This window comes from Callithrix jacchus, chromosome 8 (assembly GCF_049354715.1).
Source record: "Callithrix jacchus isolate 240 chromosome 8, calJac240_pri, whole genome shotgun sequence".
In the NCBI taxonomy this organism is placed as follows: Eukaryota; Metazoa; Chordata; class Mammalia; order Primates; family Cebidae; genus Callithrix; species Callithrix jacchus.
The window spans coordinates 104,185,242-104,242,818 of NC_133509.1; the positions used below are offsets into that span (position 1 = coordinate 104,185,242).

At 41.4% G+C, this 57,577-nt stretch overlaps 1 protein-coding gene and 1 pseudogene across 5 annotated transcripts; both read left to right on the plus strand.

Annotated features, from left to right (window-relative positions):
• The first annotated feature begins 11,125 nt into the window (after positions 1 to 11,125).
• Positions 11,126 to 53,161, plus strand: EXD2 (exonuclease 3'-5' domain containing 2). 4 transcript variants are annotated; one of them, XM_035260812.3, is made up of 10 exons: positions 11,126 to 11,216; positions 14,543 to 14,647; positions 22,684 to 23,063; positions 37,480 to 37,736; positions 39,178 to 39,304; positions 43,331 to 43,662; positions 44,675 to 44,781; positions 45,043 to 45,178; positions 46,207 to 46,563; positions 50,047 to 53,161. In XM_035260812.3, exons 3-10 carry the CDS (start codon positions 22,731 to 22,733, stop codon positions 50,261 to 50,263), a joined length of 1,866 nt encoding a protein of 621 aa, XP_035116703.1. In that variant the 5' UTR covers positions 11,126 to 11,216; positions 14,543 to 14,647; positions 22,684 to 22,730; the 3' UTR covers positions 50,264 to 53,161. The 4 variants fall into 4 exon arrangements, with proteins under 4 accessions (XP_035116703.1, XP_035116705.1, XP_002807292.2 ...); XM_035260814.3 differs by lacking the exon at positions 22,684 to 23,063; XM_002807246.6 differs by lacking the exon at positions 14,543 to 14,647.
• On the plus strand, positions 19,894 to 20,705 carry LOC100408929 (large ribosomal subunit protein eL6 pseudogene; annotated as a pseudogene). Its single transcript, XR_013521300.1, has one exon. The product of XR_013521300.1 is annotated as a large ribosomal subunit protein eL6 pseudogene (transcript).
• Positions 53,162 to 57,577: the final 4,416 nt, after the last annotated feature.

Sequence of the window (57,577 nt, forward strand, 5' to 3'; positions counted from 1 at the left end):
ATATGAGCAATGTTAATACTTTGCAAATTCAGTTGGGCCTGGCATGGTGTCTCATGCCTATAATCCCAGCATTCTGGGAGGCTGAGGTCAGGAGTTTGAGACCAGCCTAGCCAATATGGTAAAACCCCATCTTTACTAAAAATACAAAAATTGCTGGGTGTGGTGGCGTGAGCCTGTAATCCCAGCTACTTGGGAGGCTAAGGTGGGAGAATCGCTTGAACCCAGGAGGCAGAGGTTGCAGTGAGCTGAAATTGCACCACTGCATTCCAGCCTGGGTAACAGAGCGAGACTCCATCTCCAAAAAAAAAAAAAAAAATTCAGTCAAGGTCTTACCTGAATATACTGAAACCTAAGGACAAACTATCAAGTCAACCACCACCAGCAATCATTACTATAAAACAATAAGGGAAATCAGAAAGGAGATTATGTACACACATAAAAATTAGAAGAACATATGTGTAGCTGTTACTGTGCTCATTTCTTTAAGTGGTCATGATGTCATAGTTGACATTTATAACTGTCGTTTTCCACTATGCATTCATTATTTTCTTTTTCTTTCTTTTTTCAAAATGAGGTTTCATTCCTGTTACCCAGACTGGAGTACAATGGTGCAACCTTGGTTCACTGCAGCCTTCACCTCTATGACCCAAGCAATTATCCTGCCTCAGCCTCCAAGTAACCCATGCCTAGCTATTGTGTGTGTGTGTGTGCGTGCGTGCACGTGTGCGTGTGCGTGCGTGTGCTTGTGCATGTGTGTGGTAGAGACAGGGTTTTGCTGTGTTGCCTATGCTGGTCTCCAACTCCTGAGCTCAAGTGATGCACCCACCTTGGCCTCCCAGTGTGCTAAGATTACAGGCGCAAGCCACCATGTCCATTCTGCACTCATTATTTTCTTTACCCTGTGCAAGAACCTCTTTTTCTGGTCTAGGTTCTTTACCTGATGAGGGAGCCAAACCTTCATTCCTGAAGGATCTAAATTTTCTTCAGCACTCTGCCTTTTACTGGTTGCTTTAATTTTCCATTAATCTTTCCTGTTAAACATGGAAGTGCTCAGAGGTTCCCCAGAGAATTTCTTAGATTCAAGAGAAACTCTTGGGTACACGTCTTTATTGAGTAAGAGACTCAATTCCCTCTTGGTTATTAGGATCAATCACTTCAGCCAGTTGAGCAATATCTTCTTGGCTATTGGTTCAGTGGCTCCTCAGAGCCCAAAATGGTCAGGTGGAATCTCAGCTTCTCATTCAATGGAACTATTATTGTGTTTCATGATGGAAGCATTTCACTGTGGAAACAAAGTTCTCCAAACCTCCAGAACTCAAAGTTGCAGAGGTGGGAAGTAAAAATCCCAGAAGTTGGTTATTAGGTGTAAGAATGAGAAAAGTCACTTACACGTCCAAACGTTTATTCCTGGACCCATGCATTCTGGCTGTGGGAGAAACAGAATGATATATGGGAAAATATATGGCATTTTGTAAGACAGAATCTCAGTCTTTCAGGATGCTATCTCTCAACAGGTGCTGGTGCTGAAAACAAGCCATCAGTAGGCCAATCCAGCATTCCGCCAGGCTAGCTGCTTCTGGGTATGTGGAAAGATCATTTCCCCTTACATCATGAATGCAGTTGCAATACCTGCTTTCAAATCTTGAAAATCGCAGCATTTGTGTCATATCAGTGTCAGTCTGTTGACTATCTTTTCTCTTAAGATGTGCTACATAGTTGTGTTTCTTCATATGTCAAATGATTTTATTTGTTTCTGGGACAGGGTCTCCCTCTGTCACCCAGGCTAGAATGCTGTGGCACAATCATGGCTCACTGCAACCTCAAACTCCTGGGCTCAAGTGATCATCCCACGTCAGCCTTCTGAGTAGCTGGGATTACAGACGTGTGCTGCCATACCTGGTTAATTTAAAAAAAATTTTTTTAGAGACAAGTTCTCCCTGTTTCTCAGGCTGGTCTCAAACTCCTGGGCTCAAGCCATCCTCCTGCCTTAGTCTCCCAAAGCAGTATGATTACAGGTATAAGTCACCACACTCAGTCATTTGTCAAATAATTGAGTTGTTTTCTGAACATTGTAAATGTTAAGTTGTGAACATAGATATTGTTATGTTTCTTAAAGAGTTGAAAGCCAGGTTCAGTGGCACACGCCTGTAGTCCAAGCTACTTGGGAGGCTGAGGCAGGATGATTGCGTAAGCCCAGGGGTGTAGTGTAGTACACTATTATCATGCTTGTTAATAACCACTGTACTCCAGCCTGGGCAACATAGTGAGACCCTGTCTCTTTAAAAAAACGTTAATTTTGTTGTTATGTGTTTGTTTTAGCATGTTATTAATTTGGTTGGACTCAGACTGCAAACTCTGGCTCTGGACAGCAGAGAATCTCAGTTCAGTTGTTTTATCTTTGGTTGGGTTACTCGCAGTGTACCCAAAGCATGTATGGCTCAGGGTTCACCAGAAGGTTGAACAGTTTTTTTATTGTTGTATTGAGCAGAGTCTCGCCCTGTCACCCAGGTTGAACTGCAGTGGCACGATCTCGGCTCACTACAACCTCTGCCTCCCAGGTTCAAGCGATTCTCCTGCCTCAGCTTCCCAAGTAGCTGGGATTACAGGCATGTGCCACCACACCCAGCTAATTTTGTCATTTTTTAGTAGAGATGGGGTTTCACCATGTTGGCCAGGCTGGTCTCAAACTCCTGACCTCAGGTGATCCACCCACCTCGGCCTCCCAAAGTGCTGGGATTACAAATGTGAGCTACTGCACCCGGCCTGTTATGTGTGTGTGTGTTTGGTTTTTTGTTGGTGGTGTTGTTTTTGTTTTTTTAGCATACCATTAATTTGGATGGACTCAAATTGCAAACTCTGCCTCTGGGCTGCACAGCAAATCTCAGTTCAGTTATTTTATTTTTGGTTGGGTTACTTGCAGTGTACCCAAAACATGTATGGCTCAGGGGTTCTCCCAGAAGTTGAACAGCATTAAAACGCAAATAATATGGCTCCCCTTCTCTGGTTCTCTCCTTTCTTGACTTCCCGCAAATAATATGGCTCCCCTTCTCTGGTTCTCTCCTTTCTTGACTTCCCTCTCACTGTCTAGCAGCTGTAGTTTTCCCCAACTCTTTCCTCTGGTTTTTCTGGCCAGAAATACTGTGGATTTTTTAAAAAATCAGTGTTTTAGCGCCACAGGTAGCACTGACTGAAGCGTGCCCTCAAGGTAAAGATGGAAAATTCACTCCATGCTATTGCTTTCTTTTAGATGTTAACCCCCTGTCAGAATCTATCTGCTTTCACTCACTCTCCAGTGCATTCAGAGAGTTCATTTTTTGGTGTGTTTTGTCCAGTTTGTATTTGGTCAAGCAGGAGCCTATTAGGACATACCATAAGTGAATGCCAGTAACATTTTCTCAAGCTGTCCATTTAACTATGGACACCAGGATCAATCAGCACTGCCAAAGAGTCTCATATATTAGAACTTTGTAAATGCCACTTCATTCCTTTTGCTCATTAGGATGCCAACATTGTGTTTTTAATTTTTATATACAATTTTTGTTTGAGAATAGATTTAGATTTCCAGAAGACTTGCATTGAGAGTATAGAAAGCTTCCATATACCCCACAGCCAATTTCCTTTGTTTTATTTTATTTTTTGTGATGGAGTCTCAATTTGTTGCCCAGGCTGGTGTGATCTCAGCTCACTGCATCCTCCACCTCCCAGGTTCAAGCAATTCTCCATCTCAGCCTCCCGAGTAAGTGGCATTATAGGCACCTGCCACCATGCCTGGCTAATTTTTGTATTTTTGTAGAGATGGGGTTTCACCATGTTGGCCAGGCTGGTACTGACCTCAAGTGATCCGCCCGCTTCAGCCTCCCAGAGTGTTAGGATTACTGGGCCACCACACCAGGCTTCCTCTATTATTAACATCTTATCTTAGTATGGCACATTTGTCACAACTAATGAACCAATATTGATACATGATTACCTAAAGTTCATACTTTACTCAGATGACTTTATCTCTTACGTAATGTCCTTTTTCTGTTCCAGGATCTAATCAAGGACACCATATTACATTTAGTCATCATGTCTCCTTAGGTTCTTCCTGGCTGTGACCGGTTCCCAGACTTTCCTTGTTTTTGATAAGTTTGATGGTTTTAAAGAGTGCTGGTCAAGTATTTGGTAGCACGTCAGTCAACTGGGATTTTTTTTTGTTTGTTTTTGAGGCAGGGTCTCACTCTGTCACCCAGGTTGGAGGGCAGTGGCATGATCCTGACTCACTGCAACCTCCTCTTCCTCCTCCCAGGTTCAAGTTGATCCTCCTACCTGAGCTTTCCAAATAGCTGGGACTACAGGCACACACCACCATGCCCGGCTAATTGTTTTTAAAAATATTTTTATAGAGACGAGGGCTCACTGTGTTGCCCAGGCTGGCCTTGAATTCCTGGCTTCAAGTGATCCACCCACCTTCAGTCTTCCAAAGTGCTTGGATTGTAGGTGTGAGACATACCCAACTTCAATTGAGTTTCGATTGATATTTATCTCCTTATTAGACTAGGATTATGTGCGTTTGGGAGGAAAGTCATAGAGGTGAAATGCCAATCTCATCAAATGTATTAATTAATGCAATTGTTCTAGAATTTTAGAAGGAGGTGGGTTGTGTGTGGTTCAATCTATCTGCTTATCTGGAGATCTGTTTCTGTGCTCTTTGCTCTGTGACGAGATGTCAGCTGTCCATCCTCTACCCTCCACCTCCAGCAGGCCCACAATTCACCTTTGTGACTTGTGGATGCAAAATCCAATATGTATTCAAATTCCTCCAAAGAATCTGCTGGATCAAAAGGATTAGAGAATGACATAGACTTTGCTGACACTTACCTGTGGAAGATAGAAGATGAAGTTACATAACGTTCACAAACCCCATAGCAAAGACCTTAAATTCACTTCCCCAAACATTTTAAACATTTCTTTCTCCCCTAAAGTCTCTTCTCGGTAGATATCTTCTTTCCAATAATTTTGGAGCCTTGCTGATTTCTTTCTCAATCTTTGAATGACTCATTGAGCCTTCTAATTCTTTATCCTTTTACCCTACAAAGCAATTCAGCTCAGCCCCTCATTCTCCCCAAATACACCACTTATTGCAGAATGAAAGACATGCTGATTCACCAGTCTTTCAGCTCTCATTTTGGTGAACTTACCCATGGTGTGTGTGTGTGTGTGTGTGTGTGTGCATGCGTGTGTGTAAGGGTGACTCACCTTTATTCTAAGAGGCTTTAGTGAATTTCTTCTAAATTAATACATACATCTCTCCCAAGAGGTAGAGATGTATGTGCCTTAGGAGAAAAAAAGTTTTCTAAACCACCAAAAACCTTTCTCACTTGCTAATAAACATTCTTTTTTGTGTTTTCAACTAGCTCCAGAGCTTCTTGAGTGCACAAACAATAGCTATACATTTTATAATCTGTATAGTACCTAATAATATTACCCAAATTTATAGAGGAAAGGAATCACTGGGTAGAAAGGATGGATATAATATCATCGGAAGAGGCCAAGCACAGTGGCTCACACCTGTAATCCCAGTACTTTGGGAGGCTGAGACAGGAGGATTGCTCGAGGCCAGGAGTTTGAGACTAGCCTTGGCTGCACAGCAAGACCTTGTCTGTAATAAAAATTTAAAAAATTAGTTGGGTGAGGTGATGCACTCTGTAGTCCCAACTACTTGAGAGGCTGAGGCAGGAGGATTGCTTGAGCCCAGCAGTTTGATGTTGCATTGAGCTACGATCACGCCACTCTACTTCATCCAGCCTGGGCAACAGAGCAAGACTGTTTCTTAAAAAAAGAAAAGAAATCAGTGGAAGGAAAAATTTTTCAGAAAGAGTTTATCAGGCAGCGATTCCTCTAAGTTTTGACCTCCATCTTCATCTTCGACCTTTTTTGTGTATCTTCAGTGCTGGGCATTGTATTAAATTGGTTTTAGTTGACTGGTGTGGCATGCATTTATTGTTAATATCTTTTGTTTCCCGTATCAGTTAGGGATTGGATTCTATCACTAGTAACATTGACTGCAGTGGCTTAAGAAAATTAGAAAATTTTTCCCATGTAAAAGAAGTTCAGGCCAGGTATGGTGGCTCATGCCTGCATTCCCAGCACTTTGGAAAGCTGAGGCAGGCAGATCATGAGGTCAAGACCAGCCTGGCCAATATGATGAAACCCCATCTCTACTAAAAATATAAGAAGTTAGCCAGGTGTGGTGGCGCGCGCCTGTAGTCCTAGCAACTCGGGATGCTGAGGCAGGAGAATTGCTTGAACCTGGGAGGCGGAGGTTGCAGTGAGCTGAGATCATGCCATTGCACTTCAGCCTGGGTGACAGAATGAGACTCCATCTCAAAAAAAAGAAGTTCAGAGGTAGGTTGCTCAGGGTTAGTATGGAAACTACAGAAGGCATCAGGGATCCAGGCTACATCTACTTCTACATTCCATCTTTCTAAGTACCTGGCTTCCATGTTTAAATTGCCTCTGTGATGGCAGAGAACTATTGGAGCTTCAGCTGTCAGGTCCTAGTCTAAGCAAGGAAGAAGTGGGAGAGCAATGACAAGAGGCAAAAGAGGCCTGCGGGAGTTATCTGTCCCCTCTTTATTTATTTGACAGAATTTCACTCTGTCTACCAGGCTAGAGTGCAGTAGTGCAGTCATGACTCACTGGCAGCCTTGCCCTCCCTGGCTCAAGCAATTCTTCCACCTTGGCCTTCCAGGTAGCTGGGATTACAGGCACACACTACCATGCCCAGCAAATTTTTTACTCCTTTGTAGAAACGGCGTCTCCCTATGTTGTCCAGCCTGGTCTTGAACTCCTGGGCTCAAGTGATCTTCCCATCTTGGCCTTTCAAAGTGCTAGGATTACAGGCATGGGCCACCACACGTAGCTTGTCCTCTTTGTCCCCTTTTACTTTCTTTCTTTCGTTCTTTCTTTTTTTTTAAGACAAAGTCTCTCACTCTGTCACTCAGACTGGAGGGCAGTGGTGCAATCTCAGCTCACTGCAACCTATGTCTCCCGGGTTCAAGCGATTCTCATGCCCCAGTCTCCTGAGTAGCTTAGATTATAGGTATGTGCCACCACATCTGGCTAATTTTTGTATTTTTAGTAGAGATGGGGGTTTTACCATGTTGACCAGGCTGGTCTTGAACTCCTGACCTCAAGTGATTCACCTGCCTTGGCCTTTCAAAGTGCTAGGATTACAGACATGAGCCATTGCGCCCAGCCTGTCCCCTTTTTAGAAACATTACCAAAAGTCTCATGCAAAAACTTTTGCTTATAACTCATTGGCCAGAACTTAGTCACATGGCCATGCCTACGCCTCATGAAGACAGCAAGTTGTATTTTTTAAATGCAATTTTTAAATGCCCCTGACTTTCATTGCTAAGTGGAAAGGGAGAATGGATACTAGGTGGGCAACTAGCACTTCCTGCCACAGTTCCTCTTGAATTTTCTGCACATGATGTTCCATGAATCCCTGGCCCAGTGCTTGATATTAAGTTGTCCTTGGAATGAATAAACAAATGAAGAAAGCATTTTAGATAAATCAAGCAGTTCACACAATGACCTTTTTTCAAAAAAATAATAATAATTGACTTTGTTTCTAGAGCAGTTTTAGGTTTACAGAAAATTTGAACAGAATGTGTAGAGAGCTCCCACATACCTCCCCTCACTACATACAATTCATCTATTATTGATATCTTGCATGAGTATTGTACCTTTGCTACAAAATTATACTGACACATTATTAGCTAAAGTTTAGAGTTTACATTAGCGTTCACTCTTCATGTTGCACAGTCCCATAGGTTTTCACAAACGCATAATGTCATGTACCCACCACTGCAGTATAGTTTTACTGCCCTAAAAATCCCCTTGCTCCAGCTATTCTGCCCTTTCTCCTCCCCTGGAATCTCTGGCAGCCATTGATCTTTTTACCATCTCTATAGCTCTGTGTTTTCTAGAATGTCGTATTGTTGGAACCATACAGTATGTAGCCATTTCAGACTGACCTCTTCCACTTAGCAGTATACATTTAAGGTTACTCCATTTTTTTTTTTTTTTTGGCTTGGTACCTTCTTCCTTTTTAGTTATGAATAATATTCCATTGTAAGGATGTACCAGTTTGGTTATTCTTTTACCTACTGAAAGACATCTTGATTGTTTCTAGCTTAAAAATAAACCTGCTATCAACATTCATGTGCAAGTTTATGTGTGGTCCTAAGTTTTTAACTCATTTGGGTAAATAACCAAGGGGGTGACTGCTGGATTGCATGCTGAGACTATCTATCTTTACCTTTATAAGAAACTGCCAAACTGTCTTCAGAAGTGGCTGTACCATTTTCCATTCCCAACAGCAATGAATGAGAGTTCCTGTTACTCCACATCCTTGGCAGAATTTGGGGCTGACAGTGTTTTCGGGAGGCTGAGGTGGGTGGAGTCAAGGTCCATGAGGTCAGAAGTTCAAGACTAGCCTGGCCAAGATGGTGAAACTCCGTCTCTACTAAAAATACAAAAATTAGTCGGGTTTGGTGGCGGGTGCTTATAATTCCAGCTACCTGGAAGGCTGAGGCAGGGAATTGCTTGAACCTGGGAGGCAGAGGTTGCAGCAAGCCAAGATCACGCCACTGCACTCCAGCCTGGGAGATAGAGTAGACTGGGTCTCAAAAAAGAAAAAGAGGGGCTGGGTACGGTAGCTCTCGCCTGTAATCCCAGCACTTTGGGAGGCCGAGGAGGGTGGATCACGAGGTCAACAAATCGAGACCATCCTGGTCAACATGGTGAAACCCTGTCTCTACTAAAAATACAAAAAACATTAGCTGGGCATGGTGGTGCATGCCTGTAATCCCAGCTACTCGGGAGGCTGAGGCCGGAGAATTGCCTGAACCCAGGAGGCGGAGGTTGTGGTGAGCCAAGATCACGCTATTGCACTCCAGCCTGGGTAAGAAGAGCGAAACTCCATCTCCAAAAAAAAAAAGACAGAAAGAAATAGAACATTACCAGCACTTTGTGAGCCTCCTCATGTTCCCTTCCAGTTATTACTCCCCTAAGATTAGTCACTATATACAATGACTTCTAACAGCAGGGACATTTGGGTAGTTTCTCCAGTTTGGGGCTGTTAAAGGTATGCATATGAGCTTTTTTTTTGTACATGTCCTTTTGGTGAATATATGCAGACGTTTCAGTTGCATATATACAACTAGGAGTGAAATTATTTTTTGTCGTGTTTGTTTTTGAGACAGGGTCTAGCTCTGTCACCTATGCTGGACTGCAGTAGTGTGATCACAATTCACTGCAGCCTCAAACTCCAGGGTTCAAGAGATCCTCTTGCCTTAGCCTCCGGAGTAGCTGGGACTAGAGGTGCATACCACCGTGCCCCGCACTTTGGGAGGCCGGGGTGGGAGGATTGCTTAAGGCCAGGAGTACAAGACCAGCTAGGGCAACACAGCTAAACTTCCTAAAGTGCTGAGATTACACCTTGAGGCACTGTGCCCGTCGGGGTGAAATTGTTGGAACAAAGGTTTTTCATATATTCAGCTTCAGTTGATACCACTAGTTTAACAAAGTGATTGCATCAATTTATTGTTCCCTTCAGGAGCATATCAGAGTTGCGGTTGCTCCACAATCTTGCCAGGTATCTGATGGTATCTCATTGTGGTTTTAATTTGCCTTTCTTCTTTATCTTTTATTTTTTAAGTGTTTCGAGATGGAGCAGATAAAAATTCAGAGAGTTAATCCTCTATGATAGCTGCAAATTTCTCCCATGGGTACTTATTCAATGGAGTTTAAAACATTTGCCCCTGAATTGGAGACAATATAATATACAGAATGAGGGCCACATGCTTTGCAATCAGACGCATGAGGTTTGATTTCTAACTCCAGTGCTTACTCGCTGAATTACCTTGAGGAAGTTATTTAACCTTTTTCTATTTTATGTAAAATGGCCCTAATAATAGTACTGCATCATAGGGTCGTTAGGGGGATTAAAAGAGAAAAAGTAAGTAAAATGCATTGCAAAGCTCCTAGCAACAGGTGAACACAAAGTCAACAAATGGAAGCTATTATTATACCTTATACTGGTTATTCATGCACATCTAATTTCTCCTTCTGTTTTACACATTACATGAGAAAGGAGCACCATGCATGTAGCACACGCTAACTGCCTCACATATAATTGCTAATAAAGACTGATAGGATGAACGATTTAATTTATAAACAGAAGGTACTGTGGTTATTACTATAAAAGATGGTGTAGATTGGGCATTTTGTAATTCCAGCACTTTGGGAGGCCAAGTCGTGAGAATCCCTTGAGACCAGGAGTTCGAGGCCAGCCTGGGCAGTGTAGGGAGGGAGACAGTCCCTAAGGAAAAAAAAAAAAGAGGGGGACATAAAATTATTTAGTGACTATAGGATAATGAGTACTGGTAATGAGGACTACATTACTTAAATACAGTGTTTTTCCTTCTATTTACTGTCATCGTTGAACCGAAAAACAGTACACAGAATACTAAAGAATGAAAAGTAGGGGCCGGGCGCGGTGGCTCAAGCCTGTAATCCCAGCACTTTGGGAGGCCGAGGCAGGTGGATCACGAGGTCAAGAAATCGAGACCATCTCGGTCAACATGGTGAAACCCCGTCTCTACTAAAAATACAAAAAATTAGCTGGGCATGGTGGTGTGTGCCTGTAATCCCAGCTACTCAGGAGGCTGAGGCAGGAGAATTGCCTGAACCCAGGAGGCGGAGGTTGCAGTGAGCCGAGATCACGCCATTGCACTCCAGCCTGGGTAACAAGAGCAAAACTCCGCTCAAAAAAAAAAAAGAATGAAAAGTAGATGTCCCAGATAGCATTTGTGAGGGTTCTGAAGGGTTCTCCCTTCAAAGCCAAAACCAGAACACAAAAATACCATCCCAGAAACAAATGCGTCACTTTTCTGAAGACGACATTAAGCCCTTCCAATTTTAATAGATCCTTTGTTCAACAGAGGAGTGAGAGTGGGCAGGCAACACTTGCCTCGGTAGCTTCCGTACAAGATGGCGTCGCCCGTTCACACACCCCAACCAGGATTACGCCCACCGGGCCTGCCGCAGGAACGGAAGTGGTTACGGCCCTACTGAATCCGGGTGGGTTCGCGCAGGCGGCCGCACAGGTTCCATCTCTTTAACGTGAGCCCGCGGTAGGTGTGCGGGCCAGTTCGAGACCGCAGGTAAGTGAGGGTGAGGGGCCGGCGAGGCCTCGCGCTGGGATTGTGCTTGGGGCAGAGGGGCTTCCAGTGCAGACTAAGAGGGGTCGTGGAACGGGTGATATTACCGTGTGCGGGGGTGACATTGTGGGGACCCAGCTGTCCCGGAGCGAGTTGGCCCTGCCCCTCTCCCCGCCCCTCGACGTGACCCTCCTCACCCCCGTCGCCCACGCGGGACGATTGAGCACCCAGGTGCGCAAGGAGGGCCTCACCCCTGCCCGCGGCCTCCCACGCCCTCTTGGGCCTCTTTTTCCGACCCCCTTACCCTGTCTCTGGGAGTCCCTACCAGACCTTTCAGGCTGGGTGTCCCAATCAGCTAAAAAGGAGGCCCCGCCCGCGGCACCTGGTAGCTCCTCCGGCGCTGCGTGTTCGAGGCAGCCGCAGCTGGTGTTTTCTCCCCTGGATTCGTGGGAGCCGCCACCCCCCCATACTATTCTTGTCCTCCCAGACCACACCCTGCTCTGGGCCTGGTCGGGAGCCACCTCTTTCGCTTTTAACATCCCTGGGATGGATGAAAACTTAAGAAACGTTATCATTGTTACAAAATTGACACCTGCTCCTTAAAATAGAAACAAGCATCCCTCGATAAGCTTTTGATATGTTTTTGATATGAATACAACATTCAGACTCCTCTATATACCCTCTCCTCAAAAACACAAAATTATACCTTTTTTTTGTGAAAGGTTTTTTTAATCATAGGAATTAGGAAGTGGGGGTCGGGGCGCAGGGGGAAAGATGGATTAAATTTTAAGTTGAGCTTGTTTTAAAAATGTGTTTTTTAAATATTCCAGTTATAGTCCGGGCATAAAGTGCAAATTTACAAAATTATGTAAAAATGTTAAACAAGACAGATTCTTCTTAGCTTGCTGTGCTCCTTGGTGGTGAGGGTGGGGAGTGAGGAAGACAAATCCTCTTCGATTTTTTTTTTTTTCCATCTCCACCTTTTCTTCTTTACCAGTTCCTTTCCCACAAAATAAGAACTGTTGTCAGTTTGGGTGTATTTTTCTTTGCATTTATTGACAAGTATGTGTATGTGTAAGATATATGTTTGTAAGCTTTCATGTTAAACTTTTACAAATATGTATGTTTTATACATTCTTCAACTTGACATTTTATGCTTAAAAATGGGTCTTGGAATTTTTTCTTTGTCAGTACCTAGAGATCTACCTATTCTTTCTACTTGCTCTGTAACTTCCATGCTTATGTAAGATTCCATAGATTGTTTCCAGTTTTTCAATGTTACATACAGTGTGGCAGAGAACATCTTTCCACACGCCTCTGTGCCCATGTGAGCATTTCTCAAGGATGGGTACCTGCAGGTGGAATTGCTGAGTGGGAGAGTATGGACATATAGGAATGCCAAACTGCCACCCCCAGTGTATAAAATAATTTCCTCCATGCTTTTTTTTTTTTTTTTTGAGATACAGTCTTGCTGTGTTGCCCAGGCTGGAGTACAGTGGTGCGATCTCGGCTCACTGTAGCCTTCACTTCCTGGGTTCAAGCAATTCTTCTGCCTCAGCCTCCCAAGTAGCTGGGATTACAGGAGTGAGCCACTGTGCCTGGTCCCCCATGCTCTTTTGAACATTTTTTTTTTTTTTGAGGCGGAGTTTCGCTCTTGTAACCCAGGCTGGAGTGCAATGGCGCGATCTCTGCTCACCACAACCTCCGCCTCCTAGGTTCAGGCAATTCTCCTGCCTCAGCTTCCTGAGTAGCTGGGATTACAGGCACACACCACCGTGCCCAGCTAATTTTTTGTATTTTTAGTAGAGACGGGGTTTCACCATTTTGACCAGGATGGTCTCGATCTCTTGACCTCGTGATCCACCTGCCTCGGCCTCCCAAAGTGCTGGGATTACAGGCTTGAGCCACCACGCCCAGCCTTTTGAACATTTAATGGTATGAATCTTTTCTATTTTTGCCAGTCTGATGGATGGAAAAGTGATTTCTCATTGCTGTTTTAATTTGCATTCACCTAATTACTATTGAGATTGACCATCTTTTCATGGTTGATGGCCATTTGTGTATTTCCTCTTTTAAGAAACACCTCTATTGGATTTTCTTTTTCTTATTGACTTGTAGTATTTTATATGTTCTGGATTTTGATCTTTTGTTATATATATTTGTAATATTTACTCCTTATTGCTTTTTTTTTAAGTTGTTGCTTGTCTTTTACTACATGGCATCATTGTTGAAACAAAGTTTAAGATTTTAGGTTTTAATTTATCAGTCTGTTTTGTGTGTGTTTGTATTTTGTGGCTATCATTCCCAATCTGAGTGGTTGTTAAATGGGAGAGATTTTTGCTCTCAGGGTTATTTGACAATGTCTGTAGACATTTTTTGTTTGTTCTACTAAGGTGGTGCTGCTATTGGTTATCTAGTGAGATGGAGTTTCACTCTTGTTGCCCAGGCTGGAGTGCAATGGCATGGTCTTGGCTCACTGACACTTCTGCCTCCAGGGCTCAAGCAATTTTCTTGCCTCAGTCTTCCGAGTAGCTGGGATTACAGGCATGCGCCACCACACCTGGCTACTTTTTAGATTTTTAGTAGAGATGGGGTTTCACAATGTTGACCAGGCTGGTCTCTAACTCTTGACATCAGGCGATCTGCCCACCTTGGCCTCCCAAAGTGCTGTGAGCCATTGTGCCTGGCCCCTCCTCTACTCTTAGAAAGAGCAGGGTTTTCTTCAAAGCTGTTTTCTCCTCAAAATTCTTCTTGCGGGAATAGTTTTGAGTTTTTCTTTAATTCCTCCAGAATTGTGTGTGTGTAATTGTTGTTTTCCAAACACCATCACTTCGAGTAGTCAGTCCATTCTTGAGCCATTAATCTGAAATCTCACACTTACCGTGTACTAATTTCTTTTTTTTTCTTTTTAATTTTTATATGTAGAGATAGAGATGAGGTCTTGCTATGTTGCTCAGGCTAGCTTCAAACTCCCAGCCTCAGGAGACTCTCCCACCTTGGCCTTCCAAAGTGCTGGGATTACAGACATGAGCCACCTTGCCTGGCCTCATGAACTCATTTCTCATACAGGGTCTGTTTCTAGACTTACCTCTGTTCTCTGGCTTACTTTTCTATTTTGCTGGACCAATACCACAACATTCTCTATTAAACTGTATGTTATATGTTGACATCTAATAGGGTAAATACTCCATCATAATTATTGTGTTGGAAGTCATATACTATATCAGCTCACGTCCTCTATTATTTAAAAAACATTATTTTGGCTATAATTAGTTTCTTTTCCAGATTAATTTTAGAGTCAACTTGTCCATTTTTTTTTTCCTTTTAAGAGGTGGAGTCTCATTCAGTCACCCAGCTGGAATGCAGTGGCAGCCTTGACCTTCTGGGCTCAAGTGATCCTCTTGCCTCAGCCCCCCAAGTAGCTGGAACTACAGGTATGTATCACCATGCCTGGCTAATTTTTGTATTTTTTATAGAGACGAGGTTTCGCTATGTGGCCCAGGCTGGTTTTGAACTCCTGGGCTCAAGTGATCCACCCACCTTGGACTTCCAAAATGCTGGAATTATAGGCATGAACCACTCCAGCCCAAAATCATTTTTTAATGGCCTTATTGAGATGTAATTCACACACCATACAATTCATTATTCAAAGTGTACAATTTGATGATTTTAGTATATTCATAGAGTTGTGCAACCATCACCATAATTAATTTTAGAACATTTTTACCACCCAAGTCACTCCCTCAGGGAGTGACTCCCTATCCCTATCTCCTATCTCCACCCAAGTCACTCCCTCAGGAAGTGACTCCCTATCCCTATCTCTTAAAGTCACTCCCTATCCCTGACTCCTCTAAGACCCAGCCCTAGGCAACCACTAATATTTCTGTCTTTCTAGATCTTGGTGTTTTGTATAAATGGAATCATACAGTGTTTGGTTCTTTTTTTTTTTTTTTGAGACAGAGTTTTGCTCTTGTTGCCCAGGCTGGAGTACAGTGGCATGATCTCAGCTCACTGCAACCTCCACTTCCCGGGTTCAAGCTATTATCCTGCCTCAGCCTCCCAAGAAGCTGGGATTACAGGCATGCACCACCACGCCCAACTAATTTTGTATTTTTAGTAGAGACGGGGTTTCTCCACGTTAGGCTGGTCGAGAATTCCCGACCTCAGGTGATCCGCCCACCTCGGCCTTCCAAAGTGCTGGGGTTACAGGCATGAGCCACCGCGCCCAGCCATCAATGTGTGGTCTTTTGTGACTGGCTGCTTTAACTTCGGATAATGTATTCAAGATTCATCCATGCTACAGCATGTATCAGTTCTTCTTCATTCTTATATATTACTGAATGAAATTTCATTCTGTGGTATATTTGTTTTGTAGGGCTGTGATCAGAGTAACACAAACTGGTGGCTTAAAACAACAGAGATTTATTCTCTTGCAGTTAAGGAAGCTAGAAGTTCAAAATTAAGGTATCAGCGGGGTCATGCTCTTCCTGAAGGCTGTAGGGGAGAATCCCACCTTGCCTCTTCCTAGTTTCTGGTGGTTTTAGGCAATCCTTGGCATTTCTCAGTTGACAGTTGCATAACTCCAGTCTCTGCCTCTGTCTTCAAATAGTCACCTTCGCTGTGTGTCTGTCTCCACGTCGGATTCTCTTGGAGTACGTCTGTTTCTTTTCCTCCTCCTGTAAGGACACCAGTCATAGTGGATTAAGGGCCCACCCTGCTTCAGTATGACCTTGTTTTAACTTGATTACATCTTCGAAAACTCTGGTTCCAAATAAGGTCATATTCACAGGTACTAGGGGTTAGACCTTCAACATAACTTTTTGGGGAATACAGTTCAACTCATAACATATGGATATACTGTATTTTAATTCTCTATTCATCAACTAATTGACATTTGGGTTATTTCCACTTTTGGGCAATTATGAATAGCTATGAACTTTAGTATGGGCATGTGTTTTCATTTCCCTTGGGTAGATACCTCCCAGTGGAATTGCTAGGTCATGTAACTGCCAGACTGTTTTCCAGAGAAGCTGTACCATTTGACATTCCACCAACAATGGATGAGATTTCTAATTTCTCCACATTATTGCCAGTTTATTTGTCTTTTTTTTTTTTTTTTTTTTTTTTTGAGAGACAAGGTCTTACTCTGTTAACTAGGTTGGACTGCAGTGGAGTGATCAAAGCTTCCTGCAGCCTCAAACTCCTGAGCTCAAACCATCTTCCTCCCTCAGCCTCCCAAGTAGCTAAGTCTACAGGCACACTACTGGCTAATTTAATTTTTTTTCATAGAGGTGGGGTGTCACTATGTTTCCCAGTCTTGTCTCAAACTACTGGCCTCAAGTGATCCTCCTACCATGGCTTCTCAAAGTGCTAGAATTACAGGTGTGAGCCACCATACCTGGCTTTATTTGTTTTGTTGAATAGAACCATCCTACTGGGTATAAAGTGGTATCTGATTCTGATTTGGATTTGCATTTCTCTAACAGCTAATGATATTGAACATCTTTTCATATACTTATTGGCCATTTGTATTACTTTCTATCAGGAAATGTCTATTCAATTTGCTGGACATGTCTCTTCAGTTAGCACAATTGTAGTCAAGAGGCTGAGGCAGAAGGATCACTTGAGCCCAGGAGTTTGAGGCTGTCTTGAGCTATGATTGCATCACTGCACTGTAGCCTGGGCAACAGAACCAGATCTCGTCTCTAAAAAAATATATTAAAAAACAAACTGAAGAAGAAAAATACCTAATCAGATCCTTAGCCAGTTTAAAAATTTTTTAAATTATTATTTGATTGTAAGCAATTTATATATATTCTGGATGTACACCCTTTCCAGATATATGATTTGTAAATATTTTTTCCCATTCTGTGTGTTGTCATTCTACTTTCTCCATGGTTGATTCGTTCTTTTTATATGTATATGTAATTTCAACTTTTATTTTAAATTCAGGGGGTACACGTACTGGTTGGTTACATGAGTATATTATGTTATGCTGGGGTTTGGGGTATGGATGAGTCCTTCACATAGGCACTGAGCATAGGTAGTTTTTCAGCCCACAGCCCCCTTCACTGTCTTCTCCTCCCCTCTAGTAGTCCCCAATGTCTGTTGTTCCCATCTTTATGTCTATGTGCAGTTATAAGTGAGAACACGCAGTATTTGGTCTTCTGTTCTTGCATTGACTCACTCAGGTCGTTAAAAAATTTTTTTTTTAACTTTTTAAGCTTTTCGTTAAAAATCAAGACACAAATACACACATTCATGTTAGCTTAGACATACAAAGAGTCAGAATCATCAATATCACTGTCTTCTACCTCTACGTCTCATCCCACCGGAAAATCTTCAGAGGCAGTAACAGGCATGGAGCTGTCATCTCCTATGATAACAATGCCTGCTGAAATAACTCCTGAAGGACCTGCCTGAGGCTGCTTTACAATTATTGTTTTTATAAGTAGAAGGAGTACACTGTAAAGTAAAAAATACAGTGAATACATACACCAGTAACGTCGTTTATTGTCATTATCAAGTATATACTCTACATAATTGCATGTGTTGTACTTTTATACCACTGGCTGTGCTGTAGGTTTGTTAACTCCAGCATAATTACACACATTGGTGAATAATGCATTGTGCAGTGATGTTAGGATGGTTAGGATGGCTGTGAAGTCACTAGGCAATAGAAATTTTTCAGCTCCATTGTAATCTTATAATTTTGTAGACTATTGTGTGTGTGGTCTCTTGACTGAAACATTGTTATGTGGTACATGACTATATTTAATCCAGTATATTTCAAACATTATTTCAACATATATATTAAAAAATTAATATGGAATTCACAGAGATAGAAAGTATAGTAGGAATTATCAGGGGTTAGAAGAAGAAGAAAGTAGGGAATTCTTGTTGAGTAATAGTTTCTGTTTGCAAGGATGAAATTTCTCCGGAAATGGGTGATGGTGATGGTTGCAAAGCAGTGTGAATGTACTTATTGTCACTGAATTGTACACTTAAAAATTGCTAAAATGGGCCAGGTGTGTTGGCTCATGCCTGTAATCCCAGCACTTTGGGAGGCCACGGCGGGAGGATCCCTTGAGCTCACAAGTTTGAGACCAGCCTGGGCAACATGATGAAACCCCGTCTCTACATAAAAAATTAAAAAAAAAATTTAGCCGGGCATTATTGGGGGAGTATCTATATAGTCCCAGCTACTTGGGAGGCTGAGATAGGAGGATGGCTTGAGCTTGGGAGATGGAGGTTGCAGGGAGATGGAGGTTGCAGGGAGCTGAGATTGCACCATTGCACTCCAGCCTCTGTTACAGAGCCAGACCTTGTCTCAAAAAAAAAAGACTAAAATCATAAATGTTATGTTATATATATTTTACCACAATAAAGAAATCACCATAAAAATCAGTATGAAAATTATCAAAAAATTTACATTTTTTGTAGTAAGTATTCAAAAATTTGGTGTGTATTTTACTTGTATAGTACAGATTACATTCTTTTGTTTGTTTGTTTTTGTTTTTGTGATAGAGTCTTACTGTGTTACCCAGGCTGGAGTACAGTGGTGCAATCTTGGCTCACTGCAACCTCTGCTCCCAGGTTCAAGCAATTCTTGTGTTTCAGCCTCCTGAGTAGCTGGGACTACAAGCACATGGCCACCACACCTGGCTGATTTTTGAATCTTTATTAAAGATGGGTTTTTACCATGTTGGTAGAAATGGAGTTTTGCCAGGTTGCCTAGGCCAGTCTCAAACTTCTGACCTCAGGTGATCCTCCCACTTTGGCCTCCCAAAGTGCTGAGATTACAGACGTGAGCCACTGCACCCGCCTATATTTTACATTTGTTTAAATGTGTTGCCTATCCTGTTGTGTTTCCTGCCCTTTCATTTGTATACAAGCTATTCCTTCCTCCTGGGGTGCCCGCCTCCTATCTGCCTCGTGCACCTGGAGAACTCTCACTCCTGTTTGAATGCCAGTCTCAGACACCATCTCTCTCTCTCAGCAAGTGTTTTCTCTTAATAATACCCCAACTCGGCCAGGTGTGGTGGTTCATGCCTGTAATCTTAGCACTTTTTTGAGGTCAATGTGGGCAGATTGCTTGAGCTCAGGAATTTGAGCAACCTGGCAAAACCCCATTTCTACCAAAAATACAAAATATTAGCTGGGGCATTGGAGCTCAGGAGTTCGAGACCAGCCTGGGCAACCTGTCAAAACCCCATTTCTACCAAAAATACAAAATATTAGTTGGGGTGCTGGCATGCATCTGTGGTCAGTCTTAGCTACTTGGGGGATTGAGATGGGAGAATCACTTGAAACCAGGAGGTCAAGGCTGCAGTAAGCTGAGATTGTGCCATGGCACCCTAGCCTGGGTGACAAAGTGAGGCCCTGTCTCAAAAAAATAAAAATAAAAACAATATCCCCACTCTTTCCTCAAGTACAAGCCATTTGCATAGTTGTACGTGCTTCACTTGTTGGTGTTATCTCTCTCTTTGCAACTTGTTCATCATGTGTATTTTTCCTTGGCTAAATTGTGAATTTTTTGAAGGCAGATTGTGCCTTTCAGACTCTTTTTACCCAGGGTCTATTACGGTGTCTGGCTTATGGTCCTGTTTAAAAAGTAAGAAAAACATGGAGCTTACAAAACATCTCCAAATAAAAATGAATTAATAAAAACTTATGTTAGGCTCTTTCCCATCTTGCAAGATGGCCGGTGAAAAAGTTGAGAAGCCGGATACTAAAGAGAAGAAACCTGAAGCCAAGAAGGCTGATGCTGGTAGCAAAGTGAAAAAGGCTAGCCTCAAGGCTAAAAAAAAGCCCAAGAAGGGGAAGCCCCATTGCAGCCGCAATCCTGTTCTTGTCAGAGGAATTGGCAGGTATTCCCGATCTGCCATGTATTCCAGAAAAGCCTTGTACAAGAGGAAGTACTCAGGGGCTAAATCCAAGGTTGAAAAGAAAAAGAAAGAGAAGGTTCTTGCAACTGTTCCAAAACCAGTTGGTGGTGACAAAAACGGCGGCACCCGGGTGGTTAAACTTCGCAAAATGCCTAGGTATTATCCTACTGAAGAAGTGCCTCAAAAGCTGTTGAGCCACGGCAAAAAACCCTTTAGTCAGCACGTGAGAAAACTGCGAGCCAGCATTACCCCCGGGACCATTCTGATCATCCTCACTGGTCGCCACAGGGGCAAGAGGGTGGTTTTCCTGAAGCAGCTGGCTAGTGGCTTGTTACTTGTGACTGGACCTCTGGTCCTCAATCGAGTTCCTCTGCGAAGAACGCACCAGAAATTTGTCATTGCCACCTCAACCAAAATTGATATCAGCAATGTAAAAATCCCAAAACATCTTACTGATGCTTATTTTAAGAAGAAGAAGCTGCGGAAGCCCAGACACCAGGAAGGTGAGATCTTCGACACAGAAAAAGAGAAATATGAGATAACAGAGCAGCGCAAGATTGATCAGAAAGCTGTGGACTCACCAGTTTGACCAAAAATCAAAGCTATTCCTCAGCTCCAGGGCTACCTGCGATCTGTGTTTGCCCTGACAAACGGAATTTATCCTCACAAATTGGTGTTTTAAATGTCCTAATAATCTAATTAAATAACTGAAAAAAAAAAACAACTTATGTTAGAATATGTTCTTTTCTCTGAAAACAAATATTCAGTTTTGTATATAAAATTATGTTTAAGTTGAGAGGGAAACATAATCAAGATGCAAATTGGTCTCAATAGATGAAACATTTGGCTGAAACAGACAAGATGAAATTTAGAAGAAGCATTTTTGATTTAAATGCAAAATATAAATTACAAATATATAAAATGGAGAACTTGATTTGGTGTCAGTGAATTTTAATTTCCTGTAGACTTTATATGACCCAACAATGAGATTCTGCTACTAAAAAATATATTATTTCATACAGCATTAATAAAATATAGGGTCCAGCTACTGGGAAGTAACAGTGTCACTGTAGCTGGCATCAGTTAGACTGTATCTCAAGTTTGTTTGTTGTTTGTTTTAGACAGGGTCTCACTCCTGTCACGTAGGCTGGACTGCAGTGGCGTGATCATGGCTCACTGCAGTCTTGACTTCCCAGGCTCAGGTGATTCTCCCATCTTGGTCTCCCGAGTAGCTGAGGCTATAGGTGCGTGCCACCACACCTGGCTAATTTTTTGTAAGTTTTTTTGTTTGTTTTTTTAAGTAGAGATGGGATTTTGCCATGTTTCCCTGGGTGATCTTGAACTCCTGAGCTCAAACAATCTGCCCACCTCAGCCTCCCAAAGTGCTGGAATTACAGGCGTGAGCCATCATGCCTGGCCTCAAATACTGTATATAGACCTGAATGCCACATTTGAAGAGATACATTGACAAACTTGGAACCGTGCAGAAGGCCTTGGTCAGGATGATAAGTCTATAAACCACGTCACGGGAAGACTGTAAAGTGGAGTCTCAGAGCTCTCTCCACCTATTTAACAGGCTCTACGGAGGGAGTAAACACTTGTCATTGCAGAGGCTATCAAAGAGGGCAATTTGTTAGTAGACGGCTTTACAGAATGCAAGAACCTTCAACAAAAACTGCCTCTGAAGGTAGTTTTTGTCCTCTTTTATTATATATTACTGTTGTTTTAATAGTATAAAAATAGTGCTGTATACTCATTTCCTTCCCACGTATGGAGAAAGCCACATGTTACAGAAAAATGAAAAAGGGACAATTTTGTGGCTCCATTTATTTACCTTAACTGCCTGGCGCTGTGGACACTTCAGTTTGTAACCTCCTTCTGTGCATCTTGGATATCTCTCTAACTTCTACCTTTTTTTATTTCTTTTTTGATCCTTTCTCTTTTCTACCACGCTGCCTTACCCTACAATAACCAAATCAGTTTCTATGGAAAACCACTGAGCCTTCTGGAGCAACACAAAGTGTTGACTCCAGCCTGTTTCCTCCACCCCCTCACTGCCACACCTTCCAGAGAGTAAAAAAATATATCCCCACCAACTGACTGATGGTTGTGATTTTTTTTTTAATTGGGAAGCAAAAGTTTTCCTTCAACTATTAGGTGACCAAAGGTTTAAAATGCAAAATACTTTGAAGAAGATCCATTAACTAAAATATTCATTCGTTAATCAGCAGTTGGAGCTGAGGGTTTAGCTTATTATTGTTGTTTTTTTTCCCTAGATCACATTTCATTGTGCAGATAGCCTGTTGTTTTGATGAATATGTTTTTATATCATTAAGAGAGCCCTGGGTAGCTATCAGAGGGCAGGGAGATTTCCTGGGGTTCGGATGGAGATAGAGATAGAATACAGAGATTATGAAGATGAAGAAATCAAACTATTCCTACTATTTCACTTGGATATTTATAGCAGTTGTTTTAGTTTGTGGGCATAGAGATTATAACTGGGACATTTTCTAGGGGGAAAACTTGGTTACCTAAAGGTTTATATTCTGTATATAAATATCTTTTTGCCATTTGTTTTGCAGATTGTGGGATTAGTGATATGCTTTTCTAAAGAGTAGAAAAGTCGAAGATGTCTAGACAGAACTTAGTCGCTTTGACAGTGACTACCCTTCTGGGTGTGGCTGTAGGGGGGTTTGTCCTGTGGAAAGGCATCCAGCGCCGCCGAAGGAGTAAAACAAGTCCTGTGACCCAGCAGCCGCAGCAGAAAGTGCTGGGCAGTGGCGAGCTGCCCCCTCCAGAAGATGATCAGCTGCACTCCAGTGCCCCCAGATCTTCGTGGGAGGAACGGATCCTTAAAGCAAAGGTGGTGACGGTGTCTCAGGAGGCAGAGTGGGATCAAATTGAGCCCTTGCTTAGAAGTGAATTACAAGATTTTCCAGTACTTGGAATTGACTGTGAGTGGGTAAGTTAAAAGGCAAAAGTTAAAAAAAAAAACACAAAAACAAAACAAAAAAACCTCCTGCTTTTCCAGCTGGTACCTTGGATGATCAAGTAGAAAATAAGGTTAAAGGAAAATGAATTATCTTGTTCTCAACTTGCTTGTAAGCAGATTTTAGTAGCAGCAGAAGCTGATGCTCCTCTCAGGATAGGGGAGTGCTTACAATTATGGGTTCTGGAGTGAAACCTATATGAATTCTATTTTCCCCACTTACCATTCTGTGAACTTGGACAAGCTATTTAGCCTCTCTGAGTGTTTGTTAGTAATAGGAATGTCATGATACCTAGCTCCAGTGGCTTTTCTAAGGATTCGAATTTCCCATAAAGAATTCAGCACAGTGTTAACATATAGTAGTAAGTGTTCATGAAATATTAGCCACTGTTAATATTTGTAGTAGCATTTTCTTTTCTTGAGACGGAGTCTTGCTCTTGTTGCCCAGGCTGGAGTGAAGTGGTGTGATCTCAGCTTACTGCAACCTCTGCTTCCTGGGTTCACGTGATTCTCCTGCCTCAGCCTCCCAAGTAGCTGGGATTACAGGCTTGCGCCACCTTGCCTGGCTAATTTTGTAATTTTAGTAGAGATAGGGTTTCTCTTTGTTGATCAGGCTGGTCTCAAACTCTCAACCTCAGGTGATCCACCCGCCTTGGCCTCCCAAAGTGCTGAGATTACAGGCATGAGCCACTGTGCCTGGCCTGTAGTAGCATTTTCATAAGGATACTATGGAGAAAATAGTTAAGGAAGTCTATTTAAATGGAAATTATTACTTAGGATTTTAAAAGATAACAGTTACCATTTGAAACACTGTTTAAACCATGTACTGTATGTTTTGCTCTCATCATCTCATTTAATTTTCGCAGTATGGGCATAACTTGGAGATATTGCAGGTTTGGTGTTAGACCATGGCAATAAAGCAAAGGTTGCAATAAAGTGAGTCACATGAGTTTTTTGGTTTCCCAGTGCATATAAAAGTTATGCTTAGTGTGTTGGTAATCCCAGCACTTTGGTAGGCTAAGGTGGGGAAAATCAGTTGAGGCCAGGAGTTTGATACCAGTCAGCCTGCTCAACATAGCAAGACCCCATCTCTACAAGAAGAGAAATTAGCCAGGTGTGGTGATACCCACCTGTAGTCCCACCAACTTGGGATGCTGAGGCAGAAGGATGCTTGAGCCCAGGAGGTTAAAGCTGTAGTGAGCTATGAATATAACACCGCACTTCAGCCTGAGGGGCAGAGGGAGATCCTGTCTCAGGAAAAAAAAGTTATGTTTATACTATACTATAGTTTATTAAGTGTGCAATAGCATTATATCTTTAAAAAGTATGTATTTTAGTTAAGTAGTTTATTGCTAAAAATTGGTAATAATTATCTGAGCCTTCAGTAAGTTGTAACCTTTTTGCTGATGAAGGGTCTTGCCTTAATATTGATGGCTGCAGATGATCAGGGTAGTGGTTACTGAAGGTTGGAGTGCCTGCGACAGTTTCCTAAAATAAGACAACAAAGAAGTTTGCCACGTTGATTGACTCTTCTTTTCATGAAAGAGTTCCCTCTACTATGTAATGCTGTTTGATAGCATTTTACCCACAGTAGAACTTCTTTCAAAATTGGAGTCCTCTGAAACCATGCCATTGCTTTATCAACTAAATTTATGCAATATTCTAAATCTTTTGTTGTCATTTCAACAGTGTTCACAGCATCTTTACCAGGAGTTGATTCCATCTCAAGAAACCGCTTTCTTTCCTCCTCCATAAAAAGCAACTCTTCAGCTGTTAAAGTTTTATCATGAGATTGCAGCAATTCAATAACATTTTCAGGCTCCACCCCAATTCTATTTCTCTTGCTATATCCAGGAAATGTAATCAAAAGAGGCCCTAAGCAGAATGGCTCCACAAAATCAGTTCACAGGTTGGTAGAAGAGGCCACTAGATGCCAACCCTGTGATGACCAAGAAGAGAATACCTGACAGTGTGGCAGTCACAAAAGCCCTTACACCACAGCTACTGAGCGTGTTTCTTTATATCAGCAATAGTAGTAGTAGTTTATATCAATGACATTGGGCCATCAAGAAAGGATCAGTGATTTTGATCTATTCTATATGAAAAGTTATATCATTTTAGAACTATTTACTTCAGCAACAATGAAAGAAAACAATTTAAGTGGTAAGGCTTAGCAAATTAGGAGAATTCACATGTGCCAAGCACCTAGATTATTGCAACTAAGCAAAGTATAACTTGAGCAACAACAGGATAGACTGAAGTGAACAGTAATTGATCTAATAATAATACGCTTTAATTACTATAGCAGAGGCATAGATAAAGTGGCAAATAATCTAACACCCACATCATTTTGACTTTTGATATATATTAAACTCAGGTTAGATGCCACATTTCCCTTCAGGCATGACTTTGTTTTCCTGATTGCTGTTATAAAAAACTTAATGAAAAAGTCATTCATGGCTTCTTTTCTTGTAAAAAGAGGAATAAATTTAAGAGATGAATAAAGAAAACAAAAATAGGCTAGGCATGGTGGCCCACACCTGTAATCCTAGCACTTCAGGAGGCCAAGGTGGGTGGATCACTTGAGGTCAGGAGTTCAAGATCAGCCTGGCCAACATGGTGAAACTCCATCCCCCCCAACTAAAAATTAGCTGGGTGTGGTGGCAGGTGTCTGTAATCCCACCTACTTGGGAGGCTGAGGCAGGAGAATCACTTGAGCCCAGGAGGTAGAGGTTGTAGTGAGCTAAGATCACACCGCTATACTCCAGCCTGGGCAACAGAGTGAGCGAGACCTTGACTCAAAACAAATAAAAAAGAAAACAAAAATGAAAGGAAAAATCATCCATTCTTGCTCTCTTTATTTCTCCATTTCTCTTTTGCTTTCTCTCTTTTTTTTTTTTTGAGACGGAGTTTCGCTCTTGTTACCCAGGCTGGAGTGCAATGGCGCGATCTCAGCTCACCACAACCTCCACCCCCTGGGTTCAGGCAATTCTCCTGCCTCGGCCTCCTGAGTAGCTGGGATTACAGGCACGCGCCACCGTGCCCAGCTAATTTTTTGTAATTTTGAGTAGAGACGGGGTTTCACCATGTTGACCAGGATGGTCTCGATCAGTTGACCTCGTGATCCACCCGCCCCGGCCTCCCAAAGTGCTGGGATTACAGGCTTGAGCCACCACGCCTGGCCTGCTTTCTTTTTCATTCACTTTTATGTAAATGCATATTTGATTATTATCTTTGTTTTTCTTTCTTTCTTGTTTTTTAAGAGACAGGATGGTGTCACTCTGTTTCCCAGACTGGAGTGCAGTGGTGCTATCATTAGCTCACTATAACCTCAAACTCTTGGGCTCAAATGCTCCTGTCTCAGCTTCCCAGGTAGCTAAGACTACAGGTGTGCGTCATGACCACTGGCTAATGTTCTTGGATTTTTTTTTTTCTGAGACAAGGTCTTATTCTGTCACCCAGGCTGGAGTGCAGTGGTGGGATTTTGGCTCACTGTAGCCTATATCTCCCTGGGTTCAGGTGATTGTCCCACCTCAGCCTCCTGAGTAGCTGGAACTACAGGTGTGTGCTACCACACCTGGCTGATTTTTTTTTTGCATTTTTAATAGAGATGGATTTTTACCATGTTGCCCAGGCTGGTCTCAAACTCCTGGATTCAAGAAATCTACCTGTCTCGGTCCCACAAAGTGCTGAAATTACAGGCGTGAGCAACCGTGCCCAGCCTGTGTTCTTGCTTTATAGTCAATATTTGTTTAGATTTACTGTGGTGTTTACCTTCCTCTGTTCTTCTTTTTTTTTCTTTTTTTTTAGATGGGGTCTCACTCTTTTTCCCAGGCTGAAATGCAGTCAGTGGTGTGATCACAGCCAACTGCAGCCTTAACCTCCCGGGCCCAAGTGATCCTCCCACCTTAGCCTCCTGAATAGCTTGGATTACAGGTGTGAGCCACCACACCCTGTCTCTTTTTTATAGAGACAGGATTTTGCTGTGTTGTCCAGGCTGGTCCCAAACTCTTAGGCTCAAGTGGTCCTTCTGCCTTGGCCTCCCCAAGTGCTGGGGTTACAGGTATGCATAAGCTACCATGCTAGGCTTTTTTTTTTTTAAAGAGATGAGGTCTTGGCTGGGCGTGGTGGCTCACGCCTGTAATCCCAGCACTTTGGGAGACCGAGGCGGGTGGATCACGAGGTCAAGAGATCGAGAACATCCTGGTCAACATGGTGAAACCCCATCTCTACTAAAAATACAAAAAATTAGCTGGGCATGGTGGCACATACCTGTAATCCCAGCTACTCAGGAGGCTGAGGCAGGAGAATTGCCTGAACCCAGGAGGCGGAGGTTGCGGTGAGCTGAGATTGCGCCATTGCACTGCAGCCTGGGTAACAACAGCGAAACTCCGTCTCAAAAAAAAAAAAAGAGTTCTTGCTCTGTTGTGCAGTTGTATGATCATGACTCACTGCAGCCTCAAACTCCTGGGCTCAAGCGATCCTCCTGCCTCAGCCTCCTGAGTAACTGGGACTACAGGCATGTGCCACTGCACCTGGCTAATTTTGTTTTTTGTAGAAATGGGGTCTTGCTGTGTTGCTCTGGCTGGTCTTCAATGCCCAGCCTCAAGTGAGCCTCTCGTTTGGTCCTCCTACAAGCAGAAGCCACTGCACCCAGCTGTATTTACCTTTTTCTTTGCTTACCATTTCTTATATCTCTGACCTTCTTTGGGGGATTATTTTCCTTAAAATCATTCTTAACAGTTTAGGGCCCATTAATAATGAACTTTGTCATTCTGAAAATGTCTTTATTTTGATTTTAATCTTAAAGAGGTTTTCTCTGAGTATAAAGTTCTGGCTTGGCAGCGTATCATTTTCAAGATAGCATTCCATTGTCTTCTGGCTCCCATTACTACTGTTAAAGGTAACAGTCTGTATCTTGATTCTTTGTTAGTAATGTAATTTTTCCATATCTCTTCTTAAGATCTTTTCTTTGAGTTTATGGTTCTGAAGATTTACTATGATGAGTCTAGGTGTTTTATTTCTGGCTTGGGATTCAGAAAAATATTTGAATAATAGCATCGATATATTTTATCAATTTAAAATTTCCCTTTGAAGATTGTCTTTATCCTTTCTTCTTCCTTGCTGGAATTTAATATTTAACGTATCTTAGTCTCTCTAGATTCATTCATTAGTACAATTTCTTCCCATCTCTTTTATAATTCCCTTTTTCTTTCTTTGGCTTTGTCTAATCTGTTTAATCTGCCCCCTGAGTCTTTTTTTAGGCTTCTTTATTGTGAAATATAACTCATCAAGAAAAGTGCCTGGAACAAAAATAAACACTGAATGATTTATGTAAAGAGAACAGCTGTGTAACTAGAAACTAGGTCAAGAAACAAGATTCCTAGGACTCCAGAAGCTCCTGTTGTGCTCCCTTGCAATCTTTGTCCCCTCACTACCCTCTAAGGGTTACCGTTATCCTGTCTCATGATATTTACTTTCTTGTTTTCTTTCTACTTTTACTACTTAGGCATGCCTCCCTAAGCACTATCATTTAATTTTACCTGTTTTTAAAATTTAGTATAAATGAATCATCTAGTATGTGCTCTTCTTTTTGTGTGGCTCCTTTTTCCAAATATTGTGAGATTTACCTGTGTTGTGACTATGATTTGTTGCCATATAGTATTTCATGGTATAAATGGAATATACCATGATTTATTTATCCATTCTATTATTGATGGACATTTATATATATAGTGTATGAATATAATACAATGTAGGCCAGGTGGGGTGGCTCACGCCTGTAATCCCAGCACTTTGGGAGGCTGAGGCGGGTGGATCACCTGAACCTGAGGTCAGGAGTTCAAGACCAGCCTGGCCAATGTGGTGAAACCCATCTCTACTAAAAATACAAAAATTAGCCAGGCATGGTGGCACATACCTGTAATCCCAGTTACTCCCAGTTACTCAGGAGACTGAGGCAGGAGAATCGCTGGAACTGGAACCTGGGAGGCAGAGGTTACAGTGAACCGAGATCGTGCCACTGCACTCCAGCCTGGATGACAGAGCGAGACTCCATCTAAATACACACACACATATGTATATATATATAAAATACAATATAGCATCACTTGCATTTGGGAGCTCTTGCAAAGAATGCTGCAGTTGAACATTTACACTCATTATTGGGTATATGTGTCTATGAGTAGAGTTCTGGGTCATGGAGTTTATGTGTGTATGTGCCCATGCATGTGCAATTTTAACTTTTATAGATGATGCCTAACTGTTTACCAAGATCATTTTCATGAATGTACCTTCCCATCAGTAGCATATGAATGATCCCATTGTTTCCAGCTGTTTTCAGAAGTGATTACACTAATTTAACATCCCTCTATATGAAAATTGCCTGTATGAAAATTGACTTTGTTTTACATCCTTGTCAACTATTAGGTACTGTCATATTTTAAAATTTTATCTATTCTGTTTGGCTTATAGTAATAGTTTTTAATTTGTATATTTTAATTTGCATATTCCTAATCACTAACGAAATTGAACATATTTTTGTATTTTATTGGTCATTTAGATATTTTCTTTTATGGAGTGTCCGTTCAAGTCTCTTGCCTCATTTTCTTTTTTTTTTCTTGTCTCATTTTCTATCAAGTTTTCTTTATAGGTATTCTTTATATATTCTGCATATGAACCTTCTGGGAGTTAAATTTATGTTGTAAATGTTTTCTCCTATCTTGTGAATTGCCTTTACATTCTTTTAATGTTTTCTTTTGATAAACAGAAGATCTGTCTAGTACAGTTTATCAAGTCTTTCCCCACACACAGTCATGAACATATTCTCCCTAGGTTATTTTCTTGGAGTTTTATCGTTTTAACCTTGGCCATTCAGATTTACAATCCACCTGAAATTGATTTTTTAGGCGTATTTGTGTATGATGTACAATAGGGTTAAGTTCCATTTTTTTCTCCCAAAGGGATAGCCAATCTGCCTAGAACCACAGATTGAAAAGATAAACCTTTCCTCATTACTCTGCAATGCCACGTTATCACAAAACAAGTATCTGTATATGTCTAGATCTGTTTTTGTCCTCTTTGTCTATTTTTCTATTCTTACACCAATTATTAGAAACTTCCTTATTCACTGTTGTTTTAGAATAACTCTGGATATCTGGGACAGAAAGACCTGCCATCTTGTTCTTTTTCCACAGTATCATGGATATTCTTGATGCTCTACATTTTCTTTTCTTTTTTTGAGATGGAGTCTCACTCTGTCACCTGAACTGGAGTGTGGTGGCATGATCTCGGCTCACTGCAGCCTCCACCTCCCAGATTCAAGGCATTCTCCTGCCTCAGCCACCAAGTAGCTGGGACAACAGGTGCCCACCACCATGCCTAGCTTACATTTTCTTATAAGTTTTAGAATCAGGTTTTCAGGTTCTATAAAATTTTCTTGAGATTTTGATTGAGATTGTATTGCGTAGATCAGTTTTTAAGGAACTGACTTTTTTATATTATCGAAGGGTTTTTAAAAATTGACATGAAATTGTATGTATTATGTAAAAGATAATGTTTTATGCATATATGCATTTTAGAATAATTAAATCTAGCTAATTAACAAATGCATTACTTCATATAGTTATCATTTTTTAATGATGAAAACACTTAACATACACTCTCTTTGCATTTTTCAGTAATATATCATCATTAACTATAGTCACCATGCTGTACACTAGATCTCTTGAACTAATTCCTCCTATATAACTGTAATTATATATTCTTTGATCAACATTTTCTCATCCTCCCCTCCTCCCAACCATCCTAGCCTGTGGTAACCACTATTCTACTCTCTTACTTCTATGAGATGAACTCTTTTATTCTTTATTTTTATTTTTTAGAGATATGATCTCTCTCTGTCACCCAGGCTAGAATGCAGTGGCATGATCATAACTCAATACAGCCTTGAGGTCCTAGGCTCAATCAATCCTCCTACCTTACCCTCCCAGATAACTAGGACTACAGGCACACACTACCACATCTGCCTAATTTTTAATTTTTTTTTTAGCGATGAGGTTTTACTATGGTTCTTAGGCTGGTCTCAAATTCCTGGTCCCAAGCTATCCTTCCACCTCAGCCTCCCGAGTAGCTAGGATTACAGGAAGGAGCTATCATACCCACCAAGATCAACTTTCTTAGATTCCAGTATTTATCTTTCTGTGCCTGGCTTATTTGACTTAACAGAATGTCTTCCAGGTTTATCCATGTGGTCGCAAATAACAAGATTTTATTATTTTTTATAGACAAATAGTATTCCATTTTATATATACATTATGAATATATATATATATATCTTTCATAATAGCATATGTGACATTTATCCATTCGTCTGTTGATGAGCACTTAGGTTGATTCTATATCTTGGCTATTGTGAATCGTGCTGCTGTAAACATGGGCGTGCAGATGCAGATATCTCTTTGAAATACTAATTTTATTTCGGTTGGGTGTATACCCAGTAGCGGAATTGCTAGACCACAATATTGAGTTTTTGAATCTAAGTATTTATTTAGATCTTTAGTTTCTCTTAATAATGTATTTATAGTTTTCTGTGATTTTTAAATTTAAGCATAAATGGAGATTTTAAACATTTTTTCTGTTTCTTTCTGGTACATGAAAATGCAGTTGAGTTCCATATAATTCTCTTGTATTAAGGAACCTTCCTAAACTCACTTATTCTAATTATTTATAGATCCTTTTGGATTTCTATATGGACTATTATCTTTGAAAATGACAATTTTATTTCTTTCCTCTCCTTTATATTGTTTCTCTCTTTTCTTCCTGTGGTCTACCTAGCTAGGATCACAGTACAGTGTTCAGTAGATGTGGTGATAGTGGGCATCCTTGACTGATTCTCTGTCTCAAAATGACAGCTTTCAACATCTCATATCTCCAATAGGCTTGTAGATCCTTTTATCAGATTAATATGTTCATTTCTATTCTTGGTTTATTAAGAGTTTTTTTAAAAATCATGAATGGTTGTTGAATTTAATCAAATGTTTTCTGCATTTCTTGAGATAATTATGTGTATTTTCTCCTTTAGTTTGTTATTGTATTGAAATATCTTGATTTTTGAATTCCTGGGATAAATCCAACTTGACCATGATATCTTATTCTTTTTATAGATTGCTAAGTTCATTTTGCTAATATATTTTAGACGATTTAAAACAAAATCTGTTTATGAGTCATATTGGCCTATCATTTGTCTTTCTTAAAATGGCCTTGTCAGGCAATTTATATTTATTTATTTTGGAAACAAAGTCTCGCGCTGTCACCCAGGCTGGAGTGCAGTGGCACAATCTTGGCTCACTGCAACCTCTGCCTCCCAGGTTCAAGAGATTCTCCTGCCTCAGCCTCCCGAGTAATTAGCATTACAGGTGTGCACCACCACACCCAGCTAATTTTTGTATTTTTAATAGAGACAGGATTTCACCATGTTGGCCAGGCTGATCTTGAACTCAGCCTCAGGTGATCCACCTGCTTCGGCCTCCCAATGTGCTGGGATTACAGGCATGAGCCACTGCACCCAATATTTTTTTTTTTTTTTTTTTTTTAAGGAGACAGAATTGTCTTTTCACCCAGACTAGAGTGCAGTGGCTCAGTCGTAGCTCACTGCATCCTCAAATTCCTGGGCTCAAGCACTCCCACCTCAGCCTCCCAAGGAGTTAGGACCACAGGTGCACACCACCATGCATGGATAATTTTGAACTTTCTGTGTGTGGAGATAGGGGTCTCGCTATGTTACCCAGGCTGGTCTCAAACTCCTGAGTTCAAATCCTGCCTCAGCCTCCAAAGTACTGGGAGTACAGGTGTAAGCCACTGTGCTTGGATATTGTCAGGTTTTGATTTTTAAAAGTTAGGCTAGCTTCATACAACAAGTTAAGGTGTTTCCTATTTTTATGTTCTCTGGAAGAGTTTGTATAAGATTGTCATTGTTTTTTCTTTAAATGTTTAGTTAGAATCTACTGGTGAAGCCATCTGGAGTTTTCTTTTAAGGGAAGTTTTTGAATTATGGATATAATTTTTTGAATAGTTATGGAGCTATTCATGTATTCTCTTTCTTAATAGCTTAGTTTTGATAAATTATATATTTCATCTATCATCTAAATATGTCGTCTTTCAAAATTTTTAATTGTTGACATAAGCCAGGCATAGTGGCTCATTCCTGTAATCCCAGCACTATGGGAGGCTGGGATGGGAGGATCACTTCACGCTAGGAGTTTGAGACCAGCCTGAACAACACAATGAGAATCTGTCTCTACAAAAAATTTAAAAAATTAGCTTGGCAAGGTGGCGTGAGTCTGGAATCCCAGATACTCATGAGGCTAAGGTGGTAGGCCCAGGAGTTCAAGGCTGCAGTGAGCTATGATGATGCCATGCACTACAGCCTGGACAACAGAATGAGATACTGTCTCCGCCTCCAAAAAAAATTATTGGCATGTAATTGTTTATGATATCCTCTGACAATTTTTTTCCTGTTTGGTGGGTAACTAGGAAATGTCTCTTTTTTCATTCCTGGCTTTGCTTACTTGTGCTTCTCTCTTTTTTCCTGATAATTTCTTCCATGGGTTTATCAATTTTATTAGTCTTTTCAAATAACCAACTTTTGGCTTTGTTGATATTCTTTATATATGTGTTCTATTTCATTGATTTCTGCTCTTATTTCTATTGTTTATTTCCCTGTTTTCTTGGGTATAATTTCTTATTCTTCAACCAACTTTAATCTGACATCTTTTCATGTGACTACACTGAAACTGATCAAGTTGATGGCTTTCTTGTTTTCCAGTCCAGTGAACACTTATTTGGACTCATTATTCTAGCTCTCAAAAGCATCACACTCACATTCTTCTGTCTCCTATCATATTATTCTTTCTACTTTTTCCTTTTCTGATTCCTGTTTTACCTGATATCTAAATATCGAAATGGCTCAGGCTTGGTCTCTTCTGTATCCACCCCAGATATTGCAAACTCAGATGCCTACAAGAGCCAAACAGGTGATTTAAATGAATGATATAGAGTGATTGTTTGCATTTTCTAATACATAGGAATGTTCTTAAATTCATAAGGAAATATATCCCCTCTCATTTTTTCTTTAAACATAATGCTTCTAGGATCTATCTTTCATTTTTGTAGTTTTATTAGCAACATGGATCCTGAGAAATATTTCTTTGTATTGGAAAAATAGTGGTATACAAATATGATGGTAAGTGGAAGATAACAGTTGGCTTCAGTTGAAAAGACATTATGGTGAATTAGAGAATTCATCCCTCGTATAAATGAGAAAGCTGCCATATAGTTAAGCCAACTGTTACTGGATTGTCCAGTTCTTTAAAAAGAAACTTGGAGTATGGATTTTTAAAAAATGTGAACTCTACTAATTTAAAAATTCTGGCATAAGTTTTTAAATACATGGAGACCAAAAATAGTATTATAATAAAAGCATGTCTGTGAGTCAGCAGATGGATCCGTGGGCCACTAATTTATGTCTTCTAATTTACATTCTTTTCTTGTATTCTCATCAATTATATGACTTTAAATATCATTGATATGGTAATTGCTCTCAAAATCAGAATGCCAGCCTTTCATATCCACCTGCCTACTTAACATCTCTCCTTGAATGTCTAATAGTCATCTCAAACTTAACATGTTTCTAACAGAACTCATTCTTGATTTTTCTTCCCAAACTTGTTATCTCTAGTCTTCCCCACCTTTAAGATTAAAATCAGCGAGACGTTCTTCTCCCTAAGAGTTGTCCAACTGGATGTTATGATTGAAAGTCAGAAATAAACAGGCAGTTATAACATGCTACATTTCTTTAATGGCAAAATATATGCAAATTCAAATAAGTGGTTATACAAAGCAGGAAATAACATAGCATGCTATCACAAAGAGGTATAGGTTTCTTTGAGTTACCCATAGTGATGTGTAACTATGGATAAATCACCTGTACAAAATGAATATTCTGCCATGTTTTAGAAGCTATTATTGCCCTTCTCCTGAGGTGGGTGGAGACATTAAATACCTTTTTGGTCCCCTGACTCCTGCCTGGTCCTTTCTGGAGACTCTGGCTATGTATTTCCTTGCGTAACAGGTACAAATAATTGGTGCAATAAAGGTTGAGCTAGGGATTTTTCCAACACCATCATCCTATAGATTCCATGTATTAGTCCATTTTTTCCCTGCTATTAAAAAAAACCCTGAGACTGGGTAATTTACACAGAAAAGAGGTTTAATTGGCTTATGGTTCTGCAGGCTGTGTAGGAAGTATGGCAGCATCTGCTGCTGGTGCTGCCTCTGGGAGCTTTTACTCATGGTGGAAGGCACAGCGGGAGCAGGCGTCTTACATGGCAGGAGCAGGATCAAGAAGGGGTGGTGCCACACACTTTTTTTTTTTTTTAATAGGGTCTCTGTCGCACAGGTTGGAGTGCAGTGGTGTGATCTTGGCTCACTGCACTCCACTTCCCAGGTTCAAGTGATCCTCCTACTGCAACCTCTGGCGTAGCTGGAACTACAGGCGCACACTACCATACCTGTCTAATTTTTGCTTTATTTATTTATTTGTTTGAGATGGAGTTTCGCTCTTGTTGCCCAGGCTGGAGAGCAGTGGTGTGATCTTGGCTCACTGCAACCTCTGCCTCCCCAGTTTAAGCGATTCTCCTGCCTCAGCCTCCCAAGTAGCTGGGATGTACCACCATGCCTGGCTAGTTTTGTAATTTTTTTAGTAGAGACGGGGGTTTCACCATGTTAGCCAGTCTAGTCTCAAACTCCTGACCGCAGGTGATCCACCTGCCTTGGCCTCCCAAAGTGCTGGGATTACAACAGGCATTAGCCACCACACTCAGCCTTTCTTTCTTTTTGTAAAGATGGGGTTTCCCCACGTTGCCCAGACTGGTATCAAATTCGCCCACTTTGGCCTCCCGAAGTGCTGGGATTACAGGCATGAGCCACCATATACTTTTAAACAATCATATCTTGTGAGAATTCACTCAGTATACAGTACCAAGGGGGAAGGGTACTAAAGCATTTATAAGAACTCTGCCTTCATGATCCAGTCATCTGCCACCAGGCCCTACCTCCAACATTGGGGATTGGAATTCAGCATGAGATTTGGGTGGGGACACAGTTCTGAACTATATCACACCTCTACTACTTCCTTATTCCAAGCCTCCGGAATCTTTCATCTGGACTATTGCAAATCTTTTGACTAGCTTCCCTGCTTTGACTCTTGCAAACGTACAATCCTTTCTCCATACAGTAACCAAAATATTTTTTAAATGCAAATCAGATTTTATCAGTCCTCTGCCTAAAACCCTTCCATTGCTTAGAATGAAACACAGATGTCTCAGTTACCTACATGTTCTTAAGGACTTGCTGTAGCTTCTTTCAGCATCTCTGATTTTGTCTCCTCCTCTCTTCCCATCCTACTCTTATCAGTGTCTAGCCACATTGGGCCATAATTCTGTTGCTTGAAGAGGGTAAACTCATTCCTATCTCAAAACCCTGGTCTAAACTTAACCGATACATGAACTCCACAGACTAGGGGTGCTCATTAGTTAATCTGTTCCAGCCCAAAAGATGGCCCCATGTCATTCTTTACTCTCTGCTGCCTTCGTGAGGTCATTTAAAGAATCTCTGGCCATTCCGGAAACTAGTTTTTAAGAATACTGAAGCCAAAATGGATTATCCCCTGGCTCCTAGAAGGAGGACCTCTAACCCAACATTCTCTAAATGAATCACTGAAACAGCAAAGAGTGTTAGAAATTTTATCTATAATGATTGTTGGTACTATTCAGTTAAACTTTGTACTTTTGTGTATATATAATAATATAACACATTAATACAGTATATGTGTGTAATTTATAAATATATACAGTATATGTCTCAAACATTTTTAGATATGTTGACTAATTTAAAAAACCCTAGATTAAATAATGCTAAAAAGATGACTGGATTAAATAATGCTAATGAAATTAAAGCATGTCACTTTTTAATAATGTTCATAGGACAGGGTTTTCATGTTTTCCATGAGTAGTGATGTCAAGGCAAAAAAAACATTAAAAAGCAAAAGGAGAAATATGAGAAATAAAGACTAGGTATCTTATTCTTTAAGCCGAATTGACTCTCTTGGAAACGTTATTCTTCCAATTATCTATTCAGTATAAGTTATGTACCTAGTGGAATCATAAACATTTGGATTCCTAGTTGAGAAAACTTTGATTATAGTATATTGGATCTTAAGCGCAATCTAGAAACATTAAAGACAACTCAGTTTGCCTATTTGTCACAGTTATATGTTGTGCTTGCTGCTGTGCTAAGGTGTGAACCACAACCCTGTCTTCTTCTGTTGCAGGTAAATTTGGAAGGCAGAGCCAGCCCTCTGTCACTTCTACAAATGGCTTCCCCAAGTGGCCTCTGTGTCTTGATTCGCTTGCCCAAGCTAATCTGTGGAGGAAAAACACTACCAAGAACGTTACTGGATATTTTGGCAGATGGCACCATTTTGAAAGTTGGAGTGGGATGCTCAGAAGATGCCAGCAAGCTTCTGCAGGATTATGGCCTCGTTGTTAGGGGGTGCCTGGACCTCCGATACCTTGCCATGTGGCAGAGGTGTGGTTTGTATGAATGCTGGGATTCCTGTAGCTGTGGGACAAATATTTTAGCAAGATTTATAGATGCCTGGGAATCAGTAGTGAAACATGTGAAATTGCATAGGAGCCTAGAGGCTTCTGAGATGCATATTGAATTTGTGAAGAGCCATTCCAACTTCTGTGAGACTTTAGTTACCTAGAATTGGTCTTTTTAGATGAAACATTAATGAGGTATCTCTGTAAGCTACAGGCTAAAAGCTGGTGGTCCCAGTGGCTAAATTATGGCTGCAAAGGTTTTTTGTTTTTCTTTTTTCCTGAATTATATTTTGGGAAATTTTTATTTAAATCAAAAAGATTCAATGTAAAAATCTGTATTTCTGGCTTCTCTTGAAAAATTAGGTGATCTGACTACACTGAGTCTACAGTTCTAGATGGCAGCATTTGGCTGGGTAGCATTTGTGCCCTTTAGATGAACTACTCTGTTCGGTTTGCTTAGAGTCCCTTTCGCTACCATTGTAACCCTGGCTCCTTCTGATAAACCTTTGAGTTTGTAGACCCTGCTTTAGACCAAAACTGATGGTAGACCAGCCCTTATTTGGGAGGAAGAGAGATTTCCATTTCCTTTAGAATTTTATTCCTATGGAAATTTGATTTCAGCTTGGCTTTTAGGGGTGGGGCCTCATAATTACCTCCTCACGTTTATGTACAGATCCTTGCTTATAACAACATGGACCGAAACAGCCTCTTGCCTTGCCTGAAGTGACATGGTCACTAAAAATTTGGAGATTTGGTAAACTAAGAGAAGTCCGGATTAAAATCTTTGTTTATCACAGTTTCCCCCCCTCTGGTGTGTATCCTGAATATCACAGTTTTTTAGTATAAAATGAAATTTTATTTTAGTTTGTTAGTTTGGCTTATAGAAAGCTCTTATAAATGAAGTATAATTTTTAAAGTAATTCATTAAGATATTGCTATAAAAATTAAAACTCTGTGAAAGTCTATGGAATATAACAGTAAAAGCCTCCTTTCATCAGCTTTCTTTGGCACCAGCTCCCCAGAGGTACCACTGTCACTGTGTGCTGTTAGAGGCAGTGTGGACAGAGGCTAAAAGTTGACCCAGGAGCAGACTGCATGGGTAGGAGTCCCAGTACTGCCACTTTCCAACTGTATGACTTTTGACACAGTACTAAGCCTCTCTGTTCCCCAGTTTCCTCATCCATAGAGATTATAATGTGGCCACCTCATAGGGTTGGTGTGAGTATTAAATGAATTAAACTACGTAAAGGATTTATAAATAGCGTTTCACAAATAGATAACAGATTGTCATTTTCTTTGATGTCTAGTGAGATTGAGTATCTGTTATCTCTGTTTATTGGCTATTTATATGCCTTTTAAAAATTTTCTTGTTCATGTCCTTTGCCCATTTTTGATGCACGGTTTTACTTATTTCTTCCTTTTAGAAAAAATTTACTCAGTAATGGGCTTAGCCTGAAATCCCTCGCTGAGACTGTTTTGAACTTTTCCCTTGACAAGTCCCTTGTACTTCGTTGCAGCAACTGGGATGCTGAGACTCTTACAGAGGACCAGGTACTTATTATCAGGGTAGATGATGAATGGAAAGTTATTGCTTCTGAAGTATAACTTTTTGAAATTCAAATTCTCAAATATAGTATAAGTATTGGATGGAGATGCCTTAAAATAGATTCATTATCTGGTGATAGTCCAGCTAACTGGTCTACAGTAATCACTTAAATAAAAGATAAGTCCTGTTGTTGTTTTATTTTTGAGATGGAGTCTCATTCTGTTACCCAGGCTGGAGTGCAGTGGTACGATTTTGGCTCACTGCAACCTCTGCCTCCCAGGTTCAAGCAATTCTGCCTCAGCCTCCTGAGTAGCTGAGATTACAGATGTGTGCCACCACATCCAGCTTATATTTTTTGTATTTTTAATAGAGAAGGGGTTTCACCATGTTGAAACCTGAGGTCAGGCTGGTCTTGAACTGCTGACCTCAAATCATCCGCCCACCTCAGCCTCCAGGTGTGAGCCACCAAGCCCAGTCAGGAGTCCTGATTTTTTTGAGCATTTCTTATGTTGGGCATTTCGGAAAAAGGAATTTTTTTATGAATACAAAAGCATAATTTAAAAAAATCATAGCGTTATAAATGAGAAGGAGTTAAAACTTCTTTTAAGAAGCAGTAATTAGTTCCCTGCATTATCTTTCCCCATTCCTAATCCTTCTTCTTCTTCTCAGAAGCAACCACTTTCATGTCTTTCTGGTAATTACCATTATACTTCTAAATTACATGCATGCATTATTCTTTCCTATTTACATATATTGTCTTTTGACATTGTACTATGGAATATATGGTTTAGTACTCTTGCAACTCCCCTGCCTTCAGACAAATACTTCTTTTCCCAATCCTCCCAATTTAGGTAAATCATTATTTTTATCAGGTTAATATCTAGTATTTATATTATTTATAACTGAGTCACATGGTAAACTGCAGTTACTTTTGTTCCCCAGGATTAAGTATTTTGTTTACATAGTGTTCTATGTACCTGTTGTTTCCACCTGAGACTCCTTTCCTGGGGTAAGGAACTAACGATCTCCTTTGGGCTGGTTCAGACTCAAGTCAGGTCACCTATTTGGTTCATTTTCCCTTGGAGCCTTCCTTCCTAGAGCCCTCTATCATCTGGCTCCTCCCAGGACAGACCACGCTCTAGGCCTGCTGCCCAATCTCATCCTGGAATATGCATTTATCATCAGCCTGGGAATTCCCTTCACCTCGCTCTTCCATAGTAGATCTCTGTTTTTTAAATTCCATGTCTTTTTCCTTTCTTGTCTTGGCAGAATACATTTATAACAGCTTCTTGAGAAAGGGAGCATGAGAAGTAAAAAAAAAGTCAGTAACTATGTCTTTTCTCTCAGGTGACTTAGTTTCTCCAGAGATGAATCTTCTAGTCTTCTGTTCAAGAAGAATGAGCCCCACTGCCTATATTCTAGTTTCTGAGTCAGGGAAAGGTGCTGGTGGTCTTAACATTCAGTGCGTAGTCTCTTCCTTAATCCCCCTTTCTTCAGGTGACATTTTGTCCCTCCCTTCAGTTGTGCCTGGTATTACCCGGTCCAGATCCTCTGCGGTTTAACCATTATATGATTTAAACTTGTACTGTCTTTTGGACTAGGGAATGGATAGTTGTCTGGCCCTGTGCTGGAAAGGAGGAGATCAGGGTGTAAGTGTTCACTATGGAGATTTCACCTTATCCTTCTGTTTTCACTCTTGCTTTCACAGATACCTGGTGCCTCCATTCCTCATGTTTTCCTGGTCTCTGTGGCTCAAACCCATTTGAACTTTGGCTTTTTGCCATACCACTTCCATAGGCCTAGTTTCAATCTTGTTTGCTGAGTCAGTTACCACAGGTTCATCCTTGAGAGATGTTAACTAGTTTCCAAAGTAGCTAGACAATTTTGTATTCCCACCAGCAGTGTATGAGGATGCTGGTGTTCTGCATCCTTGCTGACATTTGTTATTGTCAGTCTTTTTTATTAGAGCCATCCTAGTAGGTATGAAGTAGTATTTCATGGTGGTTTTGATTTTTACATTTCTCTTGCGACTAATGATGCTGGGCATCTGTTCACGTGCCTGTTGGCCATTTGTATATCTTCCATGGAGAAATATCTATTCATATCCTTTGCTCATGGTTTAATTGGGTCATTTGTTATTTTATTTTTGAGTTTTAGGAATTCTTTGTATATTTTAGATCCTTTTCAGATACGTAGTCTATAAAGTATTTTCTCCCATTCTGTGGGTCATCTCTTCACTTTCTTGATGGGGTTGTTTGAAGCACAATAGTTTTTAATTTTGATGAGCTCCAGTTATCAGTTTCTTTTTTAAAATTTCTTCTTTTAATTGCTTATGCTTTTGGTGCCATATTCAAGAAATCATTGCCTCACCTAAGGTCATGATGATCGACTCCTATGTTTTCTTCTAAAAGTCATATGGTTTTAGCTCTTATATTTAAGTCTGTAATCCATTTTAAATTGGTTTTTGTATGTCATGTGAGGTAGGAGTCCACATGCACTCTTTTGTATGTGGACCTCCAGCCCTAGTACCATTTGTTTCTTTATCATTAGAAAATATTGTGTTAAAGAATACTCTGAAGTCTTTGCATTCAAGGACACATTCTTCTGTGGGAAACAGTCTGCTAATAGATATGTAGATTTCTGGATCTAGGTGGAAAATTTTATCCAAACTTGTTTTATTCTAAAAGTATATATGATCCTTACTAATAGAATTATTCACTGCCTTGGTTATTAAAGGTCAACTAATAGAATTTTTTAAAAGTCCTTACACTTTTTGTTGGGGAAAGCTATTAATTTTAGTTTTTTTATGTGAGAGGGAGTCTCACTCTGTCGCCCAGGCTGGAGTGCAAGGGCGTGATCTCGGCCCACTGCAACCTTTGCCTCCCAGGTTTAAGCCATTCTCCTGCCTCAGCCTCCTGAGTAGATGGGACTACAGGTGTGCACCGCCATGCCCAGCTAATTTTTCATATTTTTAGTAGAGACAGGGTTTCACCATGTTGGCCACGCTGGTTTCGAACTCCTGGCCTTAATTATCCACCCACCTCAGCCTCCCAAAGTGCTGGGATTACAGGCGTGAGCACCATGCCTGGCCTAATTTTAGCTTTGACCACAGTACTTTTTTTTTTTTTTTTTTTTAGAGATGCAGTCTTGCTCTGTTTCCCAGGCTGGAGTGCAGTGGCACAGTCTGAGTTCACTGCAACCTTCGCCACCTTTATTCAAACGATTCTCCTACCTCAGCGTCCCGAGTAACTGGGATTACAGGTGCACACCACCATACCTAGCTAATTTTTGTATTTTTCGTACAGGCAGGGTTTCACCATGTTGGCCAGGCTGGTCTTGAACTCCTGATCTCAGGTGATCCACTCACCTCAGCCTCCCAAAGTGCTGGGATTACAGGGGTGAGCCACTGCTCCTGGCCCACAGTACTTTTCTTTATGACCAGCTTGCCTAACACCAGTTGCTTAGGAGGATGACTTACCACTATTAAATAAATTCTAGGAATGAGCCCAGTGACTTTGATTTGAGGCCCATGTTTGAAACTTATTTGTTTTCTTTGTTTTCAATAGACATGGCAGGTCATTTCTGATTGACAGTCACACAAGCCTCTTAATGAATCATGGTTTCAACTATCCCAGAGGATGACTGCCTCCAAAGTGAATTTCATGTACTAATTTTCAGGCCTTTGTTAACTACCCTTCCCCCAAACTTGACAGAAATCTGTCCAGCAATTTGGTAGCAGATAGAAACTTCACTATATAGGTGAGGATTTTCTAGCATTTAGAGTAAGTCATTATTTTAGCTATTTGAGTTAAAAACATAGGAAACACGAGAGTTAATTATACTATTCAATTGACTTTTGTATAGTTTGAAAACTTTTATAATAAAAAGTGTTAAGGAAGTATATGGTATCTAGGTTGTCATGCATTTTGAATTAGGATCCTAAGAGTTATCTATTTCTTTGTGGGTGACTTTGAAGTTGCTCTCTCTGGTTTGCCTTCCGGATTCCACTGATCTCTGACTTTTCTCTTCAGGTAATTTATGCTGCCAGGGATGCCCAGATTTCAGTGGCTCTCTTTCTTCATCTTCTTGGATACCCTTTCTCTAGGAATTCACCTGGAGAAAAAAACGATGACCACAGTGGCTGGAGAAAAGTCTTGGAAAAATGCCAGGGTGTGGTAGACATCCCATTTCGAAGCAAAGGAATGAGCAGATTGGGAGAAGAGGTTAACGGGGAAGCAACAGAATCTCAGCAGAAGCCAAGAAATAAGAAGTCTAAGATGGATGGGATGGTGCCAGGCAACTACCAAGGGAGAGACCCCAGAAAACATAAAAGAAAGCCCCTGGGGGTGGGCTATTCTGCCAGGTAACCAAGTCACTCCCTGTCTGGTAAAGAGTCAGTGGCCCAGCCTTAGCGAAGGGTGTGATGCTTCCCTTGGGTCTGGGGAGAAGGCTTGTAGTTGGGGCGCAGCAACTCTCCAGGGGTTAATCTTGCTTTTTCTTTCCATCGGAGACATTTGGACTCTCCTTTGCTTTTTTTGTGTATTTTTCTCTTTTCCCTTATTTTACTTTTTTATCTTTTGACAGTTGGAGTGAAAATGAGGAAAGCTTAGCTTAGTTCTGTCATTGACTCTGATGTGACCTTAGGCCTTAACTTCTCCAACTGTAAATGGGGGTATAAATATCATTCCTGTCTCGTCTCAGGATAGCTGTGAAAATAAATAACACGTAGTGCCTCATACTTTTCAGGAGAAATGCATCATCTGATTTCTTGTTCATATGTTATTGGATTATTTAGAGTGACATCCAGCTCCAAAAAAATGTTATTCTCTAGCCAATGAAAAATTTCCTGTATACCTATTCCTCTATTGTAGGAAGACACGACTAAGTACTTTGGAGCAAAAATTTCGTCCCTGTAGCAAAGTGCCTTTAGGAATTAATTGGATGATTAAATTGTAGGAAGTGTTATTGCATGTGAGTCAGAAGTAAATCCACATGGCCCTCCTTACTTTGGCTTGAACTTTTAAATTTTTAATTTACTTTGTTTAACTCAATGATTTGGCAGTTTTCTTGTTGCTCCTTTCTTTTTTGCATTCACAGTAGAGTTGTGTGTACACCACCCGACTCACTCCCTAATGTCCGAGTCTGTAAGTGTAAAAACTAGAGGCAGAAACAAATTTATTTTTAGTTCTGTTCCCTATCCCAATGCAGGCGGAGGATTAAACATGGTTTCTTGCTGTTTGTTTTTTCCATAGTGGTGTGTTTGACCTTAGTGTTGGGAATAGTTTGAGTTGCTCAGAAGTGAGCATGGGAAGGCAACAGACATTTTGACCCTCAATTAGCTTTCAGTTTGAGATTTCTCATTCCCTTCCCTGCAGAAAATCACCTCTTTATGATAACTGCTTTCTCCATGCTCCTGATGGACAGCCCCTCTGCACTTGTGATCGAAGAAAAGCTCAGTGGTACCTGGACAAAGGCATTGGTGGTATGAGATTCAGCTATCCTCGCTTATCTCTTAATTAGGTGCATTGGATGCTGGGAGGATTGGGGAGTGAGATAAGGAAGAGGGAGGGATAGAAGAAGGCAGGGAGACCTTGAGATGCATGGGATTGGGTAGGCACAACCCGGAAATTGTGTTCTCTACCAGGACACAGCAGAGAACAGTGAAGGTAGTGCTGCTTCTTGTTGGGCGGGGCGGAGCGGGGAACAGGGGGAATAGTCAAACACGGATGTCTCTTCTCTTAAGAGCTGGTGAGTGAAGAACCCTTTGTGGTGAAGCTACGGTTCGAACCTGCAGGAAGGCCTGAATCTCCTGGAGACTATTACTTGATGGTTAAAGAGAACCTGTGTGTAGTGTGTGGCAAGAGAGACTCCTACATTCGGTGAGTGTGGCATTGGGCCGCCCTGGTTGTCTGTGCAGATGGAATTTGCTTTTGTAGCCATATGTAGATCCCTTGAGGGCTGTGGCTGAGTCTGTCCTCTTTGGCTGAGAGGCTTGTCCCTAGGGGGCATCCGGCTTCCCCAAGAGCTCTTGTACTCTGCTGCCCTTGCTGGGCCTAATCTCTCCTGAGCTCTTTCTCAGTTTTTGGAATGCAACACCGTGCTCAGTAATGGTCTGTCATGGAGAAAGTGGTTCCCTTTTGCTCATGAAAGACTGAAGACCAGTTCCTTCAGAAGCTGTGTTCTTCTCATCCTCACTTGACTGGTTCACCAGCTTTCTGGTGGTTTTATTCATGGAGTATCCAGATGTCCTGAAGCCTGCTCTGTGCTGTAATACTGTTTCACATCAGGGTCCCTGCACCATGAGGGTGAGGCTGCCAACTATGCCTGAGTGCCCAGACACTTGGGCTTTCTCCCTGGCTTCTGTGGAGTCACTCGCTTTCCTCCTTTCTCCCCTGCAAAGGGAGACAAAGTCATTGCTGCCAAGAGTTTTTCCTGAAAGCATAGTTCTCCTTAGGAAATAATGAGGGACCCTGGTAAAGCAGGGAAATAGAGTAAGAGATTCCTCAGATGAAGGAAATTGGCTTTATCAGGTTCCTAGGCTTTCTTGAGAGAGTTGTTTGCCAGATGTCAAAGCCCATTAGAGTATCTTTTCAGTTTTCTGAGATTTTCCCTTCTGGGAGCACAGCCTTCTCAGAGGTTGTTATTAACCTCTCAGTACACTGGGCCTCCACTGAAGCCCACAGCAGGTGGTCTGTACTTCCTTGCAGGAGAGAGGAAGCTGAGACACAGGATGGGCTGAGAGTGGAATAGGTGATAGTGCCTTTCTGTGATCTCTGTTGGGCTGTGGTACCCAACGCTTCCTAGTCATACTTAGGCCCCGATTAGAACCCCAGTAGCCTCTTTGCTGTCTTCCTATGTGCTCGGTCATACACTTGTGAGCACTGCTTTCTGGCTGGGCTTGTTCCAGGAAGAACGTGATTCCGCATGAGTACCGGAAGCACTTCCCCATCGAGATGAAGGACCACAACTCCCATGATGTGCTGCTGCTCTGCACCTCCTGCCATGCCATTTCCAACTACTATGACAACCATCTGAAGCAGCAGCTGGCCAAGGAGTTCCAGGCCCCCATCGGCTCTGAGGAGGGATTGCGCCTGCTGGAAGATCCAGAGCGCCGGCAGGTGCGTTCTGGGGCCAGGGCCCTGCTCAATGCCGAGAGCCTGCCTGCTCATCGAAAGGAGGAGCTGCTGCAAGCACTCAGAGAGTTTTACAACACAGATGTGGTCACAGAGGAGATGCTTCAAGAGGCTGCCAGCCTGGAGACGAGGTACAACACACAGTTCTGCTCAGAGAAGGGATTATGGGATGTACCAGGGACATTAACCGTCACTGCTTAGTAAGATTGCTTGCCAGGGAGGGGGCATCAGCTGCTTAGGTGCAGTGCACCTCATGCTTCGCCTAGTAGGTGTCTAGCAGTTGAAGATGCCTTGGGAATGGAATAGAACAATCTACTTGATGATTTCCTTTTTATAGGAAATTTGCTTTTTGTGAGGTGCCTCTTTGAGCTTTTTTAAGATCATACACTTAAGTTCGGTCATTTTCGTGATTAGCATGAGAGTGCAGTTGTGATGGAGCTGCATCTTACACATTCTATGCAGACATAAATCCTCATGCCAGCACATGGGATGAAAAAATAGTCCAATAATACCCTCAAAGCTCTGAATTCCTTTCAGTATCCATGGGGTTATCCATGGTTCCAGGACCTCCCTTGGATACCAAAATCTACCAGTGCTTAAGTGCCTGATGTACAATGGCATAGCATTTGCATGTATCCTACACACATCCTCCTGAATACTTAAATCACTAAATTACTTATAATACCTAATACAATGCAAATGCTATGTAAGTAGTTTTTGTAAATTGTTTATGAAGTGATGATTAGAAAAAAGTTTGTATATGTTCAGTACAGATAGTACAGATTTTTTTTTCCAAATAGGTTTTTCTTTTGACATAGTATATGGCTCTGTCACCCAGGCTGGAGTGCGGTGTCACTAGCCTGGCTCGCTGTAACTTCTGCCTCCCAGGCTCAACTGATCCTCTCACCTCAGCCTCCCAAGTAGATGGAACTACAGGCATGGCCACCACACCCAGCTAATGTTTGTATTTTTTGTAGAGATGAGGTTTCACTAGGCTGCCCAGGCTGGTCTCGAATTCCTGACCTCAAGCAATCCACCTGCCTTCGCCTCCCAAAGAACAGGGATTACAGGCATGAGCCACTGTGCCTGGCCCCAAATCATTTTGATCTGAGATTGTTTGAATCCACAGATGCAGAACCCACAAAGATGGAGGGCCAACTATATATGTGGTTTTGTGTCTCTGACATTATACAGGTCTGTGAGAACTGTGACTAATGAATTCATAGTTCTTATCTCACCTGTACTCCAGGGTATCAGCCCACTAAATAGATGTTGAGCAGAATTGCTGTTACTATTTAAATTTCTTTCCTCTTTTTTCCTTCCTTCCTTTCTCCCTCCTTCTCCATGAGTACATAGTTGAATTCATGTGACATAATGCAGTGTTCCGAAATGAGAAATGAATGGCCACATGGCTCAGATATAAGAACTCTGGGCTACCGTGCACGGTTCTGCCTCCCAGCTGTCACTTTTTCTAAAAGGACTAGAAGTTGAAATAAGGAAACTGATAATAAGTTCACAAATCATGAAAGTGATGCTGGTTGCCTGTAGGATTTTTGTTAACTAAAAAATAAAAAAGTGATTATAACAGCCAATACTTCGTTTTTTTGAAAAATGAAAATTTTTTTCACTCATGCTACTGATCCATTACAGATACTGCAAATATTTACTGAACAGATATTTATAGATGTACTACATCTTGCAGCAAGCAAGCTAATAAACTTCACATAAATTGCCTTAATTTTCTCATGACAACCTGACAAAGTAGGATTTAGATTTCTTACTGGTTAACTGCTACTATTATATCTTACATTAAAAAAAAATTTCAGAGTTTTAAAAGAATTTTATCCCCATAACTGTTTTCTGAGGTCGTAGAATAGATGTTTTGTACATTTTTTTATTGGCTACCCAGAGGTTAGAGTTAAGTAACTTGCCAAGATCATATATGTTACAAATTAGAGAGACATGGCTACTTCGACCCATTTCCAAATATGTTTTCTTTTCTTTTCTTTTTTTTTTTGGGGGGGACAGTCTCACTCTGTTGCCACCTAGGCTGGAATGCAATAGCATGACGTTGGCTCACTACAACCTCCATTTCCTGGGTTCAAGCGATTCTCCTGCCTCAGCCACCCCAATAGCTGGGATTACAGGTGTGTGCCACCACGCCTGGCTAATTTTCATATTTTTAGTAGAGACAGGGTTTTACCTCATTGGCCAGGCTGGTCTCGAACTTCTGACCTCAAGTGATCTTCCCAACTTGGCCTCCCAAAGTGCTGGCATTACAGGCGTGAGCCACCACGCCAGGCTGCCAATATGTTTTCTGAAGCAGCTAAACCTCCCCTTTCAGCCACAGACTTTTCTAACAAATTTGTCTTGCTGAATTGGATAGATAAATGCTGGACTTGTGACTGAGAACAGCTGTTTGGAGGCAGGCAAGTTAGTAGGAAGCGCATGTACTAAATATTAATAATAAAGTATCTGCAGATACCCAGAGGCACCAACACTACTGGGGTGGTGGGCATCTTGGGAGGGAGGATTGAAAGTGGGGTATGGATGTAGGGAGAGGAGAGTGTGTATAGCCAGGGTACTTCCTTGTGGAAGGTCATCTTTATTCACAAGAGGTGAAAGCACCATTCACATTGTATCACAGCAGTTTTTAAGGACTCTCTGCTTAGGAGGGAGGGAGGGATTTGTCTTCTTATTTCATGGCACCATTTGCACTACTGAGCAACCATGGTAGCATTTAACTGTGACCGAAACACTTCTCACCACTGTAGCTTGGCATCTTTTTGTGAGAAAGATGGCTCTAAAGAAGTATGCTACCTTGCATTTTGCATTCAGTTATTAAACTGTGTTGTGAAAAAGTGAAACATGGGAAGATTTAACAGCCTCATATAAATACTGTGTCTCAGAATGAAAAACTTAAAAGAGGGGTGAGCTGGTCCCTGAGTAATCCTGGAAGAATTGACCAGCATTATGAATGAAATGATGCACTATGAATGAAAGACCAGCATTATCATCCATTATCATCAGCTGGACGGTAGGGCCCCTCTAGTGGGGGCCAAACTTTATGCAGTGGCCTTCTCTCAGTAGAGCTCAGAACCCTCAAATACCTTCTGTTGGGGTTGAGAGTCCTGTGTTAGGACTATACACAAGGGCAGAGATAAGAAAGAGGATGTTTCACCGGGTGTGGTGGCTCACACCTGTAATCCCAGCACTTTAGGAGGCTGAGGTGGGCAGATCACCTGAGGTCAGAAGTTCGAGACCAGCCTGGCTAACATGGTGAAACCCTGTCTCTACTAAAAATAAAAAAAAAGTTAGCCAGATGTTGTGCACCTGTAATCCCAGCTACTCGGGAGGCTGAGGCAGGAGAATCTCTTGAACCTGAAAGGTCGAGGTTGCAGTGAGCCAAGAACATTGCACTCCAGACTGGGCAGCTGAGCAAGACTCCATCTCAACAACAACAACAAAAGAATGTTTCGAAAACACCAAAGTAACGCACCCTTTAGGAGTCCTTTAACCTCCTTGTTTACCCTTGGCCTGCAGCATTTGAAGCTGTCTCTGAGACCATCCTGTGCTTGTTTCCCTCAGACCTTTTGTTTTTCATGTCTTGGCAGAATCTCCAATGAAAACTATGTTCCTCATGGGCTGAAGGTGGTGCAGTGTCACAGCCAGGGTGGGCTGCGTGCCCTCATGCAGCTGGAGAGCCGCTGGCGTCAGCACTTCCTGGACTCTATGCAGCCCAAGCACCTGCCCCAGCAGTGGTCAGTAGACCATAATCATCAGAAGCTGCTTCGGAAATTCGGGGAAGATCTTCCCATCAAGCTGTCATGATAGCTGCTTTCCTCCCAGTTAGGACAGGTGGGAAACTGGAGCCAAGGTCGAAGAGTCACCTCTTCCCATTTTAATACACCATTAATTGTCAGCGCCTAGGTGACACAACTCAGAATACTAACTTAGAATGATCCCAGGATGCTTCTGGTGGAGCAAGGATAGTGTTTGAAGGAGAGCTTATAATTTTGGATTTTAAATGGGCAGGGTCTTTTTTCCTCTCTTACTTTTGTGGACAAGAGAGGCCTTTGCCCTTATTTTTACTCTCCGTTGAAATCTTCCGGAAGTGACTTGTCAGGACTTTCAAAAAATGTTTTTAATGCATTTCTTCCTCATCTAGTGCCTCAGTTTATCTCTATCAGGGGCTGTCCAGTATATTGGTCCTATTAGGAGGGGAGAAAGTTCTTCCACAGGCTGGGGAAGTAAACAAGAAGTCAAATTTATTTTCCCAATTCAACCTCATAATTATCATTTCTTTGGCTTCGTGCTGTCCTGTAACTCATGTAGTTGGGATCCATCTCATCTGCGTCACTTCAGTCTACTTCACATACTTGAAAAGGCTTCCCTTTTACATATCCAGGACCAAACAGCAACTTCCTGCCATGTGTTTCCACCCTATAACTGTGAGAAATCCTTTTCTGGAAATGAGCCTTTGACTTGGGTGGAGCAGAAAGAACCACAAACTCCAGTAGAACTTTGAAATTCGCCCAGTTTTTCCTTTCATGCTGTTTATTGCCTGCTTGTTGCACTCCTCCTGCCCTCAAACTGCAAGATTTAGCTTCATCCCTTTCTGAGAGGAATATTTTCTTTTATCTGAGTCAGTAACAGTTCCCCTATATTTTGTTCCATTAAATTTGCAAGATTGGCCTCTTTTAAGCATTTAATTCACTCCCAGAGTCATCTAGTTAGGTTGCAGTGTGAGGACTTCTCTGTCTCCTCGGTAGCCTGGGACACTGAGATTACTTGATATATTAGATGTTCAAAAGAGGAGTGTTGTTTCATCTTTCAAAATGTTAGGCCATCACTTTGAGTATAAAATCAACTTATTAATTATTAGTATTTTTTTAAAGTGTTAGGAAAACTTTCTTATTTTATAAGATCTTAACAAGCTTACAAAATAATTTTATGACCAGAATCCAACAAGAGCTCTATTTTGGAATTGTGCCCAAGTTGGCAATGTTTGCTCTAAAATTGATAAATAAAACTACTTGTAAGCATAAGGCTCACTGGATGTAAATGTAAAACTTCATGACTTCATAAAATTAGTAAGCATTCTTGGGGGAGGGGATGTTCATCCTGCAGGTCCCTGCCTCCTGGTAGTGCCATGGTACTTGTGCGTGCCTATACCAAACACAGTCACCATTGGCCATCAATAATAGCAACCCATGAACCCACGTGCATATCCCGCATCTTACTCCTCTGACCCTTCATTCCCACTTGTTTTCAAGCGGGCATTTCTGGGATCTAAACTAGAAATCCTTGAAAACAAATAGTACCAGCCACTTTGATGAATGTGCATTCACTGTACTGGGTTATGATGGGGCTCTGCCTCCTGGCTGTGTTATCCAGAGCCCAGGAGTGGGGAGGAGAGCCATGGAAATAGATGGGGAGAGGCTGGTACAGGGCTTGTGGTAATAGTTAGGCTTGCCACAAGAGGGCATTCATAGATTTGTTTTTATATTCATTCTTGAGAAAAAAGTGACGGGTTACTGAACATAACTCATGACTTATGTGTCAAATTTTGCATACCTGATTTTGAGTCATTTTGATAGATTTGCAAGAAAAAAATTTCCTTTGAATCGAGAGTAGGGCTGTTTCATTTTCTTTCCTTCTAATCCTCATGCTAAGAGATGAGAAACACTTAAGTTCATTAAGGTGCAGTGGAAGAGAGAATGGCTTCTCCCATCGAGCTTTCTACGAGGCACAGTAAAACAGAGTCAGCAGCAAAGTAGAGGAAAAAACCAGATTGTATCACACAAGATTTCATATCCTTTTCAGAAGAGAGTTACTGTGTAGATTTGAATCTTCTTTGAGTCTGTCTTGAACTTTAGCAGGCTTTTCCTAAGACTGACAATTGTCATCTTAAATGAGAGATTTTAGGGTAGACTTATTTTTTGGTAAATGGCTATTTTTCTGATATAAAAGTAACAATGCTCATTACAGAATAGTCTAAACAAAGAGTAAAAATCAACCGTCTTTTATCTAGAACAGAGCTAAACTTTGCTGATATAGTTATGAATTTCCTTTCAGCATTCAAAAATGCATATAAGGTATATAATATTTAAACAAAATTGAAGGTCATACATATATATATATATATAGGTCAGTATCCTAACTTTACCCTCTCACTGATTAATGTGGTGTCATAAGTAACTTCCTATATCTTTAAATATTTGAAAATAGATTTCTAGTGGTTCTACCTTACCCATCCCCACACTGTTGAAAATTTTGGTTGTTTCAGACCTTTTATTATCAATAATGATGTGATAAAGTTTCTTGTGTATATCTCTTTGGCTGTATCTTTGGTAATTTCTTTAGAAGCTTAGAATTGGATTGTGAAGAGGGGGATTCAACATTGCTGGGGTTGAGTACAAATTGACATCACCTTTCGTAGGAATGGAATGCTTCTCTTTGACCCATCAGCTCCAGTGTCCTGGCATAGTCACTGAGCTTCCTGTGAGTAGCAGTGAGAGGACAGTGTCACAGCAAGGGCCTCTCTGCATGCTCCCTGGTCATTGTGTTTGCAGGTTCAGCATCGCTTCTTTAGTCCTTCCCATCTTCCATCCTTATTGCCTCATTTCCCCCTTGTAATCAATGTTTTTTGGAAACACTGTTTATATTTATTTTAAAATAAAAATGTAAAAAAAGGTAAAAAAATAAAAATTTAAACTTTAAAATAAAGGCTATAGGCAGATGTTTTTTCCCTGCTACATAAACAATTAGTGATTGCCATCCCAAAGTGAATGAGGCTCAATATTCAGGGATTTGTTACTGCTTAAGAGCACGGCCAGAAGTTACTTATTTTTATCCGTGTCACGAATAGAGATCAGATGACAAAATGCGTTCTGTTGAAATAAAGCCATTTTAATCCTGCATTTTAGACTCTTCAGAATCCAGCAGGCAGAAAGAGGTTTTGTTCACCTTCCTATTCTGCCTGTTAGTTTGGGGCCCTAGCATTTGACTGTAAGTTCTTAGTTTACCCTGCTGCTCAGTTTCCCGTTCATTTATTTATCCTTTCTTCCTTTTCCCCCCTTCCTTATGTCTCAGCCTTATAAGGAGTATCCTTTTTTTTTCTTTTAAAGGAGATATTTTCTCAGTTTGCTAGTTTACTAATTATTATGTACTTTAAATCTTTTTTTCCTGGTCTTTTATGTTTATTATAAGATGGTTATTTTTCAAGAGTACCTAATCCCTTCAGGAATACAGCGACAGTTTTTGTTGGAAGAGGGAAACTAAAAGCAGGTATAAGAATGATTCTTGTTTTGATTAACTAATGATTGATCTGAATAACATAAAAATAATACATAATACCTCCAGTACTTTTTTTGACAGGGTCTCACTCCAGACTGGAGTACAATGGTACAATGATGGCTTACTGCTGCTTCCACCTCCAGGGTTCAAGCAGTCTCCCATCTCAGCTTCCCAAGTAGCTGGGACTACAGGTTTGCAACACTGTGCCCAGCTACATTATTTACTTATTTATTTAGAGATGGAGTTTCACTCTGTGGCCCAGGCTGGAGTGCAGTGGCACAATCTCAGCTCACTGCAACCTCCACCTCCTTGATTCAAGCAATTCACCTGCCTCAGCCTCCCAAGTAACTGGGATTACAGGCTCACATCACCACACCTGGCTAATTTTTTTGTATTTTTAGTAGAGACAGGATTTTACCATGTTGACCAGACTGGTCTTGAAATCCTGACCTCAGGCAATCCACCCTCCTCAGCCTCCCAAAGTGCTGGGATTACAGGCATGAGCCACCTCGCCCAGCCTAATTTAAAAAATTTTTTTGTTGAGATAGGGTCTTGCTTTGTTGCACAGGCTGGTCTCAAACTCCTGGCCTCAAACAGTCCTCTCACCTTAGCTTCCCAAAATACTGGTTTTACAGTTATGAGCCACTGTGCCCAGTCTCCCAAATATTTTGGTTTTGGAATTCAGCTATAATTTCAGGCCTTCACCAAGATGCCCCTCATGCAAGAACCCAGCACCTTCTGTCAGTCCCAGTCCTGGAGCAGTTTTGCATCAGGCGGTGGAGCAGGGATGACGTGCAGCCACACAGCCCATGTGTTCCAAAGTACCTATTCCAGCAGCCTGCTAGGAGATGTGTTAGTCACTCCCTTTGTTTGAGGACCCAAGGCCTTGCTTAAATGCTAACATGTTATTTGGAAAAGTGAGAAGTACATTAGACCATTGATTTTTTTTCTAACTAGCTTTGTCTGTGGCCAGCTGTCGTTGGAGGCCCCTGGAAACTGGATAACTGGTCCTTCTGTGCTGTGACTGAATGGAGATAATGTCATACCCTCCAGACTGAACCCAAAGCATTTTCCCTCCCTCTAGCCTCCTTTTTTTTTTTTTTTTTGAGACGGAGTTTTTCTCTTGTTACCCAGGCTGGAGTGCAATAGCGTGATCTCGGCTCACCGCAACCTCCACCTCCTGGGTTCAGGCAATTCTCCTGCCTCAGCCTCCTGAGTAGCTGGGATTACAGGCACACACCACCATGCTCAGCTAATTTTTTGTATTTTGAGTAGAGATGGGGTTTCAACATGTTGACCAGGATGGTCTCGATCTCTTGACCTCGTGATCCACCCGCCTCGGCATCCCACCGTGCTGGGATTAAAGGCTTGAGCCACCGCGCCCGGCCTAGCCTCCTTATTTGTTATTCCTGAATTTTTCTTTCTTGCTGGATGGGTAGCCTGTTGTCTTTCTCCCAGCATAAGCTTCAAAAGCTGCTGCATTTACAGGCAGTATTATAAGCATGATGTATGGATTCAGAATATTCCTGAGTTGAAATATATCAGGTCTACTTCTGCTGCTTTTTTTTTTTTTTTTTTTTGAGAGTTTTACTCATGTCTCCCAGACTGGAATGCAGTGGTGCAATCTTGGCTCACTGCAACCTCTGCCTCCTCCTGGGTTTAAGTGATTCTCCTGCCTCAGCCTCCCGAGTAGCAGGGATTACAGGCGCATGCCCCCAGGCCTGGCTCATTTTGGTATTTTTAGTAGAGACGGGGTTTCGCCATGTTGGTCAGGCTGGTCTCGAACTCCTGACCTCAAGTGATCCACCCACGTCGGCCTCCCAGAGTGCTGGAATTACAGGCATGAGCCACCACGCCCAGCCCCTACTTCTGCTTCCTGAAGATCTCCCTTCTCAGGCTGCGACATGCCAGGGCAGAGTTGAGATTCTGGCCACTCAGGCCACAAGAGTATCTAGTTAAAGTCCTGGGTAAGAAACAGAATTTTGAGCTTAGTAAGCTACAGGGGGCTGAAAAGGAATGAGACTGAAACATGGATAATTTTAAAGGAGGTATGTTTATTTGTTTAGTGGGGGTGGGGCGGGCTGGGGTTTGTTCATGAACTGAATTCTAAATTTTGCTCTTTCGTATACTTAGTTCTGTCATGTATTGGAGGATCAGAGAAAAGTGTGCTGTTGACTCAGGTTCTGGTTCCAGCCACCAGCTGTGTGCCTTTGGACACATCACTTTTCTGGGCTCCTGTCTGTATCTGTAGAGGTTTGAATTAGATGTGCCATTAGGGCCCTCCTAGCTGTAGCATTCTGTAATCCACCCCACTGTTTTTTTATGTGGCTCTTTCCCTTGAGTACTGTGTACTTTCTGCTTTGCTGCACACTCCTGTCCCACCCCCAGTGCTGGGAATGGAAACTGCGTGGAAAGAAGGGTAATGAGGGAAGCAGAATGCCACACCATGGCCTCACTCACTAGTGAGAAGCCTGCTCTCTCCATCTGGTATAGAATACCTGTCTCACCGATGTCTGTGTGTAGCTCTAGGGACCTCACATTTCCCTATCACCCACTTCACTATAAATCAGAAAGAGAGAAGGAAAATCTGTATGTTTAACCACATTGTCAGTGCTATAGGATTTAATAGGAGATAAGTATAAATGGGAAATGAGGCAAGTGTGCCAGGTATTGTATAGATAGGAGGATATTGAGGAACGAAAGACTGTTTTTTATTTTAAGGGTAACAAAATTAAGGATGTACATATATACATATATATTTATATATGTATGTATGTATGTATATATATGTATGTAATAGAATATTGAATTGGAGACTTTAAAAAAAAAATCCTTAAGCCAATAAGTAAAAATACTTTCTCTTTTTTGTGTATGATGTTGTGACAGTCCAAGAATATTGGAGGCATCCACGTGTTAACACGTTCTTACCCATCCGTGAGTCCTAAGGCATGGAGAACTCACAGGGAGACTGTGGAGAGTCTCTGGAGCCTGTCTGGTATAACCCTAGCTTGCCTTGGACTTTGTCTTGCTTGCCTTTGCCTTTGCCTGGGCATCAGCTAGACAGACATGTGCAAAATGTAAAGCTTGCATTTTATAAGCTGCTGAAGACATTTCTCTATATATATCCATCCCCTATGACCCTAAAGAAAATATACTTTTTTTTTTTTAAGAGGGTCAGAGTTTCACTCTTGTTGCCCAGGCTGGAGTGCAATGGTGTAATCTTGGCTCACTGCAACTTCTGCCTCTTGGTTTCAAGCGATTCTCCTGTTTCATCCTTCTGAGTATCTGGGATTACAGGTGCCTGCCAGCATGCCCAGCTAATCTTTGTATTTTTAGTAGAGATGGGGTTTCACCATGTTGACCAGGTGATTCTTCCACCTCAGCCTCCCAAAGTGCTGGGATCACAGGTGTGAGCCACCGTGCCTGGCCAAAAACATACTTTCTAGTCCATTTTTGTGTTTAATTTTGGTCCCAACATGGATAGGCTTTTCATTTTGTAACACAGATTTGTACCAAGTGTGTTCATCTTGGAGCTCTTTTCACAATAATCACTTAGACCTAGACATGAATCCCTGTTTGGGGACTCATGTCTACCAAGTTGGGGTCCTTTTGTTGTTTATTTCAGAAAAAGTGGGGAGCTAGCCAAAAAGGAAGCTTAACAACATTTCTCTGCCCTCTCCTTGATGGACCCTAACTTTATCTAAAATTCTGAAATTTATTCTTATATCCCATGGAATCAACTAAAATCCCTGTCTGCTGGCTTAGTTTCTTTTTAATCAAGATACGTATGTTTGGCCCTGGAGGACTGGTAAGTCTGAGCTGTTGCACATATGGCTCATATGTGAG

Coding starts and splice junctions, on each gene's coding strand:
- EXD2 (XM_035260812.3), top strand. CDS start 22,731: ATGTCTAGACAGAACTTAGTCGCTTTGACAGTGACTACCCTTCTGGGT. Junction 23,064..37,479: donor TTGGAATTGACTGTGAGTGG/GTAAGTTAAAAG, acceptor CTTCTGTTGCAG/GTAAATTTGGAAGGCAGAGC. Junction 43,663..44,674: donor GGGGTGGGCTATTCTGCCAG/GTAACCAAGTCA, acceptor CCTTCCCTGCAG/AAAATCACCTCTTTATGATA.